The following is a 72,089-nucleotide window of genomic DNA, read 5'->3' as shown; positions in this document are numbered from 1 at the left end:
GTTGCCTCACCTTCGGCCCCCTATGTAGGACAAAATTTAGAATGTAGCCCCTCCCGTGAAAAAGTTGACACTCCTGATCTATACTATCAGTTCGAATATCCTAAAAATCCAAGGGAATACACCCCTCATGGTGAGGTGATGCGTTTTGGCAGAAGGGATAGAGAGAGGCAATATATGCTTAATGGCACAGATCTAAAGATTGTGCAGGGACAGAGGGACCTGGGGGTTCATATGTATAGATCATTGAAGGTGGCAGGACATATTGAGAGAACAGTTAGCAAAGAATATGGGATCTTAGGCTTGATAAATAGAGGTATTGAGTGCAAAAGCAGGGAAGTTAAGGGAAACTTTTATAAAACTCTTGGTTCAGCCACAGCTAGAGTATTACATCCAGTTCTGATCACCACACTTTAGGAAGGATGGGAAGGTCCTTGAGAGGGTGTAGAGGAGATTTACCAGAATGGTTCCAGGGATGAGGGAATTTCACTACAAGGTTAGGTTGGAGAAGCTGGGATTGTTCTCCTTGGACCACAGGTGGTTGAGTGCAGATCTGTTAGAGGTTTACGACAGGTTTAAATAAGACAAAGAAAAGCTGTTCCCATTCGCTGATGGTGGAAGGACGAGGGGAAACAGATTAAGGTTCTGGGCAAGAGATACAGGAGGGATGGGAGGAAGAACATTTTTACACAACGACTCGCTGCCCACAAGGGTGGTGGAAGCAGAGTCTATGAATGATGTCAAAAGGAAATTGGATGGGCACTTGAGGGAAATAAGCTCGCAGGGCAATGAGGAGAGAGCGGGGGACTGGGACTGACTGGATTGCAACAGAGAACTGGCATGGACCAATGAGGCCAAACGGCCTCTTTGTGTGCCATAATGTCTGTAAGACTCATTTGTGTAATCTCTCCTCGTATTTTAACCCTTGCAATCCACGTATCATTCAGGTAAATCTACGCTGCACTCCCTCCAAGGCCATTATATCCTTCCTAAGGTCTGGTGCCCAGAACTGAACACAATACTCCAGGTGTGGTCTAACCAGGGCTTTGTGTATCTCAGTGCTTTTCCGGTCACACTGATACCTGAAATCTTTTGCCACAGACAGAACAGACAAACCTTTCTCCTTCCACATTCAAAGGCCGATGATATTCAGGTCCTGATGACTCTGTCAAATCTTGATGTGATGTTTGGTTTAAGCTTGCTGTTTGAAAATTCACTCCTTGGAATACTCTGTAAAAGGAGTTTACAAATGCCATCACTGTCAATCCAGGATAGAAATTCACAACTTTCCTCCTGCTTCGGGTCCAGGATGGCCTCGCATGCACTCTGCTGCGCATTGCCCCCGAGAAATCTGACAGCCGTTAACCCTGGGCCTGTCACCGGGAGAAGCCCTGCAGCTGCCGCACCGCTGGGTGGAAACGCCGGACCGGGAGCTTCTTATTGGGGGTGTTGAAGCTACACCGGGTGTTTCTGAAGCTTCCCCGCCCACCTGCCAGGTTCATTCCTCCCCTGCACTCAGCGGTTTCTCACCCACTGAAGATCCGACACAACTGCCTCCATCCAGCTCGAGCACCTTCACTGTATATGATTCTGTGAGCAACTCGTGCAATAAAACAAAAGCAAAATACTGTGGATGCTGGAAAACTGAAATAAAAGGAGAAAATGCTCGAATATTCAGCAGGTCGGCAGCACCAGTGGAGAGAGAAACATATTTAATGTTTCAGGCGCATCAAACCGCCAGTGCCTGCAGCCTGGAACTCGGAGTGGGAGAGGGAGGAAGAATGAGGAGAGACAATATAGTCCAACACTCACAGCAACCTACAATCCACCGACATTACCGGGATAGGGAGACAGAGTTTAGAAACACTCAGCAACACGACTCCAGTAAAAGATCCCAGGAGGAAAAGGGGGAGCAGTGTGTGTACCTGCCCTGATATCCCCCTCCCCAGGCCTGTCAGTCAAACCCCCCACTCCTCCCAGTCCACAGCTCAGCCTATCAGCTTCCTGCACCTTGAGCCAGCCCTGCCCAGGTGTGGCCCAGTCCAAGGGGAGTCTTTGTGGAACCAGGGAGTGGGGGAGGGGGGACCTCCTGCCCTGTGCTGTGTCCCAAATGGTTCCTCCCTCCCCTCCCCTCCCCCAGGCCCCTTTATAACTGAGCTCAGTTTCCCGCAGCTGCCGCCCGCTCGGTGCAAACGCAGGACCGGGAGTTTGTTATTGGGGGTGTTGAGGCCTACACCGGGTGTTTCTGAAGCCTCCCATTGGCCGCCGCTTAGCGGCTGCAGAAGCGATTCACAAGCGTCTCTCCGCCGCCATCACTCGCTCCCTCGCTCCAAACACTGTGCCGCAATGCGCCTGCGTACTCGCACTCTGACCTGTGAACTCACAATGTCTGGGTGATTAACGGCAGCTGCGGACCAATAGGAAGAGGGGGCGGGACAGGAGGACAGATTCTGCGCAGTTCCTCCCTCATTTGCTTCTCTTTGAAAGCCCGAGGATGAATCCATCAGCATCCGGGACCTGTCAGCCCGCAGCTCCATTAGTTCCTTTTCATAAAACTGTCTCATTCCCTTTGAAATGTTTCAATTAAACCTGCCTCCACCACACTCTCAGACAGTGCATTCCACACATTAACCACTCGCTGGCTGGAAAAGTTTTTCCTCATGTTATTTTTGTTTCTCTTCCCAATTACTTTCAATCTGTTCCCTCTCGTCCTCGATCCTTTCACCAGTGGGAAGTTTCTCCCTGTCTACTCTGTCCAGACTTCTCATGATTTTGAATACCTGGATCAAATCACCTCTGAGCCATCTCTTCTCCAAGGATAACAGTCCTAACTTCTCCAATCTATCTTCATAACTGAAATTTCTCATCTCTGGAACCATTCCTGTGAATCTTTTCTGCACTCTCTCCAATGCGCTCACATCTTTCCTAAATTGCAGTGCCCAGAACTGGATGCAATACTCCAGCTGAGGCCGAACTAGTGTCTTATACAAGTTCAACATAACTTCCTTGTTCTTGTACTCTATGTCCCTGTTAATAAAGCCCAGGATACTGTATGCTTTATTAACCTGTCAACCCGTCCTGCCAGACTTATACACGTATGCACCCAAATTCCTTCTGCTGCAGCACCCAGTGTACCCTTTATTTTATATTGTCTCTCCATGTTCTTCCTATCAAAATGAATCACTGCTCATTTCTCTGCATTGAACTTCATCTGCCACCTGTCTGCCCATTCCACCAACTTGTCTCTGTCCTTTTGGAGTTCTACACTATTGTCCTCACAGCTCACAATGCTTCCAAGTTTCATATCAACAACTTTGAAATTGTGTCCTGTACACCAAAGTTTAGGTCATTAATATATATCAGGAAAAGCGAGGGTCCCAACACTGATCCCTGGGGAACTCCACTACAAACCTTCCTCTAGCCTGAAAAACATCCGTTAACCATGACTCTATTTCTGTCACCAACCAATTCTGTACCCATGTTGCTACTGTCCCTTTTATTCCATGAGCTACAAGTTTGCTCACAAGTCCATTGTGTGGCACTGTATCATTGTCTTTTGAAAGTCCATGTACACCACATCAACAGTATTACCCTCATCAACCCTCTCTGTTACCTCCTCAAAAACTCCAGCAGGTTGGTTAACCATGATTTTCCCTGAAGAAATCCTTGCTGGATTTCCTTAATTAACCCACATTTGTCCATGTGACTTTTAGTTTTGTCCCAAGTTATTCTTTCTGAAGTTTCCCCACCACCAAAGTTAAACTGACTGGGCTGTACTTGCTGGGCTTATCTTTACACCCTTTTTTGAACAAAAACGTTTGCAATTCTCCAGTCCTCTGGCACCACCCCCACCGCAGGGCGGCACAGTGGTGCAGTGGTTAGCACCGCAGCCTCACAGCTCCAGGGACCCGGGTTCGATTCCGGGTACTGCCTGTGTGGAGTTTGCAAGTTCTCCCTGTGTCTGCGTGGGTTTTCTCCGGGTGCTCCGGTTTCCTCCCACAAGCCAAAAAGACTTGCAGGTTGATAGGTAAATTGGCCATTATAAATTGTCACTCGTATAGGTAGGTGGTAGGGAAATATAGGGACAGGTGGGGATGTTTGGTAGGAATATGGGATTAGTGTAGGATTAGTATAAAATGGGTGGTTGATGGTCGGCACAGACTCGGTGGGCCGAAGGGCCTGTTTCAGTGCTGTATCTCTAATCTAAGTCTAAGGGAGACTGAAAAATTATGGCTTGTGCCTCTGCGATTTACGCCCTCACTTCCCTCAGTATCCTTGGATGCATCTCATCTTGTCCTGGTGCCTTATCCATTTTAAGTGCAGACAACCTCTTTAATACATCCTCTTTATCAATTTTAAACCTGACTAGTGTCTGAATTACTTCCTCTTTCAGCATTGCCTGGGTTGTATCTTCATCCTTGGTAAAGACAGATGCAAAGTATTCATTTACTACATCAGTTTTGCCCTCTGCCTCCATGTGTAAGTCCCCTTTAAATGGCCCCTAATTGGGTCCACACTTCCTTTCCCCATCCTTTTACTGTTTATATGTCTATCAAAAACTTTGGGATTCCCTTTATTACTAGTTGCCAGTCTCTTTTTATGCTCTCTCTTTGCTTCTCTTACTTGCTTATTCAATGACCCTCTGGACATTATATTCAGTCTGCTTCCAGGTATTTTCTACCTGGTATCTGTCATAAGCACACTTTTTCTTCTTTAACTTAATCTCTACCTCTTTTGCCATCCAGGGAGCTCTGGATTTATTTGCCCTATCTTTCCGTTTTGAGGGAAAATACCTTGACTGTACCCGAATTATCTCTTCTTTGAAGGTAGCCCATTGTTCATCTATCAGGTTTCCTGTCAAATTTTGAATCCAATTCATTCAGCCAGCTCCTTTCTCACCCCATTGAAGTTGGCTTTCCCCCAGTTAATTATTCTTACTCTGGATTGTTCTTTGTCCTTTTCCATAGTCAACCTAAATCTTCTGACACAATGATCACTCTCCCCTATTGACACTTGATCCACTTGGCCCACCTCATTCCCAAGAACCAGGTCGAAGAGTGCCTCCTTTCTGATTGGACGAGCAACATATTGCTGTGGAAAATTTTCCTGAACACTCAAGGAACTCTTGCCCCTCACTGCCCTTTACACGACTATTATCCCATTCTTTGTTTGGATAATTAAAGTCCCCCATTATAACTAACCTATAATTTTTGCACCTCTCTGTAATTTCCTTGAAAATTTGTTCCTCCACGTCCTTCCCACTTGCTGGTGGCTGATAGACAACACCGAGCAATGTAAATGCACCTTTTTTGTTCCTTAGCTCTAGCCAAATTGATTATGTCCTTGACCCCGATGGGACATCTTTTTCTCCAACACTGCAATGCTCTCCTTAATCAATACTGCCACTCCTCCCCCCTTTTCCCTTTCTTATCTTTCCTGAACACCTTGTATCCAGGAATATTTAACACCCAGTCCTGCCCTTCTTTGAGCCAAGTCTCTGTTCTAGCCACATCATCATATTTCCACATGGTAATCTGCACCTGTACCTCACCAATTTTATTAACCACACTCTGTGCATTCACGTACTTGCACATTAACCCTGATTTAGACTTGATTACTTTCTCCCTTACTCTGACCCCACCTAATAACTTACTATTCCCTACTCTAGTGCTATCTATCTTCCCAGTATTCTGTGCACCTTGGTGTTCCTCTCTGATATTTTCCCCTGGTTCCCATACCCCTGACAAGTTACCAGTTTTGCTTCCCTCCAATCTGGGCTCCCTCTCAGGTTTCCATCCCCTTACCAATCTAGTTTAAACCCTCCCCAACAGCACTGGTAATCTCCCTGTGAGGATATTAGTCCCAATCCTGCTAAGATGCAACCCGTCCATCTTGTATAGGTCCCAGTGCCTCATGAATCTGATGCTCTCCCTCCAACATCAGTTCTCCAATCACCTGTTCAATCGCTCAATTCTCCTATTTCTGTGCTCACTTGCACATGGGACTGGGTGGCACAGTGGTTAGCACTGCAGCCTCACAGCTCCAGGGACCCGGGTTCGATTCTGGGTACTGCCTGTGCGGAGTTTGCAAGTTCTCCCTGTGTCTGCGTGGGTTTCCTCCGGGTGCTCCGGTTTCCTCCCACATGCCAAAAGACTTGCAGGTTGGTAGGTTAATTGGCCATTATAAATTGCCCCTAGTATAGGTAGGTGGTAGGAAAATATATAGGGACCGGTGGGGATGTTATTGGAATATGGGATTCGTGTAGGATTAGTATAAATGGGTGGTTGATGGTCGGCACAGACTCGGTGGGCCGAAGGGCCTGTTTCAGTGCTGTATCTCTAAACTAAACTAAACTACTGCTTTTGAGATCCTGCTTTTTAATTTCCTTCCTAGCTCCCTAAAATTTGCTTTCAGGACTTTATCCCCCCCTTCCTACCTATGTTATTGATGCCGATGTGGACCACGACGTCTGGCTGTTCACCTTCCACCAGGAAGGCAACACACGATCCTGGAGTCTCGTCTATGGTCATAGAAACACCTGTCTGTTCCCCTAACTAATGAATCCCCTATCATTACTGCTCTTCCACTCTTCCTCCTCCCCTCCTGTGCAGCTGAGCCACCTGTGGTGCCACAAACTTGGCTCTGTCTGCACTCCTCTGAGGAACCATCACCCTCACCAGTATCCAAAATGGAAAACCGATTAGCAAGTGAGATCATATCAGGGGACTCCTGCACTACCTGCCTGGTTCTCTTAGACTGTCTGTCGGTTACCCATTCCTTATCCTCCTGCATGCTCCTAACCTGTGGTGTGACCACCTCCCTAAACCTGCTATCCATGTCGTTCACTGCATTGTGGATGCACCACAGTGACTCCAGCCACTGCTCAAGATCCAAAACCTAGAGCTCAAGCTTGTGCAGCCGGTGACACTTCCTGCAGATGCGTTTGTCTAGGACACATGGTGCGTCCACGACATCCCACATGTCACAAGCTGTGCATTGCACTCGGCCAAGCTGCCCTGCCGTACCTTAACTTAACCAACTATTTAGAAGTAGAATATCTGACCAGTTACTCACCAACCAGCTCCTTCCACTGCACAGAAACAAGAACCAAATACTGGAGGACAAAAAAAGTAGAAAAAAGGAGCACCTCCTCTCCTTCACTGAACTCACCACTCAGCAAACACATACCTCCAGACTCTGTTTACAATCTGCACTCCTTATCAATCTTTTAGTCATTCTTTGCTGTTTTTCTATATTCTATCCAACATTCTGACCTGCCACCCATCTTTGTGCAATTATATGCTTTTCCTTTAATTTTGATATGACCTTGAACATTTCCAGTAAACCATCGATAGTGAGTCCTCCCCACTCCGAATCCTGTTCATACTGAGAATCCCAGGGTGGAGAGCTGGGATATCCTGTCTCAAAACACAGTCACATAGACACAGCATCATTTACTGCACAGAACAAGGCCATTTGGCCCATCGATTCCATGTCAGCTCTCCAGGGAGCAATCCACTCAGTCCCACATCAGCCCATAGCCCTGCAAGTTTATTTCCTTCAAGTGACCATCCAGTTTCCTTTGAAAATCATTGATTATTTCCACTTCCACCACACACATTGGCAGCGAGTTCCAGGTCAGAACCACTTGCTGCAGAAGTTGTTCTTCCTCACATTCCTGCTTCAACTCTTCCTCAAAACCTTCAATCTGTGTTCCCTAGTTCTTGTACCATTAGTTCATGGGAGCAGTTTTTCTTTGTCTAATTTATCAAAGTCTGTCAGAATCTTGTACATTTCTATGAAATTTTCCCTCATTCTCCTTTGCTCCAAGGAGAATAACCCCAACTTCTCCAACCCACCCTTGTAACTAAACTCCCCCATCACTGGAACCATTCTGATAAATCTCCTCTGCAGCCTCCCCTGGACCCTCACATTCTTCCTGAAGTGTGGTGACCAGAACTGGATGCAGTGGGAGATATTGGCGTAGTGGCATCATCACTGAACTAGTAACCCAGAGACTCAGGGTATTTCTCTGGGGACATGAGTTCGAATCCACCACAACAGAAGGTGGAATTTGAATTCCATTAACAAATCTGAAACATGAAACCATTGCCGATTGTTGTAAAAACCCATCTGGTTCACTAATGTCCCTTTAGGGAAGGAAATCTACCGTCTTTACCTGGTCTGGCCTATATGTGACTCCAGACCCACAGCAACGTGATTGACTCTTAAATGCCCGCTGAAATGGCCGAGCAAGCCACTCAGTTGTATCTAACCACTACAAAGTCTGAACAGACCACCCGGCATTGACCTCGGCACCAGAAATGACAATGGCAAACCCAGCCCTGTCGGCACATCTGGGGGCTGGTGCCAAAGTTGGGAGAGTTGACCCACAGACTAGTCAAGCAACAGCCTGACATAGTCATAGTCACGGAATCATACCTTACAGACAATGTCCCAGACACTGCAATCACTATCCCTGGGTATGTCCTGTCCCACCGGCAGGACAGACCCACCAGAGGTGGCAGAACAGTGGTATACAGCAGGGAGGGAGTTGCCCTGGGAGTCCTCAACATTGACTCCGGACCCCATGAAGTCTCATGGCATCAGGTCAAACATGGGCAGGTAACCTCCTACTGATTACCACCTACTGCCCTCCCTCAGCTGATGACTCAGTACTCCACCATGTTGAACAGCACATGGAGGAAGCACTGAGGATGGCAAGAGCACAAAATGTACTCTGGGTGGGGGACTTCAATGTCCATCAACAAGAGTGGCTCGGTAGCACCACTACTGACCGAGCTGGCCGAGTCCTAAAGGACATAGCTGCTAGACTGGGTCTGCGGCAGGTGGTGGGGAAACCAACACGAGGGAAAAGCATACTTGACCTCGTCCTCACGATTCTGCCTGCCGCAGATGCATCTGTCCATGACAGTATTGGTAGCAGTGACCACCGCACAGTCCTTGTGGAGACGAAGTCCCGCCTTCACATTGAGGATACCGTCCACCGTGTTGTGTGGCACTATCACCGTGCTAAACGGGATAGATTTCGAACAGATCTAGCAATGCAAAACTGGCCATCCATGAGGCGCTGTGGGCCATCAGCAGCAGCAGAATTGTACTCAACCACAATCTGTAACTTCATGGCCCGGCATATCCCCCATTCTACCATTGCACGAGGCCAACCCTGGTTCAATGAAGAGTGCAGGAGGGCATGGCAGGAGTAGCACCAAATCAGGTGTCAACCTGGTAAAGCTACAACACAGGACTATCTGCATGCCAAACTGTGTAAGCAGCATGCGATAGACAGAGCTAAGCGATCCCATAACCAACGGATCAGATCTAAGCTCTGCAGTCCTGCCACATCCAGCTGTGAATGGTGGTGGACAATTAAACAACTAACTGGAGGAGGTGGCTCCACAAATATCCCCATCCTCAATGATGGGGGAGCCCAGCAAATCAGTGTGAAAGATAAGCATTTGCAATAATCTGCAGCCAGAAGTGCCAAGTTGATGATCCATCTTGGCCTCCTCCTGAAGTACCCAGCATCACGAATGCCAGACGTCAGCCAATTCGATTCACTCCGCGTGATATCAAGAAACGACTGAAGGCACTGGATACTGCAAAAGCTATGGACCCTGACAATATTCCGGCAATAGTACTGAAGACCTATGCTCCAGAACTTGCTGCGCCCCTTCCCAAGCTGTTCCAGTACAGCTACAACACTGGCATCTACCCTGCAATGTGGAAAATTGCCCAGGTATGTCCTGTACACACAAAGCAGGACAAGTCCAACCTGGCCAATTACCGCCCCATCAGCCTACTCTCAATCATCAGTAAAGTGATGGAAGGTGTCATCAACAGTGCCATCAAACGGCACTTGCTTAGCAATAGGCACAGTGGCGCAGTGGTTAGCACCGCAGCCTCACAGCTCCAGCTCCAACGGGTGGTTGATGGTCGGCACAGACTCGGATGGCCGAAGGGCCTGTTTCAGTGCTGTATCTCTAAACTGTTCCTCTCTAAACTAAACCTACTCAGTGACGCTCAGTTTGGGTTCCACCAGGGCCACTCAGCTCCTGACCTCATTACAGCCTTGGTTCAAACATGGACAAAAGAGCTGAACTCAAGAGGTGAGGTGAGTGTGACTGCCCTTGACATCAAGGCAGCATTTGACCGAGTATGGCATCAAGGAGCCCTAGCAAAACTGAGGTCAATGGGAATCAGGAGGAAAACCCTCTGCTGTTTGGAATCATACCTAGTGCAAAGGAAGATGGTTGTCGTTGTTGGAGGTCAATCATCTGAGCTCCAGGACATCACTGCAGGAGTTCCTCAGGGTAGTGTCCTAGGCCCAACCATCTTCAGCTGCTTCATCAATAACCTTCCTTTAATCGTAAGGTCAGAAGTGGGGATGTTCGCTGATGTTTGCACAATGTTCAGCGCCATTTGCGATTCCTCAGTTACTGAAACAGTCTGTGTCGAAATGCAGCAAGACCTGGACAATATCCAGGTTTGGGCTGATAAGTCGCAAGTAACATTTGCGCCACACAAGTACCAGGAAATGACCATCTCCAACAAGAGAGAATCTAACCATCTCCCCTTGACGTTCAATGGCATTACCATCACTGAATCCCCCACTATCAACATCCTAGGGGCTACCATTGACCAGAAACTGAACTGGAGTAGCCATATAAATACCGTGGCTACAAGAGCAGGTCAGAGGCTAGGAATCCTGAGGCGAGTAACTCACCTCCTGACTCCCCAAAGCCTGTCCACCATCTACAAGGCACAAGTTAGGAGTGTGATGGAATACTCTCCACTTACCTGGATGGGTGCAGCTCCAACAACACTTAAGAAACTCAACACCATCCAGGACAAAGCAGCCCGCTTGATTGGCACCCCATCTACAAACATTCACTCCCTTCACCACCGACGCACAGTGGCAGCAGTGTGTACCATCTACACGATGCACTGCAGCAATGCACCAAGGCTCCTTAGACTGCACCTTCCAAACCCACGACTTCTACCAACTAGAAGGACAAAGGCAGCAAATGCATGGGAACACCACCACCTGCAAGTTCCCCTCCAAGTCACACACCATCCTGACTTGGAACTATATCGCTGTTCCTTCACTGTCACTGGGTCAAAATCCTGGAACTCCCTTCCTAACAGCACTGTGAGTCTACCTACCCCACATGGACTGCAGCGGTTGAAGAAGGCAGCTCACCACGAGCTTCTCAAGGGCAATTAGGGATGGGCAATAAGTGCTGGCCTGGCCAGTGACGCCCACATCCCATGAATGAATAAAACAAACAAACAAAAATCCTCTAATTGTTGTCTAACCAAAACGTTATCAAGGTTCAGCATCCCTCCTGTCATCGGCCTTACTGTTTTCACCCGATCCTGTGTCCCGCCCTCCAAAACCTTCAATACCTGAACATGACACTGGACCTGCCCTCCTATCGAATTGAACTGCCCCATGACTGTGACCGTTCCCTCCACCAGCCAGTAGCCTGACTTCAACCCACAGGACCCCAATGTGGACAGTAGTGACCCGAACATAGCCCCCTCATTCACCTCACCTTCACTGACTGTTACCCCCACCACCACACCCAGGATGTTAGGCCCCTCCCTTACATCCCTCCCCACCTCCCTCAACCCGAACCCCACCCTCTGTCCTCTCTTACATCTCCCCTCCTCTGTACCTCCATGAACCTGAACTACACCCTTTGAACTCTGCCCCCCTCACTCCCGATTCATCCTTGCTGGTCCCGAGCCTTCCGCCGAACATTCCTTCGACTGTTGCCCTTCCTTATGCCTGAGAGTTCCAGAAAGAAAACTGCTAATGTCAGACACAAGGGCACAAAGCTGACTGGTGCACAAATCCACCTTTAAAGAAACATGAACCGGGTGCCACGAGATTCCCGTGTACCGCTGACTTCATCTGGAGGGTAGAACTTCATTCCAATTGATTCGAAGATAATGAGTATTCAGGACATGCAGATATTTTAAAAGTGGAACCCGCTACGGGATGAAGTGGGACAAAAACCACACCATCCCGAAATTTGAACCCGCCTTCGGGAAAGCAAAATTTCACCTCCCGCCGAATTAAGTCACTGCACCCGCCACATTTCCCACTCTGACAGCTCCAGTAAAATTACCCCGTGTGTTTGATATAAAGCTGATTTATTTGGCATAAATCCAGAATATTAAATTCCAGCCCAGTTACAGGGATGATCAACTGAAATAAACTCCACTGTCAGAATAAACATGGTTCAGTCCTGGATGTGATTAACAACAGCAATAACAACAGAATCCAATCCCTGCAGTCACTTGTGAACTCTCTGCTGTGTCAGCAAGTGGGATAACTGAGTGAATCCCTTCCCACACACAGAGCAGGTGAACGGCCTCTCCCCAGTGTGAACTCTCTGCTGTGTCAGCAAGTGGGATAATTGAGTGATTTTTAGATTTAGAGATACAGCACTGAAACAGGCCCTTCGGCCCACCGAGTCTGTGCCGACCATTAACAACCCATTTATACTAATCCTACACTAATCCCATATTCCTACCACATCCTCACCTGTCCCTATATTCCCCTACCACCTACCTATACTAGGGGCAATTTATAATGGCCAATTTACCTACCAACCTGCAAGTCTTTTGGCTGTGGGAGGAAACCGGAGCACCCGGAGAAAGCCCATGCAGACACAGGGAGAACTCGCAAACTCCACACAGGCAGTACCCAGAATTGAACCCGGGTCACTGGAGCTGTGAGGCTGCGGTGCTAACCACTGCGCCGCCCTTCCCACTGTGAATCCCTTCCCACACACAGAGCAGGTGAACGGCCTCTCCCCAGTGTGAACTCTCTGCTGTGTCAGCAGATAACTTTTGCTTTTAAAGCTCTTCTCACAACTGGAACATTTGAAAGGTCTCTCATCAAAGGGAACAAACTGGTGTGTCAGCAGGTGTGATAACTGAGTGAATCCCTTCCCACACACGGAGAAGCTGAACGGGCTCTCCCCAGTGTGACTGCGTTAATGAATATCCAGCTTTGATGGGGAACCGAATCCCTTCCCACAGTCCCCACATTTCCATGGTTTCTCCATGGTGAGGGTGTCCTTGTGTCTCTCCAGGTTGGATGATCAGTTGACGCCTCGTCCACACACAGAACATGTGTACAGTTTCTCCCCGCTGTGAATGGTGTGATGTTTTTTTCAGGCTGTGTAACTGGTTAAAACTCTTTCCACAGTCAGTCACTGGAACACTCTCACTCGGGTGTGTGTGTGTCTCGGTGCTTTTCCAGTCACACTGATGTTTGAAATCTTTTCCCACAGACAGAACAGACAAACATTTCTCCTTCCACATTCAAAGGCCAATGATATTCAGGTCCTGATGAATCGAGTGTTTCTGTCAGATCTTGATGTGATGTTTGGTTTGAATTTCCCGTCAGTAAATCCTCCCCTTCTAATACCCTGTAAAAGGAGTTTACAAAAGTCAGCACTGTCAGTCCAGGATAGAAATTCAGAACAGACAGTTCTAGTTTCTATGGAACATTCTTTCCTCGCTTGTTTCCCCCAAACATGTGGTCCCTTCAAACTAAAAGAAGCCAAAATAAGCAACAAATTGTAACAGAAGCAAAGGGAACCTTCCCAACTAAAACAAAACATTGCTCCCAGTGTCCACGAGACACTCTGTATCCTGAGGTGTCCACCGGTTACAGAAGGCCACCCCGGCATGGACAAGACCACGGAAGACAGGGCAGCAGCCAGAGTCACACCCCCACTCCCAACATGGTCCCTGTACATCCTGGACCTGCACATTGTTTCTCAGCCTGAGCGAGAGGGAGAGAGAGATGGAGAAGGTGAGAACTGAGTGTTTAAATATATAAGTGAGTGTTTAAATATACAAGACAGATACAAACCTGGGTGGGTTTGGGGTGGATGAGGTTAGGGAGAGGAGGGCATTGGGGGGACTGGGAAGAGGAAGTCAGTGAAAGGGCTAGTGGGTGTGGGTGGTGTTTTAACCAGGCCCAAGAGCAGGTCCAGGAAACTGTATAAAACACTGGTCAGGACACAGCTGGAGGACTGTGTGCAGTTCTGGTCACCGCACTGTAGGAAAGATGTGGTTTTATTGGAGAGGGTACAGAGGAGATTTACAAGGATGTTGTCTGGATTGGAGAATTTTAATTCTGAGGAAATATTGGATAGGTGAGGGTTATTTTCTTTGGAACAGAGGAGGCTGAGGGGAGACCGAATTGCAGTGTAGAAAATGATGATGGGTCTAAATAGAGTGGTTAGGAAAGCCCTATTCCCCTTGGCTGAGGGGTCCATAACCAGGGGCATAGATTTAGGGTAAGAGGTAGGAAATTTAAAAAGGATTTGAGGGGAAATGTTTTCAGACAGAGGGTGGTGGGGATCTGTAACTCACTGCCTGGGAGGGTGGTAGAGGCAGAAACCCTCACAACAATTAAAAAGTACTTGGACATGCACCTGAAGTGCCCTAACCGACAATGGTATTGTTACGACTGACCGCTCAAGTCAAAGCTCCCCAATCAAAATATACAATTTTGATAGTGGGAGAAATGCACTGTTGATTCAGTCCTGTCCCTCACAGATCGCCCAACATATCATTTTAAACATTCCAAATTAAAGAAAGATCCAGCCAAATGGTACCATCTATTAACCCCTGAATAAGGCTAACCAAACCAGAAATTACTTCTCTCAAAGGTTCGTGAATCTGTGGAATTCACGACCCCAGAGTGCGGTGGATGCCGTGACATTGGGTAAATTTAAGGAGGAGATAGACAGATTTTTAATTAGAAATGGATTGAAGGGATATGGGGAATGGGCAGGAAAGTGGAGTTGAGGCCAAGATGAGACCAACCATGATCGTATTTAATAGCGGAGCAGGCTCTAGGGGCTGAATTGCCTATTCCTGCTCCTAGTTCTTATGTTCTTTAGATCATCAAATTAACTGTTTAATTAGAAAAACGAAATTCTTAAACACTACTAAGATATAAACAACATTTAAAATAGAAAAATTAGTGTCTTGCATATTTACGCTCCTGCTGAAGTGAAATCTTCCAATGTGGAATATTCCAAGGTTGCTTGAAGTCCTCACAGCCGTCTGATGGGGAACAAAAAGGTTCTTCAACAGTAGAACAGTCTAATTAAGCAGCTGAATTGATGCTTTTTTTTTCCAGCAATGAATTTCAACAGTTACAGTTCAGTAGTTAAAGGAATTGGTTATTTTCTTTTAAGAAATTAATCTGGCTTGACATCAGAATTCCTGGAGTATAATAACTAGGGTTTAAATAAACCAAGAGAGAGCTCTCTTTTCCTTCAGTATATGCTGGATGATAATCTGTGTCTGTCTCTGTTAACGGTGTCTCAAAAGCCAGTTTTTCAACTAGTTTCAAATGTCAATTGGTAACAATGTATCTCTTGATCCTCAGTCTGAGTGGCTGCATCCCGGGGCAACGAGAATACATTCTTTGACTCAGTCTCTGGAATTTGTTGCCTTAAAGCAGTACTACTCCTTTTCCAGCCTTAAAGGCACACTGCATTCTTCCCAGAAAAAAAACTACAGTATCATAACACTATTGACCAAGAGCTGGATGGCGGAATTAGGCTGGATGGCTACTGGTCAGCCAGTGCGGACATGATGGGCTAAAAGGCCTCCTTCCGTGCTGTAAATATCCAGGACTCTAAGTTGAGGAGCCGCCCCTACAGGTAACTGTACAGGGGCTGTAACCTCTCACACTGAATATATACGTCGCCCATGGACTCTTCTGGGCCGCAAACATCACATGCAGCCTGAGAGTGGGTGAAGCTGCTTAAAACCCTATTGTCCAGGATGCCCCATCTCCTGAGCACTTGGACCCAGTTGGGAACAGAGTCTCGGAGGTCCTGTCCACTCTCTGTGCCCTCACCAAGATGGCTGTGCTTGCACCCTGACCCCGCCCGGTCCAAGATGGCGGCCAGTGACCCCTCTCCCCCGGGCCTGTCACCACGAGGTAAACACAGGGCCTCTTGGCCTACCCCAGGTGTATATGAAGCCTCCGAGCCCACCCACGGCTCCAATTCCTCCCTTGTATCCACAATCTCCTCTCGCCTCCCGATCCACCTGGTCCATCTCAGTCCATCTCCATTACCTATGCTGGACATGCTCAGTGCACTGTTCGATCCCAAGCCAATGCACTGGGCCCCTGTGGTCATTGATCAGGGACTGACCCTCATCACGGGAGTCCTGGGTAATGAATCCTCCACTGAAAACTCCAAATATTGAATGGATGATTTTGTGTCATCCCATTGAGATCAGGGCCAGAGAGACAATGGAGAAAATTATTCAATAAATTATACAGAAACCCGAGTGCCCGGGACATCAACTATAGTGTGAAGTACACTGGGAATTCTGTTCTTCACCCACATTTGGACTCAGGAATTAGAGGGATGTTTTCAGAACTTGTAGTTGACACCAAACTGGATGATAGAACTAATAATGAGGAGGAGTGCATTGAAATCCAGGAAGACATAAACAGGCTGGCAGACTGGACAGATAAATGGGAAATGAAATTCAACATAGTGAAATATGAACTGGTTCATTGTGGGAGGAGGAATAAGGAGGTCAGTTATTGGTTAGAATGTAAGAACTTAAATGGAGCAGAGGAGCAAAGAGATCTGGGAACAGAGTCACATAAATCACTAAAAGGAGCAACACAAGTCGATAAGAGAGCAAAGAAAGAGCTGATGTTTCTTTTCTAGAGGAATACAATGTAACAGCAGGGAGGGAATGTTAAATTTATAGAGAACCTCACTTAGAAGGACTGTGAGCAGTTCTGGTCTCCATATTAAAAAAGGATATTGAAGACTGAAGAAAGTGCAGAATAGATTTACAAAGATGTCACCAGAGAGGATGTTACTATCCAGCAAGATTGAGCAGGCTGGGGCTCCTTTCTCTGGAAAAGAGAAGACTAGGAGGAGATCTGATAGAGGTCTTTAAAATTATCAGTCAGTCAGAACAAGGGGGCAGCAATATAATACAGACATTAACAGGTCAAATAGAGAACTTAGGAGGAATTTCTCTGCTCAGAGAGTGGTGAGAATGTGGAACTCACTGCCACGTGGAGTGGTTGAAGCTGAGAGCAATGATGTGTTTAAGGAGATGAGGGAGTTAATGAGGGAGAAGGGAATTGAGGGATATGGGGGCAGGGTGGGACGAGGTAATCAGATTGGGAGGAGGCTCATGTGGATTATAAACAGCAGCACAGACTAGTGGGGCTGAACGGCCTGTTTCTGGGCTGTAATTCTGTGTACATTCAGCCTGGGTGGATTAATGCTCAGGTTCACTGGGCCCAGGGGTGGATTAATGAAAATTCTGGCTCTATGTTTTAGACGATGCTGCCGAGTACTGCAGGTGATGGAGAAGAGTTTCTCTCTCTCTACCCTATCAGTTTCAATTAATATCTTGAAAACTTTGATCAAATAACCCCTTAATCTTCTGAATTCCAGGGACTACAACCCTCACAGTGAGGTGATTCATTCTGGCAGAAGGAATAGGGAGAGGCAACATCCACTTAATGGTACAGTTCTAAAGAGTTTGCAGGGATAAAAGGACCTGAGGGTTCATGTGCAGAGATCACTGAAAGTGGAAGGATGTATTGAGGGAACAGTTGGCAAAGCAAATGGGATCTTGGGCCTCATAAATAGAGGTATTGAACACAAAAGGAAGGAAGTGATGCTGAACATTTATAAAGCTCTGGTTAGGCCACAACTAGAGTATTGCATCCAGTTCTGGTCACCACACTTTCGGAAGGATGTGAAGGTCCTTGAGAGGGTGCAGAGATTTATCAGAATGGTTCCCGAGATGAGAGAATTTAACTACAAGGTTAGGTTGGAGGAGCTGGTGTTGTTCTCCTTGGAGCAAAGGAGATTGAGGGGAGATCTGATAGAGGTGTTGAAAATGATGACAGGTTTAGATAAGGCAGACCAAGAAAAGCTGTTCCCATTAGCTGATGATACAAGGATTAGTGGACACAGATTCAGGTTTTGAGATACAGGAGGGATGTGAGGAAGCAGTTTTTTTACACAGTGAGTGGTAATGACCTGGAACTCACTGCCTACGAGGGTGGTGGAAGTGGAGACAGTCAATGATTACAAAAGGAAATTGGATGGACACTTGAGGGAAATAAACCTGCAGGACTACGGGGATAGAGTGGGGGAATGGGACTGACTGGATTGTTCTACAGAGAGTGGGATGGAATCAAAAAGATCAATGTCCTCCTTCTGTGCTGTAATGACTCTATGATTCACTTGAGTAATCTCTCCTCGTAATTTAACCCTTGGATTCCAGGTATCATTCAGGTAAATCTACACTGCACTCCCTCCAAGGCCATTATATCCTTCCGAAGGTGTGGTGCCCAGAACTGAACACAATACTCCAGGTGTGGTCTAACCAGGGCTTTGTGTATCTCAGTGCTTTTCCACTCTCACTGATCCCTGAAATCTTTTCCCACAGACAGAACAGACAAACCTTTCTCCTTCCACATTCAAAGGCCGATGATATTCAGGTCCTGATGTATCGAGTGACTCTGTCAGATCCTGATGTGATGTTTGGCTCGAGATTCCCCATCTGCATATCCCCTGCTTCTAAGCCCCTGTAAAAGGAGTTTACAAAAACCATCACTGTCAGTCCAGGATAGAAATTCACAACATTCTCTCCTCCTGCTTCCTGGCCCAGGATGACTGTACATGCACCCTGCTGTACATTGTCCTGAGGGAGGCCACACACCAGCCTGGATTCACGTCTGCGGCTGCAGAAACGCCTGTGTATTCCCCTATCAAATCTCCTATCACGATTGCTCATTCAGTCAGCTTTGTGACCCTCTGTGAAGCTGATCCAACTGTGCTGCCATGGCCTTGACTCTGGCTGCACTCCTTAGATGAACCATCACTTTCATCAGTATTTAGAACTGAATACTGGTTGGAGAGTGAGATGCACTCAGGGTTCTCCTGCATTCCCTGCCTGTTTCTTCTTGATTGTCAGTTGGCCACCCATTGCCTCTCTCCCTGCATACTCTTAAGCTGCAGGGTGACCATATCTATAAACGTGCTGTCCACAAAGCTCTCATCTCATGGATGCACCGCAGTGACACCAGCTGCAGTTCATGCTCTGAAAACCGGAGCTCGAGCTGCTGCAACTTTTTTGATCTTCATCCATGTGATGTGGGTGTTGCTGGCTCGGCCAGTATTTATTGCCCATCCCAAACTGCCCTTGACAACTGAGAGGCTCGCTCGGCCATTTCAGAGGGCATTTCAGAGTCAGCCACATTGCTGTGGATCTGGAGTCACATGTAGGCCAGACCAGGTAAGGACAGCAGATTTCCCATCTCATGAACCAGGTGGCTTTTTAATTGCAGATTTATTAATTGAATTTAAATGTCACCATCTGCCGTGGTGGGATTCGAACCCATGTTCCAGTGACATTACCCCGATGTCACCACCTCCCCCAATGATACTTCCAACACAAAAGGTTATCTGGAGTTGGCACATTACACAGGATGTACACTCCAGAGGTCGGAGCAGCCCCACCATTGGCAGGAATTTGGGACTTGTAACTGCAAAGGCCTTTGTCATTAAAAAGGACTGTGTAATGTATCAGTGTGGTGTGAGATAGTCAAGTGTTGAATAAGAAAAAAAAAATCTTTGTATAATAGCCGACACCACAAATTACAATCAACGTGCTATTCAGTTATCTGGGGATTTATTTTAGTTTAATTATGACAAAAGACTTAAACTGTGAAATAGTGTGTAATTTATTAAAGTGGTCTGGGGATTCATAGCCCATATTTTTCACATTGACAATCTTTGAGGTCATCACAATTGGAAAGTGGGATTAAACTGGATTCAGCTGGCACTGACACAATGGGCTGAATAGCCTCCTTCTGTGCTGTAAATGTTCTATGTTTTCTTTCGCACAGGATGTTCACTGCAGAGGTTGGAGCAGCCCTGTAATTCCTCTAACTATTAGATAATAAACTTGCTACTACTAATAAACCTCAATACTTAAAAATAAAAGACGGCTCACCGGCTACTCACTTCCCTTCTATTGGTGTCAGTTAAATCTCGGGAAGCTGCCCCTTATTCTGATGAAAACTGGAATGTTTAATTTCCAGCTCCTTGGACAAACTTCCTAATTTTGGAGAAAGGGAAACAAAGTTCCAAAACTTACCAGCCAATCAACTCACAGGCTTCCTGACTCGGTGGAAACGGGAGAAGAAACTGGGAAGCGGCGGCTCGGATAGAGGAGGCACTGCACCATCACTTTAATGCGACCCCCCGGGGCTCTCGCCGCACGTCCGACGGATCTGTTTCGGAGCCCGAGCCGCTGAAACTCGGTGTTGCTGAGGCTGCGATCAGCTTCCGGGAACCCCACCGCGCATGGTCCGCGCAGACAACGGGCTCCGTGAGGCGGAGCCTTCTGACGCCTGCGCGTTGCGGTTCTTGGGATCGAGATCGGCCGTATTTATCCGCGCGGTGCATTCTGGGCAGTATAGTCTGCCATTTACAAGTCGGAAAATGGACGGGCAGTTTATGTTTCACACTCAGAAAACTAAAATGGAATAAAACAGCTAAATTTGACACGAAACACGTATTAAATCCAAACCGTTTCAATGGTCGCATTCAGGTCCCTGCTCAATCACTGCTTCTCTTCCCCGCTCTCTCCGGCGCCCGTTGACTCACCATTCCCGACGACTCGCAGTTGCCGCTCTCTTCTAGCGCTTGTATTGGGACGTTCAATGGCGGGGCTTCAACACAACCTTTTAGACGCTAAAGAAAGCTCCCTATTCACTGCACGGGAGTCCAGTGCGCAGGCGCTGTGCGAGAGACAGCGTTCGGTGCATGCGCAATGCCGAACAATTTTGGAGCATGCGCACTACGACTCATGGCGGCGGACAGGCCTTTGTGAGTTGTATCACACACTGCTCCTCCTTTTCCTCCTGGGATCTTTTACTGGAGTCGTGTTTCTAAACTCTGTCTCCCTATCCCGGTAATGTCGGTTGCTGTGAGTGTTGGGACGATATTGCCTCTCCTCATTCTTCCTCCTTCTCCAGGCTGCAGGCTCCGGTGGCTCGATGTGTCTGAAATGTTTACTCTGTCTCTTCACAGATGCTGCCTGACCTGCTGAGCATTTCTTGTTTTTATTTCGGATTAATTAAGAGCCGGTTTGTATCAGGGTGGGTGTTGGATGTGGAAGTCGGTCCCTCACCTGTGTAGTTTTTTGTTGTTGTATCAGTTTGATCTGGAGTGGAGATTTATTTTTATTTATTTTATTTAGAGATACAGCACTGAAACAGGCCCTTCGGCCCACCGAGTCTGTGCCGACCAACAACCACCCATTTATACTAACCCTACAGTAATCCCTTATTCCCTATCACCTACCTACACCAGGGGCAATTTACAATGGCCAATTTACCTATCACCTGCAAATCTTTGGCTGTGGGAGGAAACCGGAGCACCTGGGGAAAACCCACGCAGACACAGGGAGAACTTGCAAACTCCACACAGGCAGTACCCAGAATCGAACCTGGGTCCCTGGAGCTGTGAGGCTGCGGTGCTAACCACTGCGCCTCTGTGCCGCCCTGATGGAGGAGCAGCTGCTGGATTTAATCCTGAGTACTTTTGAGTCCAGTCAAGCCCAGCAATTTCCAATGTGAGACTGTCAAGGGAGGTAGATTCCAGGAGATGAGATTGATAAACGGACACCAGGCACTCAGTGTAAAAAAAAAGTACTGTATTAGTAACAAGTATTTCTGGAGAGGCTTTTGAACCATTTTACATATACTGATTTTTTTCCCTTCATTCCTGGGATATGGGCGCCACTAGCCAGACCAGCATATATTGCCAATCCCCAGTTGCCCATTGAGAAGGTGATGGTGGGCCTTCTTCTCGAACCGCTGCAGTCTGTGTGGTGAAGGTGCTCCCACAATGGTGTTAGGGAAGGAATTACAGGATTTTCACCCAGTGATGTTGAAGGAATGGTGATAAATGTCCAAGTTAACATTAACTTGTATTTATATAGCACTTTTAATGTCGTAAAATGTTCCAAGGTGTTTCACAGGAATGTTATAAAGTAACATTTGACACTGAGTCACATAAGGAGATATTAGGGCAGATGACCAAAAGCTTGATCAGGGTTTGAAGAAGTGTCTGAATCATGGAAGGTGAGGTGGAGAGGATTAGGGAGGGATTTCCAAAGATTATGTCCTTGGCAGCTGAAGTCACGGCCACCAGTGGTGGAGCAATGAAAATCAGGGATGTTCAAGATGCCAGAATTAGATGAGCCCTGATCTCTCGGTGGGTTGTAGGGCTGGAGGAGATGGTGAGGGCATGGAGGGATTTGAAAACAAGGATGAGGATTTTAAAATTGAGGTGCTGCTTAATTGGGAGCTTGTGTAGGTCAGTGAGCACAGTGGTGATGGGTGAACAGGACTGGGTTCGAGTAAGGACACAGGCAGCAGAGTTTTGGATGATCTCAAGTTTACAGAGGGTAGAATGTGGGAGGTCGGCCAGGAGTGTGTTAGAATAGTCAAGTTGAGAGGTAACAAATACATGGATGTAAGTTTCAGAGGCAGATGAGCTGAGGCAGTGGTGAAGTCTGGCCATGTTACTGAGGTGGAAATAGGAGGTCTGAGTAATGGCGCTCATCTCGGGGTTAAATATGATACCAAGGTCCGGTTTAGCCTCAGACAGTTGCCAGTGAGAAGGATAAAGTTGGTGCCTAGGGAGTGAAGTTTGTAGCACGAACTGAAGACAATGGCTTCAGACTTCCCAATCTTTAATTGGAGGAAATTTCTGTTCATCCAGTCCTGGATGTCAAACAAGTCAGGATGATGTGTGACTTGGAGGTGATGGTGTTCACATACACCTGCTACCCTGGTCCTTCCAGATGATGGAAGTTGAGGGTTTAGGAGGTTCTGTCAAAGTTCTGATCCAGTTGTACATACATAAAATCACCTTCCTCTCCTCCCTTCCTCCCTCTTTTTTTTTCTCTCCCTCCTTCCTCCCATACAAGGCAGAGTCTTGTGTAGGTCCAGACTGGGTGGCAGGTTCCTTTCCCTGAAGGACATTAATGAACCAGTTGGGGTTGTACATCAATCCAGCAGCTTTCATGGTCACTTTTTCCTAGTGATGGCCCCATAAATTACCAGATTCATTCAGCTCCGTTTCACAACCTGCCTTTGTGTTTTTGTGGGTTCTCTCATATACTGTTTTTTTCTGTTTTAAATCAATTTCACAGGCTTTTAGATGAGGAGGAATTGCAGCCGCGATATGCAAAGCAAACATTTGATCGTGATCGGAAGGAGTCGCCCAATTTATCGTAACTCGAATATCACCGGATTTTGAACATGGAAGGAAAAAGCAGCGATCACAGTGGGGAGAAACTGTACACGTGTTCTGTGTGTGGAAAAGGTTTCAGCCGATCATCGGGCCTGTCGAAACACAAGTGCAGTCACACTGGGAAGAAACCATGTAAATATGGGAATTGTGGAAAGGGATTGAATTATCCATTTGAGCTGGAAACCCATCCATGCAGTCACACCCTGGAGAGGCCATTCATCTGCTCCAAGTGTGGGAAGGGATTCACTCAGTCATCCTACCTGCTGAAACACCAGCGAGTTCACACTGGGGAGAAACCGTTTAAATGCCTAGATTGTGGGAATTGCTATAAAGGTTCTACTGAACTGATGTCCCATCAACGTGTTCACACTGACGAGAGACCGTTCAGGTGTTCTTATTGCAGGGCTGGGTTCAAACGGTCATCTGAACTCACTGTACACCACCGCACTCACACTGGGGAGAGGCCATTCTCGTGCTCTGTGTGTGGGAAAGGATTCACTCAGTCATCGCACCTGATGAAACACGAGCGAATTCACACTGGGGAGAGGCCATTCACCTGTTCAGAACATGTTAGGCGATTCACTACTTCATCCAACCTGCTGAAACACCAGCGATCTCACACTGGGGAGAGGCCGTTCATCTGCTCAGAGTGTGGGAAGGGATTCACTCAGTCATCCAGTCTTTTGACACACCAGCGAGTTCATAATGGGGAGAGTCCATTCATCTGCACAGAGTGTGGGAAGAGATTCACTCGGTCATTCAACCTGCTGAAACACCAGCGAGTTCACACTGGGGAGAAGCCGTTCACCTGCTTCGTGTGTGGGAAAGGATTCACTAGTCCATTCAACCGGCTGACACACCAGCGCACTCACAGTGGAGAGAGGCCGTTTACCTGCTCAGAGTGTGGGAAGGGATTCACTCGGTCATCCAACCTGCTGACACACCAGCGAATTCACACTGGGGAGAGGCCGTTCACCTGCTCAGAGTGTGGGAAGGGATTCACTACTCCATCCCATCTTGTGACACACCAGCGAGCTCACACTGGGGAGAGGCCATTCACCTGCTCAGAGTGTGCCAAGAGATTCACTACTTCGTCCAACCTGCTGAAACACCAGCGAGTTCACACTGGGGGGAGGCAGTTCACCTGCTCAGAGTGTGATAAGAGATTCACTACTTCATCCAGCCTGCTGAAACACCAGCGGGTTCACAATGGGGAGAGACCATTCACCTGCTCTGAGTGTGGGAAGGGATTCACTACTTCATCCAACCTTCTGACACACCAGCGAGTTCACCAGTAACTCAGGGCTGAGAAATGTCCATGAAACAGCAGATTTCCAACATTGGGATTTTGGAAATCCACCATTGGGTTCTCCCTTTCCGAACTTGACCAGCTTTGAAAAAAGTTGCAACGGTCAGTTCTGATTTTTGTTTGTTGTAATTTGTGTTTATTTTTTATAGTTGGTGGAAATGAACTTGAAGCAGGATAGTAAGTGGGTGGATCTGCATACTCCTCCACAACTTCTGTGTTAGTGTTCTGTAAATGGCCAAAAAGGAGGTGTGTGAAGACACAGACCAATTCCCAATGTTTGTTTTTGCCTTCATGGGATATCTTAGCAGAGACCACCTGAGAACTGACACAGCTCATTTGACATGGTTTAAAATTAATGGTGCAGGATCAGTAGCTGGCAAGTCGCTGGTCTGCAGCAAAAACATTGGTCTGTCAGTAGGAATTTGAAACTTGCTTCCATTTACACAGCAGTGCGTGTCTGAAATAATTTCTGAAAACTCTGCACAAACTGGTTACTGAATGTGAATATCCTGCAGTGAGCATGAACTGTATAAACTTAATATGTCCTGTGCTTTGGAGCAACTGAAGTGATCTGGAATTTCCACTTATCGGTTTGCTCAGGTGTATGGCTGAATTCCATTCATTGTTCATCTCCATTTTCACTGTCTACTGCCCCAGTCACACTGTAAACCTGGAGTCTGTGTGAAGCTGTCTTTTGCACCATAGTGATGCAAGGCAAGGAGTATAACTCTGACCATCTTTCTTCAATGTGTGGTTTGACATTGCTTAAGATTATCTGGAAAAGACTGTTGTGCACCTGGTTTTGCTTTCTGCTACGTTCAGGTGATTATCTCAGCACAAAGTAAGAAAAATGACCCCACATATCGTCAAGTTTCTGGATTGTCAACGTCTGTTAAATGTTTAGTTTTTATTAATTTATATACCTACTGATTTTTGCACATCACTCACCAAGGTGCCAGAATGTGCAGTCTAGTCTGCTTCTAAATGTTGCTTTCCATTGATGTTGACTCATCTTCACAGAACACCTTTCACATGAAAAATCTATAAATAGGCAGAAGCAGGACATTGAGAACATGAAGCTCTGTAAAACCAATTATCAGCTGTCAGGTAAGTCTCATGAAATCGTATTCTGAGTACAGTGCAATTTTATTCATTACATATGCAAAATTGTACAAAATTACCATTACTCAACTAGTTTGCTTCATTAATAGTAATATAATTACATGATTCATTGTCAGAAAAAAAATTCAGACTTTTTTGTCTTCAGCCACTAATTTTCAGACCTTTTGATCTTTGGCCACTCTCACCCCCTGTATTTGTTACTTGTTTTAGTGAAATACTCTCCCTATTAGTGTTGAACGGCTGGATAACTCTGATTACAATTATATGTTTTTTTTTATTCATTCAGAGGATGTGGGCATCGCTGGCCAGGCCAGCATTTATTGCCCATCCCGAATTGCCCTTGAGAAGGTGGTGGTGAGCTGCCTTCTTGAACCACTGCAGTCCATTTGGGGTAGGCACACCCACAGTGCTGTTAGGAAGGGAGTTCCAGAATTTTGACCCACAACAGTGAAGGAATGGCGATATAGTTCCAAGTCAGGATGGTGTATGACTTGGAGGGGAACTTGCAGGTGGTGGTGTTCTCATGCATTTGCTGCCTTTGTCCTTCTAGATGGTAGGGGTTGTGGGTTTGGAAGGTGCTGTCTAAGGAACCTTGGTGTGTTGCTGCAGTGCATCTTGTAGATGGTACATTTTATGCATGTCCATAATGTGTCTACTCAGATTTAACTAAATTGTGATTTGTAACCAATAAATGATGTTTCGGGCATGAATTGTAGACTTGTATCTTGGTGATTTGTCAAGAAAAATTTAATTCACTCACTCAGCAGCTTGAGAGGAACCAGACTGAGGTTTAATGAACATAAGAAATAGGAGCTGGAGGAGGCCATTTGGCCCTTCGAGCTGCTGTGCCATTCACCCAGATCAAACACTGGAATAAAAATCCTCCTCCTGGGGCAATTGGATGACTCCAGGTCTGATAACAGTGTCTGATTCCTGGTCTGATGCTACTGTAGGTAATGCACAAGTGGTGAATCTATTTGTTCCTGTTAGTATCATGTTGCGTGCCCCTGTCTACCATGTGAAAAACTGGGGTTATATTCTGTGATGGGGTGATTGTATATTTTTAAGATATCAAAATGTTATATTATAGTTTCATCTTAAAATACCACAGAAACAATTAGAAGAGGGCATGTTCTCTTTGAGAACTTTCTTGAGCAGACAGTTTTATCACCAGGTGCCCTCATACTACACAGTGGTAGATAATTGTAATCTCCTCTACACTGAGGAGGCTAAATACAGACTGCGTGACCGCTTTGTGGAACAACTACCTTCAGTCCGCAAGCATGGCCCTGTGCTTCCTGTTTCTTCTCATTTTAATTCTCTACCTTGCTCTCAGTCTGACCTATGTATGAACATATGAACACATGATCTAAGAGCTGGAGTAGGCTATTCAGACCCTCGAGCCTGCTCCGCCATTCTGCAAGATCATGATCTGTTTGTGGAGTCAACTCCACTTTCCTGCCTACCCCCGATATCCTTTGACTCCCTTGTTTGTCAAGACTCTGTTTACCTCTGCCTTAAAAGCATTCAATGACCCTACCTCCACTGCTGTCTGGGGAAGAGAGTTCCACACACTCACGACTCTCAGAAAAAAAAAATCTCCTCAACTCTGTCTTAAATGGGAGAGCCTTTAATTTTAAACTGTTCCCCAGTTTTAGCCTTCCCTAGAAGGGGAAACCTCCTTTCAACATCCACCCTGTCACGTCCCCTCAGGATCTTGTATGTTTCAATGAGATCAACTCTCATCCTTCTAAATTCCAATGAATACACTCCCAACCTGTCCAACCTTTCCTCAAAAGATAACCCTTTCATCCCAGGAATCGGTCGAATAAACCTTCTCTGCACTGCTTCCAATGTAATTCTATCCTTTAAGTAAGGAGACCAAAACCGTACAGAATACTCTCGATTTGGTCTCACCAATGCCCTGTACAACTGTAGCAAAACATTTTTTATATTCCATTCCCTTTGTAATAAATTACAGCATTGCATTTGCCTTCTTAATCACTTACTGTACTTGTATACTAACTTTTGGTGTTTCATGTACTGGGACACCCAAATCCCTCTGCAGTTCGAGTTCTGCAATCTCTCTCCAATTAAATAACATACTGTTTTTCGAGCCAAAATGAACAAGTTCACACTTTCCCACATTGCATCTGCCAAATCTTTGTCCTCTCACTTAATCCATCTGTATCCCTTTGCAGACTCCTCATGTCCTCTGCAACAGTAGTAGACTCGCCAACTTGAAGGGCATTTAAGTGGTCATTGGATAGACATATGGATGAAAATGGAATAGTGTAGGTCAGATGGTTTCACAGTTCGGCGCAACATCGAGGGCTGAAGGGCCTGTACTGCGCTGTAATGTTCTATGTTCTAAAACTTATTCTCCTCTTTTGCATCATATGCAAATTTAGCGACCATACATTCTGTCCCTTCATCCAAGTTATTGGTATAGATTGTAAATAGTTGAGACCCCAGCACTGATCCCTGTAACACTCCACTAGTTACAGCTTGCCAACCTGAAAACGACCCATTTATGCCTGCTCTCTCTTTCCTTTCTATCTTTGGCCTGCTTTTTTTTACTTTATTCTTTCCTGGGAGGGATGTGTGCATCACTGGTAAGACGAGCATTTATGGCTCGTCCCCAAATTGCCCTTGACAACTGAGTGGCTTGTGAGGCCATTTTAAAAAAAACCTAATACATTCCGAAACTTTGCCATTTCTGCTGAAAAGTCAGCAGCCTGAAATGTTAACTCTGTTTCTCTCACCACAGATACTGCCAGACCTGCTGAGTATTTCCAGTATTTTTGTGTGTGTCTGAGATTAAATGACATGGTTTCCAGTAATGGGGCCCTGATTGAGGGGGACTGGGGGAGTTGTGTCTCTTTGAGGAAAAGGTTATTCAAACTAGCATCAGTGTTTTCCAACCTGACCTGAGGTGATCTGTTGAAGATACTAATATAACACTGCTGTCTCTATATATTCATTACATTGACTTTTAGCCTGATGTGTTAAAAAGGTAAGTCTGATTCTTGACACTTTCTTTATGGATGAGCCCTAATCTATCACCAAATCTCTTTACCTCATAGATGATCCATGACACGACTCCATAGCTGCATCATTTACAGACTCTCCCGAAACCGTCGCCATTGCTTCCTATTTACAGACACTCCCTGACCTTTCTCAATTTTTCCTGCTTTAGAGATACTCCCCGACCAGTCTCCATTTCTCCCCATTTACAGATCTTCCCTGACCTGACTACATTTCTTCTTCATTTACAGACACTCTCTAAGCAGTTCCCATTTTGAAGGTGAAAAAATGCCTTAATTTTGGTCTGGACAAGACTTAAACAATGAAGGCAACATTATCACTGACCTGAAACCTTAAATCTGCTTTCTCCACAGATGCTGCCAAACCTGCTGAGTATTTCCAGCACTTTCCAGCATCTGCAGTATTTTGCTTTTATTAAAAAGTCCAATCTTGTATTAGCATATATCAAAATGAGGCACTTACTGCACCTCTGGTTAAAGCATTGCTCTGTATGGGGATTGAACCCACGACATTGGCATTATTAGCGCCATACTCTAACCAAATGAACCAGCAAATCTTAACATGCAAGCTAGGTGTTAATGTTTTAGGTCTTTGACCTTTCACCAGAACGCTTTCTCCACAAATGCTGAGCATTTCCAGCAGATACTGTTTTAATTTCAGATTTCCAGCATGTACAGAATTTTGCTTTTATTTCTATGTTTAAATGGCTTTGACAAAGTCGATTTATCTGGGATCCCTGGAATACCAACTCAACAATGCAACCACTCAGCCTGCAGTTTGAATGAATTGTGCTTGGAAATTCGTCTAATTTCCGTCTTCCAAAGCAAAGACCTCGATTCACAGGAAAATTCTGCAGAAAAGCACCTTTTAATCAGCAAGCAACAGCTTAATAGCCTGGAATCTGGTAGTGTGGTTGAGTGGTCTAAGACAGTGGATTAAAATTCCGGTACCTGTCGAGGTGTGGATTCAATCCCACTGCTTGTCCAGCATGTTTTGGGCACAGTGATCCTAGAATGCTGGGCAGCTTCTAGTTGGATCAAGAGGTCCACATCTTCCACACAGCTTCTGCGCTTTTACTATCTTAGCTACTGTGCCAGTATTTGAAGCCACAGCTTGTGCTCGCAAACTCTGTCAGCCTGCAAAGATAGTTTTGTATTTACACACGTCTTTCCATAAAGCCTCAATGTCAAGCTTTTTGGCTGATTATTTCCAGCAATTACTGTTTTTAATTTCAGATTTCCAGCATGCACAGAATTTTGCTTTTATTTCTATGTTTAAATGTCTTCGACAAAGTCGTTTTATTCGGTATTCCTGGATTACCAATTTAACAATGCAACCACTCAGCCTGCAGTTTGAATGAATTGTGCTTGGAAATTCGTCTCACTTCCATCTTCCAAAGCAAAGGCCTTGATTTACAAGATAATTCTGAAGGAAAGCACCTTTTAATCAGCAATCAATTGTTTTATCGTCAAAGGGATGGTTGTGTGGCTGAGTGAACTAAGGTGCTGGATTAAGGTTCCAGTCTCTGAGGCATGGGTTCAAATCCCACCGCTACCACAATTTGAGTCCAGGGTTATTATGTGCACAGGACAGCTTCTTGCTGGGTAAAGAAGTCCACATCTTTCACACGGCATGTTTAGTTTCTCCACTTTGGCTACTATTCCAACTCTGTTGGCCTGCAAGGATAGCTTTGTATTAACACTTGTCTTTTAATAAAGCTTCAATGTCAAGACCTAAGAGGGTATTTTGAAAAGCTTCAATGGGTGTCAATGCAGCTCTGCAATTCTTTCAGATAATGGGACAGAGTTTAAACAAAAGTTGTACATTGGCAAATAAGTTAATTGCAGGGAATAGAGGTAAAAAGAAATGAAACTGATATTCCTTTATCTGCATCTGTAATATTTTCCTTTTATTCCTTTATCTGAATGCATGAAGTATCTGTAATATGATAGATGAGCTAGTGGCACGAATAGAGGTAAATGATCTATATCTAATTGCTATTACCGAGACATGGTTGCAAGGAGATCAAGGTTGGGAAATTAATATTCCAGGGTACACAATATTACAGACAGACAGGCAGAATGGCAAAGGAGGAGGAGTAGCCCTGATATTAATGTCCTTATGCCATCCTTTACTAAGAAGGGATCTGGCCTCAGAAGATCATGAAGTAGAATCAGTTTGGGTGTAAATTAGGAATAGCAGGTGTCAGAAAACACTGGTGGGAGAAGTTTGCAGACCCCCTCACAGTAGTTATATTATTGGACAGAACATTAAATGGGAAATTATTGAAGCATGTAAAAAAGGTAATGTATTAATTGTGGGGGGACGTTAATCTGCATATAGACTGGGACAATCAAATTGGCAGCAGTGGTGTGGATTATGATTTTTTTTAATGCTTTCGTGACAGTTTCTTGGAGCAACATGTTGTAGAAACTACTGGGGATAAAGCTGTCTTAAATCTCGTATTGTGTAACAAAGTAGGGTTGATAAGCAATGTCATGGTAAAAGTTCCATTGGGAAACAGTGATCATAATACCATTGAATTTCATGTTAAGTTTGAAAGTGACATTTCAATCACAAATAAGAATCTTAAACTCAAACAAAGCCAATTCCGAAGGTATGGGGGAGAAGTGGCTAAGGTTAATTGGGTAAATAGACTGGAAGGTATGGCGGTAAATGAACAGTGGTAAACATTTAAAGAAACAATTCAAAGGATTCAACAAAAAGTACATTCCGTTCAAAAACAAAAACTCGTTCAGAAAGACTCATCCGTGGCTCACTCAGGAAGTTAAGGAGAGTATTAGACTAAAAGAAGAGGCTTACAATATTGCAAAAAATAGTATCAAGTCTGAGGATTAGGAGTGTTTTAGAAACCAGCAAAGGGCCACCAAAAAGTTGATAAAGGAAAAGATAAAATGAGAAACTAGCCAGCAATATAAAAACAGATTGTAAAAGCTTTTATAAGTACATAAAAAGGAAGACAGTAGCTAAAGTAAACATTGGTCCTTTAGAGGCATAGCGTCATACAGCACAGAAACAGGCCCTTTGACCCATCGTGTCTATGCTGGCCATCAAGCACCTACCTATTCTAATCCCATTTTCCAGCACTTGGCAAAGACAGGAGAAATCATCATGGGGAATTAGGAAATGGCAGAGGCATTGAACAAATATTTTGTGTCGGTCTTCACAGTAGAAGATACAAGTTCCATACCAGAAATAGGCAGTAACCTAGGGGCTAAAAAGAGTGAGGAAATTAAGGATATTGATAGCAATCGAGAAAACCAACTGGAGAAACTTGAGGGACTAAAATATGACAAGTTCCCTGGTGTTACAATCCACTGCTCAAGGCAAAGCCCCCAATCAAAATATGATTCTGATTGCGGTGGAAAAAATGCACTGTCAATTCAGCACTGTCCCTCCACAGATCGCCTAACATATCACTTTAAACTTTCCAAATTAAAGAAATCCACAGCCGAATTAAATCATCTATTAACCCCTGAATGAGGCGAACCAAATCAGGTATTTTTAAATCAACAAATTAGCTGTTTATTAGAGAAAACTAAATTCTTAAACACTACCAAGATATAAACAACATTTTAAAAAAAAAGTAACAAAGTCCTTTCAGATTTATGCTCCCGCTGAAGTGGAATCTTCCAATGGGGAACAGTCCAAGGTTGTTTGAAGTCCTCGCAGCCCTCTGATGGGGAAAAAACGTTCTTCAACAGTAGGACAGTCAGTTATCTGGTTCAGTAGTTGAAGTGATGTTCTTTTCCAGCGATTAACACAGCAATTACAGTTCAGTAGTTAAAGTAATTGGTTACTTTCTTTAAAGAAATTAGTCCGGCTTGACTTTTCAGAATTCTGGGAGCATAATAAATAGGGTTTAAACAGACAGAGGGACAGTTCACCTATTTCCTTCAGCATATGCTGGCAGACAGTCTGTGTCTGTCAAAAGCCAGTTTTTTTTTTAGCTAGTTTCAAACAGTTAATTGCAATATTCTACATCCTGTCCTTGGTCTCCAAATGGCTGTATCTGGGGCAACCAAGATGCACTTTCCTTGGTAACTTCTGAGGCTGGCTTGTTCTCCCTCTCTGTATGGCTGCATCCAATGGCAACCAGAATGCACCTTCTCGAACCCCTGAGGATTGTTTTTTATTAAAGCAGTACTGATCCTTTGCTGTCTTAAAGACACATCGCATACTTCTCAAATAAAAAAAACAGTAGGATCATAACAGCTCCACCCCTGGTGGAATGTAACGCCATTCCAGAAATGCGTTTCATTATAATGTAAAAAAAATAAAATTGAAAAAAAAAATGCTGACATTTTTCCCCGCATTTACAGACTTTTCAAGAATATTAGGACTACAGCAACAAATTCCACTGAACATTTTTGGTTTTACATTTTTCCAAGATTGTCCCAATTAACCCATTTCAAATTTCCAAGCATAGTCTTCCAGCTGTTTCGTGCTTTCCTTCCAAGTCCCCTATTGTCCATCACCTCAGCCAGGTGAACTGCACAGCTCGGAGCACTGACGACCGCTGGGTTTACTATTCTGAGAAGTTTCTTGAGTACCCCTTAACCTATGTGGCATCACGTGACACTAGAAAACCCTGTCGAGTGTAACAGAAGCTGATTTTTTCTTACCCTGGGGTGTCAAAGGAATTTGACAGTATCCCTCCAACACATCTGTCCCTTTAAGACATATGGTGTTGCCCACTCTGTCCATACAGTCCTTTAAATGAGAATTTGGGTAGGAGTCTGCCTTCTTTACTACCGTGACCTTTCTTTAGTCTAGGCAGGTTTGTGCTGTCCTGACAGGTTTAGGCATCAAGACCACCTACGAATTTCAGCAGTCCTGACTAGGTTCAATGAAGCTGCCCTTCAGCATGCATTGTACCTCTGCTTCCACTTGCGCTGGTCTGTCTGAATGTAAGCGACAAGGATGTTGTTTTAAAGGAATGGCTCACCCAACACCCACATCATGGGCTGAATTCTACCGACACCTCGATGCCACGGGTCATGGCGCAGGATCTGGTAAAATGCTGCGGGGAGAGGCCTGCCTTGACCCACGATATTGAGATGCGCCTGCCACATTTTACCAGTGGCGGCGGGACCTCGGTGCGTTTCGAAACCTTCAGGTTATCTACACGAGTTCTCACTACTGAAGAAATGGAGTTTTTAAACTCTATGAGAATCAATTCTCGAAGGTTCTCATATGTGGTTTCTATCTTTAATGCCCGTATCCAACGGTCAAAATTAATTTGCTTCACCTTCTCAAATTCTAAATATGTCTGCCCAGTCAATCGCCATAAGTTCCTAAACTTCTGATGGTAAGCTTCAGAGACTAACGCATATGCAGCAAGAATAGCCTTTTTTGCCATCTGATAATCTGCAGAAGCCTCTTCAAAAAGCATAGCATAAGCTTCATGAGCTCTGCCTACCAGCCTGCCCTGCATGAGCAATGTCCAGCTTTCTTTTGGCCATTTCATCTGTTTGGCTATTTTTTTCAAAAGATATGAAAAGTGCCTCTACGTCCCTTTCCTCAAACTTAGGATGAGCCTGTATAAATTTAAACAACCTCTCGCTGGGTCCTGATCTAAATTCAGATTCCTCCTGACCCTTTTGTCATAGTTCCATCTCTTTTAGCCTAAATTCTCTCTCCTCTTTGACTTTCTCATTGAAGTTCAAGTTTTCTTATTGTGATTGCATTTTATTTTTCCTGTTGAAGCTCCAGATCTTTTTTTTCATTTCTAACTGAATCCTAACTGCATTACTCTCTGATCTACTACCCTCTTGTCTCTCATATTCCCGTTCTTGTTCCTCATATTGCGCTTCATCTGTATCATCATCATCATCATCATCTTCTACTAATTCTATATGTTAAACTATTATGTTAATTATCGCTGCTTTTTTGGCACCTGATTTTAATCCCAACCCCAATTTCACTGCCAATTCTTTTCATTTGTTCTTAGTTAAAGTTATCAAGTCACTCAGGGAAACATTCTGCTTTCCCAAAAACTCTGCTACAATCACTAATGCCATAACAATGGTATAGACTGTACTTTATTATACAAGAGACCTGGTTCTTTTAATTTCCTTGTAATTGGTGTCAGATTTAGTTCCCAACAATCGAGTTTCCAATTTCTATGATCCCAGACTCGAGAGCAATTAATATGATGCCAAACGCAGGATGACAATTTAAATATGCGTAATTACTATGATTCCAAATGCGAGCCCTCCAAATTGGTCTGATTCTGATCCCAGCTGCGAGCCACCAAATTAAATATGATTCAACCTCAAGTGAGCCCCCAATTGCGGCACAGTGGCGCAGTGGTTAGCACCGCAGCCTCACAGCTCCAGCGACCCGGGTTCAATTCTGGGTACTGCCTGTGTGGAGTTTGCAATTTCTCCCTGTGTCTGCGTGGGTTTCCTCCGGGTGCTCCGGTTTCCTCCCACATGCCAAAGACTTGCAGGTTGATAGGTAAATTGGCCATTATAAATTGACGCTAGTATAGGTAGGTGGTAGGGAAATATAGGGACAGGTGGGGATGTGGTAGGAATATGGAATTAGTGTAGGATTAGTATAAATGGGTGGTTGATGGTCGGCACAGACTTGGTGGGCCGAAGGGCCTATTTCAGTGCTGTATCTCTAAACTAAAATATGATTCAAATCCAAACCCAATTAATGTGATTCAAATACCAGACAAGCCTCCAATTAATGTGTTATGACTGACCGCTCCAGTCAAAGCCCCCAATCAAAATATATGATTCTGATTGTGGTGGGGGAAACGCACTGTTAATTCAATCCCATCCCTCCACAGATCGCCTAACATATCATTTAAAACTTTCCAAATTAAGGAAAGGCACAGCCAAATTGTACCATTTATTAACCCCCGAATGAGATTAACCAAACAAGGTGTCTTTAAATCAACAAATTAACTGTTTAATTAGAAAAACTAAATTCTTAAACACTACTAAGACATAAACATTTAAATTAGAAAAAAAAGAGTCCTTGCAAATTAACAGTCCACTTTTGTTTGACGTCCTCACAGAGCTCCAATGGGGGAAAAGGGTTCTTCAACAGTAGAACAGCCTGTAGTCTCATTCCAGCAGTAAGTGATGCTTTCCTTCTCCAGTGATGAATTTCACCAATTAGAGTCCTAGAGAGATATAGCACTGAAAGAGGCCCTTCGGCCCGACTCTGTGCTGATCATCAACCACCCATTTATACTAATCCTACATTAATCCCATATTCCCTACCACATCCCCACAATAATTAACGACTTGAAAACACTTTTTAAATTAATCAAAACACAAACACAAGAAATGCTGGATTCACTCAGCAGGTCTGGCAGCATCTGTGGAATTTTGCTTTTATTTTAAATGAATCAATTTGGCTTTATAATTTGAGGGATAAAATATTGTCACAATTTTCAGAGATAATAAATAAACTGACTAAATTCTCTTCCTTCAGTTGAAATGGGCTGAGAGCGCTTCTTTTAGGTGCTAACACACAGCTGTCTGTCTGTGTCTCCTGTTAGAATAGTCTGTTTGCACGACAAGCCAGCTCAAAATTAAATTGTAACAAATGTATCTCTTGCTGCTCAGTCCGAGTGGCTGTATCCAAAGTAATGAGAATGCACCCTTTGAATTGCAGTCTCTGAACGGCTGTGTCCAAGGTAATGGAAATGCATTATTTGACTCAGTCTTTGGAGCTTGCTGCCTTAAATCAGTACGGCTCTTTTCGAGCCTTAAAGGTACACTGTATTCTTCCCAGAAAAAAAAAACTACAGGATCATAACAACATATACATGAACCATGGATTCCTCTCGGCAGTAAACATCACCTGCAGCCTGGGAGTGGGGGAAGCTACTTAAAACCCGGTTGACCGAGATATTCCATCTCTTGCGCACGCAAATGCAGCAGGAAATGGAAACCCTGAAGCCCGCCCACTCCCTGTGCCCTCACCAAGATGGTCACGCAGGTCCCCTGACCCCACCCTTTCCAAGATGGCGATCAGTGCCCCCGCTCCCCCAGGCCTGTCACTGCAGGGTAAATGCGGGGCCTGTGGCCTCTTATTTGGGGCTTCAGGCCGACCCCAAGTGTTTATGAAGCTTCCCAGCCCACCCACAGCTCCAATTCCTCCCCTGTGCCTACAATCTCCTCCTGCCTACCGAGCCGCCTGTTTCGCCTCAGTCCATCAGTGTCTTTGTTTTTGGTTCCGGGACAAAGCAGCCCGTTTGATTGTCACCCCATCCATAAACATTTACTCCCTCCACCACCAACGCACACTGTCAGCACCTACAAGATGCACTGCAGCAACACATCAAGGCCACTCAGGCAGCACCTTCCAAACCCACAACCTCTACCACCTAGAAGGACAAGGGCAGCAGATGCATGGGAACACCACCACCTGCAAGTTCCCCTCCAAGTCACACACCATCCTGACTTGGCACTATATCGCTGTTCCTTCACTGCCACTGGGTCAAAACCCAGAACTCCCTTCTTAACAGCAGTGTGGGTGTACCTACCCCACATGGGCTGCAATGGTTCAAGAAGGCAGCTCACCACCACCTTCTCAAGGGCAATTAGGGATCGGCAATAAATGCTGGTCTAGCCAGCGATGCCCACAACCCACAAACAAATAAAACAAAACATAACTTTAATCAGTACCGTCTGGAGAGTGAGATGCACTCAGGAGTCTCCTGCACAACCTGTCTGTTTCTTCTTGACTGTCTTTTGGCCAGCTGCAGCTGTTCCTGTGTGCGAGGTGACATCAATAAACATGCCATCCACAAACCTCACGGATGTGCTGCAGTGACGCCAGCTGCCGTTCATGCTCTGGTACACTTCAGAGGTCACAGCAGCCATACCATTCCGCTATCTATGAGGCAATTAAATCTTACTGATACTAATAAACCTCACTATTTAAGAAAAGAGAAGACTCACCGGCTACTCACTTCCCCTCTGTTGGTGTCACTTAAATCTCAGGAAGCTGCCCCTTATTCTGATGAAAACTGGAATGTTTAATTTCCAGCTCCTTGGACTAACTTCCTAACTTTGGAGAAAGGGAAACAAAGCTACAATACTGACCGGTGAATCAACTCACAGGCTTCCTGACTCGGTGGAAACCGAGAAGCAGCGGCTAAGCGAGGGGAGCCCCTGCACCATCGCTTTAATGGTGCCCCTAGGGCCCTCGCCTCACGTCCACCGGACCTGGCGTCTCTGATTCGGGGCCTGAGAGCCACTGAGACTGCACTCTCCCCTGCTCAGCTTCCTGGAGCTGCACTGCTCATACTCCGCCCAAACAGGCGGATTTCGGGGCGGGACCTTTCCGCACCTCCGTGTTGCGGCCCTTCTGATATGGATAGGGCCTATTCACCCGCCAAGCATTCTGGGTAAGGTACCCGCCATTTATTTGTAATTGAATGGAGCCGAAATTCATATCTCACACTCACAGAAAAAAATACAATGGTATAAGATAATGAACATTATCCACTCCCACTACCCACCAGGGTCGCGCAACATGAATATATTAAGTATAACAATTGCCTCAAACACACAGTATTCGAGTCCTTCATTTCTTTAACATAAGCGGAGAATGATGTTCTGTTACCGAACATTCCATTTTTGGGCCTTTTCTCCTTTGTTCATGGCAGAATTGTATTTGATGACGTCAGTCAATGAAGTTTTTCTGATGTGTGCTCAGTGCTGTTGGTAGCTGTGGCTCAGTGGGTAGCACTGTCGTCTCTGAGCCAGATGGTTATGATTAGTTTTCTCCAGGACATGAGTACAAAAATCATGTGATGATGCTCCAGTGTAATAGTGAGGGAGTGCTGCACTGCCTGAGGTGCTGGCTTTCAGATGAAATATTAAACTGACACTGGAGTGGTAATGACCTGGAACTCGCTGCCAATGTGTGTGGTGGAAGTGGAAACAATCAGTGATTTTGAAAGGAAATTGAATGGCCACTTAAAGAAAATAAACTTGCTCAAGTGGGGGAGTGGGACTGACTGGATTGCTCCCCAGATAGCTGAGATGGACTCGATGGGCTGAATAGCCTCCTTCTGTCTCATAAATGACTCTGTATCTCTGTTTTGAGAGAGGATACCCCAGCCCTTCACCCTGGGATTCTCAGTATGATCTATCGTGAACCACTATCCATGGATAACTAAAACATTTAAAGATAGGATCAAAATGAAAGAAAAAGCATATAATTGTGCAAAGATGGGTGGCAAGTCAGAAGAATGGACAGAATATTTAAAAAAAAAAGCAAAGAATGACTAAAAGATTGATAAGAGGTGCAGATTGCAAGCAGAGTGTGGAGATGTGAATTTGGTGAGTGGGGATTTAAGTGTCAATATCTTTCTAAAATTCTTGTCTGCAGTTAGCATTTAATTCGGATTTACCCTCTAGATAAAGTCGGGTTAAGAAAAAAAAAGTAAGTTTCTTCCAGTCTTAGACAGGAATTGACAGGCTCTACTGCAGATTAGATGATTAGTTAAGTAGCTAAGCTGGTAGCTGCAATTTCAGCTTCAATAAGTTTAAATTCAGAGGTATAGCCTGCAAACAGAGTGCAGATTGCAAGTGGAGTGTGGAGATACGGGTTTGGTGAGTGACGAGGCTGAGAAGGGGGGAGGAGGTGCTCCTTTTTTCTACATTTTTCGCCCCCCAGTATTTGGTTTTTACTTCAGTGCAGTTGAGGGAGCTGGTTGGTGAGAAACTGGTAAGCTATTCTACTTGTAATAAATAGTGTGTAAAGTTAAGATATGGCAGGGCAGCTCGGCCAAGTGGAATATGCAGCCTGTGGCATGTGGGAGCTCATGGAGGCACCATGTGTCCTGGACAAACACATCTGCAGGAAGTGTCACCGGCTGCACAAGCTTGAGCTCCAGGTTTCAGAACTCTAGCAGCAGCTGGAGTCACTGTGGTGCATCCGCCAGGCACAGAACTACGTGGATAGCATGTTTAGGGAGGTGGTCACACCACGGGTTAGGAGCATGCAGGCAGAGAGGGAATGGGTGAGATAGTCTAAGAGAACAGGCAGGCAGTCCCATGAGATGATCTCGCTCACGAATCGGTTTCTGTTTTGGATACTGGTGAGGGTGATGGTTCCTCAGAGGAGTGCAGTCAGAGCCACGTTTGTGGCACCACAGGTGGCTTAACTGCACAGGAGGGAGGAAGAAGACTAGAAGAGCAGTAGTGATAGGGGATTCGTTAGTTAGAGGAACAGAGAGGCGTTTTTGCAGCCATGGACTGGACTCCAGGATGGTGTGTTGCCTCCCTGGTGCCGTGGTCAAGGATGTCACGGAACAGCTACAGGACATTCTTCTGGAGGAGGGTGAATAGCCACAGGTCGTGGTCCACGTTGGCACCAATGACATAGGTAAGAGGGGAGATGAGGTCCTGAAAGTAGATGTTAGGGAGCTAGGAAGGAGATTAAAAAGCAGGAACTCAAAAGCAGTAATCTCAGGATTACTCCCAGTCCCACGTTCAAGTGAACACAGGAATAGGAGAATTGAGTGATTGAACACGTGGCTGGAGAACTGGTGTAGGAGGGAGGGCATCAGATTTCTGAGACATTGGGACATATGCAAGATGTACGGGTTGCATCTTAGCAGGACTGGGACTAATATCCTCGCAGGGAGATTTTCTAGTGCTGTTCGGAGGATTTAAATGAGATTGGCAGGTGGATGGAAAACTGGGAGGGAGTTCAGATTGGAGGGCAGAAAAACTGGTAACTTGCCATTAGAGTGGGAACCAGGAGCAAATATCAGAATGGAATACCAAGGTGCACAGAATACTGGAGAAGATAGATAGCACTAGGGTAAGGAATAGAGATTAAGATAAAGAAGAAAAAGTGTGCTTCTGACAGATGCCAGGTAGAAAATACTATTGAGAACCAGGCTGAATATTGAATGTTCAGAGGGGAAGTGAAAAAGCAAAAAGGAGAAGAAAAGAGAGAGCATGAAAAGCAACTGGTGGCTAGCATTAAAGAAAATCCCAAAGTTTTTGATAGACATATAAATAGTAAATAGCAATGCACCAAGGCTCCTTCAACAGCACCTTCCAAACCCGCGACCTCTACCACCTAGAAGGACATGGGCAGCAAATGCATGGGAACACCACCACCTGCAAGTTCCCCTCCAAGTCACACACCATCCTGACTTGGAACTATATCACTGATCCTTCACTGTCGCTGGGTCAAAATCCTGGAACTCCCTTCCTAACAGCACTGTGGGTATACCTACCCCAAATGGACTGCAGCGGTTCAAGAAGACAGCTCACCACCATCTTCTCAAGGGCAATTAGGGATGGGCAATAAATGCTGGCCTGGCCAGCGATGCCCAAATCCCAAGAATGAATTTTTTAAAAAGGTGGTAAAAGGAGGAGTGGGGCCGATTAGGGACCAGAAAGAAGATTTACACTTAGAGGCAGAGGGCATAGCTAAGGTATTAAATGAATGGTTTGCATCTACCTTTACCAAGGAAGAAGATGCAACCGAGGCAATAATGAAAGAGGAGGTAATTCAGACACTTGAAGGGTTTAAAATTGATAAGGAGGATGTATTGTACTGTCTGTACTTAAAATGGATAAAGCACCAGGATCGGATGGATGCATCCAAGGATACTAAGGGAAGTGAGGATGGAAACCGGAGAGGCACCAGCTATAATTTTTCAGTCTTCCTTAGACTCGGGGGTGGAGTCAGAGGACTGGAGAATTGCAAATGTTACACCCTTGTTAAAAAAAAAAGGTGTAAAGATAAGCCCAGCAACTACAAGCTAGTTAGTTTAATTTTGGTGGTGGGGAAACTTCCAGAAAAAAACAACTTGGTACAAAATTAATAGTCACATGGACAAATGTGGGTTAATTAAGGAAAACCAGCATGGATTTCTTAAGGGTTTGTCTCTATTTGTTTTCCCTATCTTTCCTCTTCTTGAAGCTACTGGCTTTAAATCATGTTTAACTAACTTGCTCGAGTTTTTGAGGAGGTACATAAGGTCATCAGAACTAGGAGCAGGAGTAGGCAATTCAGCCCCTCGAGCCTGCTCCGCCATTCAATATGATCATGGCTGATCTCATCTCAGCCTCAACTCCACTTTTCTGCCCGTTCTCCATAACCCTTCAACCATTACTAATTAAAAATCTGTCCATCTCCTCCTTAAATTTACTCAATGTCCCGGTATCCACCGCACTCTGGGGTAGTGAATTACACAGATTCATGACCCTTTGAGAGAAGTAATTTCTCCTAATCTCTGTTTTAAATCTGCTACCCCTTATCCTAAAACTATGATCTCTCGTTCTAGATTGCCCCACCAGAGGAAACATCCTTTCTACGTCTACTTTGCCAATCCCCATAATCATCTTATATACCTCAATTAGATCCCCTCTCATTCTTCTAAACTCCAGGGAATAAAGACCTAAACTGCTCAATCTCTCTTCACAAGACAAACCCCTTATCCCTGGAATCAATCTAGTGAGCCTCCTCTTAACTGCCTCCAATGCAACTACATCCCTCCTCAAGTAAGGGGACCAAAATTGTACATAATACTCCAAGTGCTGTACCCGCATGGGTCCTAGTTCTGCCTGTCTATTTGTGGGATATGTTGAACATTCCTTGTTCCAGTCCTCCTCAGGCCCCCCCCCCCCCCCCCAACTCTTTTTCTGGTATATTGATGACTGTATCGGTGCCGTTTCCTGCTCCCGCCCCGAACTGGAAACCTTTATCAACTTTGCTTCTAATTTCCACCCTTCTCTCACCTTTACATGGTCCATCTCTGACACTTCCCTTCCCTTCCTCGACTTCTCTGTCTCCATCTCTGGGGATAGGCTGTCTACTAATATCCATTATAAGCCCACCAACTCTCACAGTTACCTCTACTACACTTCTTCACAATCTGCCCCCTCTTTGGACTCCATTCCATTCTCCCAGTTTCTCCGTCTCCGACGCATCTGCTCTGATGATGCTACCTTCCATGACAGCGCTTCTGATATGCCTTCCTTTTTCCTCAACCGAGGATTCCCCCCCCCCCCCCCACTGTGGTTGACAGGGCTCTCAACCGTATCCAGCTCATTTCCCACACCTCTACCCTCACCCTTTCCCCTCCCTCCCAGAACCACGACAGGGTTCCCCTTGTCCTCACTTTCCACCCCATCAGCCTCCATATCCAAAGGATCATCTTCCGTCATTTCCGCCACCTCCAGCATGATGCCACTGCCAAACGCATCTTCCCCTCCCTTCCCCTGTCAGCATTCCGAAGGGATTGTTCCCTCCATGTCACACTGGTCCACTCCTCCATTACCCCCACCATCTTGTCCCCTTCCCATGGCACCTTCCTCTGCAATCGCAGGGGGTGTTAAACCTGCCCATTTACCTCCTCTCTCCTCACTATCCCAGGCCCTAAACACTCCTTTCAGGTGAAGCATCGATTTACTTGTACTTCTTTCAATGTAGTATACTGTATTCGCTGCTCACAATGTGGTCTTCTCTACATTGGGGAGACCAAAGTCAGACTGGGTGACAGCTTTGCGGAACACCTCCACTCAGTCCCAAAGCATGACCCCGAGCTTCTGTTTGCTTGCCAATTCAACACCACCCCCCACTGCTGTCATGCTCATATCTCTATCCTGGGATTGCTGCAGAGTTCCAGTGAACATTAACGCAAGCTCGAGGAACAGCATCTCATTTACCTATTAGGCACACTACAGCCTTCGGGACTGAACATTGAGTTCAATAATTTCAGAACATGATGGGCCCCCCATTTTACTTTTATTTATCGTTATCTTTTTCTTATTACTTTTTCTTTATTTTTTTTTGTGTTTACTTTACTTTATTTCAGCTTAGTTCGTTCAGTTTGCTTACCCACTGTTTTTTTTCATGTTTGTACTTGTGGCTGTTCAATATTCAGTCCGTTAACACCCTATCTGTACTAATGCTTTGTCTTTCAGCACACCATTAACATATTGTTTGCCTTTGCTCCACGATCTTCTGGTCAGCTATTCTGTGACCTTGTCCTATCTACACCTTCTCCTTTGTTATCTCTTGCCCCAAACCTGCTTTACTTGCTTATAAACTTTTACATTTCGAATATTTGCCAGTTCTGAAGAAGGGTCACTGACCTGAAACGTTAACTTTGCTTCTCTCTCCACAGATGCTGCCAGACCTGCTGAGTATTTCCAGCGTTTCTTGTTTTTTTGCAGTCTCACTAATGCCTTGTTTGCTGCAGCAACACTTTGCTACTTTTATATTCTATTCCTTTAGCAATAAATGCCAAAATTCCATTTGCCTTCAGAGAGGTTGATGAGGGCAATGCTGTTGTTGTGGTGTACATGGACTTTCAAAAGGTGTTTGATACAGTGCCACATAAAAGACTTGTGAGCAAAGTTATAGAGTCATAGAGACCACAGCACCGAAACAGGCCCTTCGGCCCAACGAGTCTGCGCCGACCATCAATCACCCATTTATACTAATCCTATATTAATCCAATTTTTTCCCTCTCACATCCCCACCTTCCCTCAATTCTCCTATCATCTACCTACACTAGGGACAATTTTACAATGGCTAATTTACCTATCAACCCACAAGTCTTTGGCATGTGGGAGGAAACCGGAGCACCTGGAGGAAACCCACGCAGTCACAGGGAGAACTTTCAAACTCCGCACAGCTCATGCAATAAAAGGGACGGTAGCAACATGGATATGGAATTAAAAACAAGAAATACTGGAACCACTCAGCAGGTCTGGCAGCATCTGTGAAAAGAGAAGCAGAGTTAACGTTTCGGGTCAGTGACCCTTCTTCGGAACTGACAAATATTAGAAAAGTCACAGGTTATAAGCAAGTGAGGTGGGGGTGACTTTTCTAATATTTGTCAGTTCCGAAGAAGGGTCACTGACCCGAAACGTTAACTCTGCTTCTCTTTCCACAGATGCTGCCAGACCTGCTGAGTGGTTCCAGCATTTCTTGCTTTTATTTCAGACTTCCAGCATCCGCAGTATTTTGTAAGTTGGTGACAGATGAAGTTCAATGCAGAGAAATGTGAAGTGATTCATTTTGGTAGGAAGAACATGGAGAGACAATATAAAATAAAGGGTACAATTCTAAAGGGGGTGCAGCAGCAGAGGAACCTGGGTGTATATGTGCATAAGTAATTGAAGATGGCAGTTAATAAAGCATACAGTATTCTGAGCTTCATTCATAGGGACACAGAGCAAAAGAGCAAGGAGGTTCGGTTGAATTTGTAGAAGACACTAGTTTGGCCTCAGCTGGAGTACGGCGTCCAGTTCTGGGTGCCACACTTCAGGAAAGACTTGAGAACATTGGAGAGAGTACAGAAACAAAATCAAGAATGGTTCCAGGTATGACGAACTTCAGTTATGAAGATAGGACTGCTTTTGTTGCAGAAAAGAAGACAGAGAAATGATTTGATAGAAGGAAACAAAATCATGAAGGGTCTGGACACAATAGATAGAGAGAAACTGTTCCCACTCATGAATGGATTGTGAACGAGAGTGCACAGATTTAGAGTATTTGGTAAGAGAAGCGAGAGGAAAAACTTTTTCACACAGCGAGTGTTTAAGGTCTGGAATGCACTGGCTGAGAACGTGGTGGAGGCAGGTTCAATTCAAAATGGAAGCAAAAGCAAAATACTGCAGATGCTGGAAGTCTGAAATAAAAGCAAGAAATGCTGGAACCACTCAGCAGGTCTGGCAGCATCTGTGGAAAGAGAAGCAGAGTTAACGTTTCGGGTCAGTGACCCTTCATCGGAACTGGATTGAATTGGATTGTTATATGAGAAGGAAAAATGCCCAGGGTTATGGTCGGGAGTGGGGAAGGTGGGGTAATGGAACTTGGGAATTGCTCTTTTGGCGAGCCGGTGCAGACACGATGGGCCGAATGGCCTCCTTCAGCACTGGAACAATTCTTTGATTTTGTGAACCCGCCTCCCTCTCACCTGCGGGAACCGCGCTCGCTGCCTCAGCCCCACAGCTGGCCGCGCATGCTCACCTCACACAGACCAGTACGACTGATGACGTAGAGCGGGGGCGGGACTGGAGGACCGGACGGCCTGTGGGTCCTCCAACCAATTGAAGCGAATGAGGGGCGGGGCTTGCGCCAAGGAGCGTGCGTTGTCGCCCCTGTCCCGTCCCCCTCTTGCCAATGCCGTCTTTCACCCGGAAATTGCGAGTGTCGGGTGGGAGGTCAAGTGCGGAGTGCGCAGTCGCGGAGCAAATTCGGGAGCATGCGCAGTGTTATTCATGGCGGTGGAGTGAAATTTGTGACTCGCATTTGAGGTGAGCGGTGAGCAGCGGCCGGCGGGCGGGCTTCAGAAACACCCGGGCCGCAATTTTACGCCCCCTCCCCCTCAAAGAGCGGGAAGGAGGGCGGAAAATGGAGCGTGGGGGCCCTTCCCGACTCGCTTCACTTTCGGCAGGGCTGCGGAAACCGGCCCGCCCGCCCCAGGCCAGTCAAGGGGGGAGGGGCGGGACATTCACTGGCACCGTTCGTGTCACCGCCTGGTCAGCTGAGTCCACCTGAGCTCTGACCAACTCTAGCAAGGCCTGTTGCTGCTCCTGGCCGAGCCCCCGCTCCATCAGGTTCTTCATGCTCGGCCGGAGCCATTCCTCACCGCACAGGCTCCCCCATTTGCCGGCCATGTCCAACCCAGGCAGAGGGACCGGAGGAGAACAACTCTACCAGCAACCATAGTTCCAGACAGAGGGCAGCCCCCGCTGTCCCGACCATCCCCAGCAACCAGTGCACCCCCTGTCCCCTCAATCGGCCCAACCGATCATCCCCGGTCAGGCAGCAAAAACTTCCCTTCTTTCTTCGAGCTCCCGTTGATTGGCCAGCAGCTCCATTAGGTGGGACTTCCTGTCTCAAGCGGTTGGAAGTCCCGCCTCAGAACAATTAAAGACTGGGGAACTGCCAAATGCAAGTGGGGTCACCAGGCCGGGCGGAAGCAGAATCGCCACTGACTTTTTAGTCAGTGGATGGCTCCCGTGTGCTGAGGGAAAAATCCTGGCCCCGGTGTAACCCTCAATACCCCCCAATAAGAAGCTCCAGGGCCCGCGTTTGCTCCAAGTGGGGCGGCAGCTGCGGGGCTTCTCCCAGTGACAGGCCCAGGGTTAATGGCAGCCAGATTTCCAGCTCTTTTGGAAGACCTTTTTTTATATTCTTTCATGGGATGTGGGCATCGCAGGCCAGGCCAGCATTTATTGCCCATCCCTAATTGCCCTCGAACTGAGTGGCTTGCTAGGCCATTTCGAGGGCATGTAAGAGCCAACCACATTGCTGTGGGTCTGGAGTCACATGTAGGCCAGACCAGGTAAGGACAGCAGATTTCCTTCCCTAAAGGACATTAGTGAACCAGATGGGTTTTTACAACAATCGACAATGGTTTCATGGCCATCATTAGAATAGCTTTTAAATTCCAGATTTGTTAATTGAAATTGAAATTCCACCTTTTGCCTTGGTGGGATTCGAACCCATGTCCCCAGAGTGATACCTGGATTTCTGGGTTACTAGTCCAGTGACAATACCAGTACCTCCTCCACCGCCTCCCCATAAGGATTAATAAACTGTAACATCAAAGGGAAAAACTTTAAAGGAAACTGAGCTCAGTTATAAAGGGGCCTGAGGGAGGGAGGGAGGAACCATTTGGGACACAGCAAAGGGCAGGAGGTCCCCCCTCCCCCACTCCCTGGTTCTACAAAGACTCCCCTTTGGACTGGGCCACACCTGGGCAGGGCTGGCTCAAGGTGCAGGAAGCTGCTAGGCTGAGCTGTGGACTGGGAGGACTGGGGGATTTGACTGACAGGCCTGGGGAGGGGCATATCAGGGCAGGTACACACACTGCTCCCCCTTTTCCCCCTGGGATTTTTACTGGAAGTCATGTTGCTGAGTGTTTCTAAACTCTGTCTCTCTATCCTGGTAATGTCGGTGGATTGTAGGTTGCTGTGAGTGTTGGACGATATTGCTTTTCCTCATTCTTCCTCTTCCCACTCCAAATTCCAGGCTGCAGGTTCCGGCAGCTCGATGTGCCTGAAATGTTAACTCTGTTTCTTTCTTCACAGATGCTGCCTGACCTGCTGAGTGTTTCCAGCATTTCCTCCTTTTATTTCTGATTTCCAGCATCCACAGTATTTTGCTTTTGTTTTACGGAACTGCTCACAGAACTGAGTCGAGAAACACAGACGGACCAATTAAGAGCCTCTTTCTATCAGGGTGGGTGTTGGATATGGAAGTCGGTTCCTGACCTCCTGGTTGGTCTTTTTTGTTGCATCAGTTTGATCTGGAGTGGAGATGGAGGAGCAGCGGCTGGATTTAATCCTGAGTACTTTTGAGCCCAGTCAGGCTTAACCAATTCCCATGGAGACTGTCAAGGGAGGTAGATTCCAGAGGAGTAATATAAAAGCAAAATACTGCGGATGCTGGAAATCTGAAATAAAAAAAAGAAATGCTGCAACCACTCAGCAGGTCTGGCAGCATGTGTGAAAAGAGAAGCAGAGTTAACGTTTCGGGTCAGTGACCCTTCTTCGAAACTGACAAATATTAGAAAAGTCACAGGTTGTAAGCAAGTGAGGTGGGGGTGGGGCAAGAGATAACAAAGGAGAAGGTGTAGATTGGACAAGGCCACATAGCTGACCAAAAGGTCATGGAGCAAAGGCAAACAATATGTTAATGGTGTGTTGAAAGACAAAGCATTAGAACAGATTAGGTGTTAACGGACTGAATATTGAACAGCAGCAAGTGCAAACCTGAAAAAAAAACAGTGGGTAAGCAAACTGAACAAACTAAGATGAAATGAAATAAATGCAAAAAAAAAGATTGTAAAAAATGTGAAAAAGAAAAAATAACTAAAAATGAAAGTAAAATGGGGGGCTGTCTTGCTCTGAAATTATTGAACTCAATGTTCAGTCCGGCAGGCTGTAGTGTGCCTAATCGGTAGATGAGATGCTGTTCCTCAAGCTTGCGTTGATGTTCACTGGAACACTGCAGCAATCCCAGGACAGAGATGTGAGGATGAGAGCAGGGGGGAGTGTTGAAATGGCAAGCAACCGGAGGTTCAGGGTCCTGCTTGTGGACTGAGCGGAGATGTTCCGCAAAGCGGTCACCCAGTCTGCGCTTGGTCTCCCCAATGTAGAGGAGACCACACTGTGAGCAGCGAATACAGTATACTACATTGAAAGAAGTACAAGTAAATCGCTGCTTCACCTGAAAGGAGTGTTTGGGGCCTGGGATAGTGAGGAGAGAGGAGGTAAATGGGCAGGTATTACACCTCCTGCGATTTCAGGGGAAGGTGCCATGGGGCGGGGACGAGGTGGTGGGGATAATGGAGGAGTGGACCAGGGTGCCGCGGAGGGAACAATCCCTTCGGAATGCTGACAGGGAAGGGGAGGGGAAGATGCATTTGGTAGTGGCATCATGCTGGAGGTGGCGGAAATGGCGGAGGATGATTCCTTGGATATGGAGGCTGATGGGGTGGGAAGTGAGGACAAGGGGAACCCTGTCGCGGTTCTGGGAGGGAGGGGAAGGGGTGAGGGTAGAGGTGCGGTAAATGGGCCGGACACGGTTGAGGGCCCTGTCAACCACAGTAGGGGGAAATCCTCGGTTGAGATAGATTCCAGAGGAGGTGAGTTTGCTAAACCGACACCAACCACTCAATGTAAAAGAGTATTGTTTCAGTAACAAGTATTTCTGTAGAGGTTTTTAATCCATTTTACACATACAGATTTTTTTTGTACTTCAATGCTGGGATATGGGCATCACTGTCCAGACCAGCAAATATTACCAATCCCCAGTTGCCCAATGAGAAGGTGATGATGGGCCTTCTTCTTGAATCGCTGCAGTCCGTGTGGTGAAGATGCTCCCACAATGGTGTTAGGGAAGGAGTTACATGATTTTCACCCAGTGATGATGAAGGAACGGTGATATATGTCCAAGTTAACATCAACTTGTATTTATATAGCATCTTTAATGTAATAAAATGTTCCAAGGTGTTTTACATGAGTGTTTATAAAGCAACATTTGACACTGAGCCACATAAGGAGATATTAGGGCAGATGATCAAAAGCTTGATCAGAGAGGTGGGTTTTAATCAGTGTCTGAATCAGGGAAGGTGAGGTAGAGAGGCGGAGAGGATTAGGGAGGGATTTCCAAATCTTATGACCTTGGCAGCTGAAGGCACGGACACCAGTGGTGGCGCAATGAAAATCAGGGATGCTCAAGATGCCAGAATTAGATGAGCCCTGATCTCTTGGAGGGTTGTAGGTCTGGAGGAGATTATAGAGATAGTGAGGGATGAGGGCATGGAGGGATTTGAAAGCAAGGATGAGGATTTTAAAATTGAGGTGCTGTTTAACTGGGAGCCTGTGTAGGCCAGTGAGCACAGTTGTGATGGGTGAACATGACTTGGTTCGAGTGAGGACACAGGCAGCAGAGTTTTGGATGATCTCAAGTTTACAGAGGGTAGAATGTGGGAGGCCGGCCAGGAGTGTGTTAGAATAGTCAAGTTGAGAGGTAACAAATACATGAATATAAGTTTCAGAGGCCGATGAGCTGAGGCAGTGGTGATGTCTGGTGATGTTCCTGAGATGGAAATAGGCGGTCTGACTAATGGTGCTGATCTGCAGTCGGAAGCTCATCTCGGGGTCAAATATGACACCAAGGTTATGAATGGTCTGGTTTAACCTCAGATGGTTCTAGGGAGAGGGATAGTGTTGGTGACCAGGAAGTGGAGTTTGTCGCAGGAACTGAAGACAATGGCTTCAGACTTCCCAATATATAATTGGAGGAAATTTCTGTTCATCCAGTACTGGATGTCAGACAAGTCAGGATGGTGTGTGACTTGGAGGTGATGGTGTTCACATACACCTGCTACCCTGGTCCTTCTTGATGATGGATGTTCTGGTCGACTTGTAGATATATAAAATACCTCTCCTCTCCCCACCCCTCTCCCTGCCCCCCCCCTCTCTCTCTCTCTCCCTCCCTCTCCCTCTTTCCTCCCATAGAGGGCAGAGTCTTGTGTTGGTCCAGACTGGGTGTCAGGTTCCCTTCCCTGAAGGACATTACTGAACCAGTTGGGGTTGTACATCAATCCAGCAGCTTTCATGGTCACTTTTTCCTTGTGTCAGCCCCATAAATTACCAGATTCATTCAGCTCCATTTCACAACCTACCCTTTGTGTCTTTGTGCATTTTCTCATTCTACTTTTTCTGTTTTAAATCATTTTCACAGGGTTTTAGAAGGAGAGGATCTGCAGTCGGGAAACTCAATCTAAACATCACATCAGGATCTAACCAAGTCACCCAATTTATCATAACCTGAGTATCATAGGATTTTGAACAGGGAAGGAAAAATCATTGTTGACAGTGGGGAGAAACTGTACTATTTCATTACTTCATCCCACCTGCTGATCCATCAGCGAGTTAGCACTGGGGTGAGACCTTTTAAATGTCCAGACCATGCGAATTGCCACAGATGTTCTGGGGAACTGGTGTGCCATCAAAGTGTTCCCATTAGGTGCTCTCACTGCAGGACTGGGTTCAGGCGATTGGTGCATCTCACTGTACACCAATGCACTCACACTGGGGAGAGGCCATTCATTTGCTCAGAGTGTGAGAAGAGATTCACCCAGTCATCTTACCTGCTGACACACCAGCGTGTTCACAACTAACTACAATGGCTGTTAATCACATCCAGGACTGAACTATGTTCATTGGGGTCTGTTTCTGCTTATGTTAATAAACTGCAGCCCGGTTATAGGGACTAATATTCTGTGTTTTTGTGGGTTTCTCACTATTTTTTTCTGTTTTAAATAATTTTCACAGGGTTTTAGAAGGGCAGGAATTGCAGCTGTGAAATGCAAAGCAAACGTCAGATCAGGATCTGAAGGAGCTGCCCAATTTATTGTAACCCGAATATCACCGGATTTTGAACCTGAAAGGAAAGAGCAGCGATCACAGTGGGGAGAAACTGTACACATGTTCTGTGTGTGGATGAGGTTTCATCCGATCATCTGGCCTGTCAAAACAAAAGTGCAGTCACACTGGGAAGAAACCGTATAAATATGGGACTATGGAAAGGAATTGAGTTATCCAGGTGAGCTGGAAACTCAACCACGCAGTTACACCCTGGAGAGGCCATTCAACTGCTCCGAGTGTGGGAAGGGATTCACTGCTTCATCTGATCTGCCGGTACATCAGTGACATTACACTGGGGAGAGACCTTTTAAACGTCCAGACTCTGAGAATTGCTATAAAGGTTCTGCAGAACTGATGTCCCATCAATGTGTTCACACTGACCAAGTACCGTTCAGGTGTTCTCACTGCGGGACTGGGTTCAAGCAATCATCTGAACTCATTGTACACCAGACAGTTCACACTGGGGAGAGGCCATTCACCTGCGCTGAATGTAGTAAAGGATTCACTCAGTTATCCACCCTGGTGACACACCAGCGGGTTCACACTGGGGAGAGGCCATTCACCTGCTCAGAGTGTGGGAAGGGATTCACTCGGTCCTCCAGCCTTCTGACACACCAGCGAGTTCACACTGGGGAGAGGCCGTTCACCTGCTCAGAGTGTGGGAAGGGATTCACTCAGTCATCCAACCTGCTGGCGCACCAGCGAGTCCACACTGGGGAGAGGCCGTTCACCTGCTCAGAGTGTGGGAAGGGATTCACTCAGTCATCCAAACTGCTGACACACCAGCGAGTTCACACTGGGGAGAGGCCGTTCACCTGCTCCGAGTGTGGGAAGGGATTCAAAACTTCATCCAAGCTGCTGACACATCAGCGAGTTCACACTGGGGAGAGGCCGTTCACCTGCTCAGAGTGTGGAAAGGGATTCACTACTTCATCCGACCTACTGACTCACCAGCGAGTTCACACTGGGGAGAGGCCATTCACCTGCTCAGAGTGTGGGAAGAGATTCAGTACTTCATCCCATCGCCTGACACACCAGCGAGTTCACACTGAGGAGAGACGTTTTACCTGCTCAGAGTGCGGGAAGGGATTCAGTACTTCATCCACCCTGCTGACACACCAGCAAGTTCACACTGGGGAGAGGCCGTTCACCTGCTCAGAGTGCGGGAAGGGATTCAGTTCTTCATCCACCCTGCTGACACACCAGCGAATTCACACTGAAGAGAGACCGTGCACCTGTTCAGATTGTGGGCAGGCATTCAGTACTTCATTCAACCTGTTGAGACACCAGCGAGTTCACACTGGGGAGAGGCCGTTCATCTGCTCAGTGTGTGGAAAGGGTTTCAGTACTTCATTCAACCTGCTGACACACCAGCGAGTTCACACTGGGGAGAGGCCTTTCACCTGCTCTGAGTGTGGGAAGGGATTCACTCAGTCCTCCAAGCTGCTGACACACCAGCGAGTTCACACTGGAGAGAGGCCGTTCACCTGCTCAGTGTGTGGGAAGGGATTCACTACTTCATCCGACTTGCTGACACACCAGCGAGTTCACACTGGGGAGAGGCCATTCACCTGCTCAGTGTGTGGGAAGGCATTCACTCGGTTATCCAACCTGCTGATGCACCAGCGAGTTCACACTGGGGAGAGACCATGCACCTGCTCAGATTGTGGGAAGGGATTCAGTACCTCATTCAACCTGCTCAGACACCAGCGGGTTCACACTGGGGAGAGGCCATTCACCTGCTCAGAGTGTGGGAAGGGATTCAGTACTTCATCCCACCTGCTGACACACCAGCGAGTTCACACTGGGGAGAGGCCGTACACCTGCTCAGAGTGTGGGAAGGGATTCACTCAGTCAGCCCACCTGCTGAAACACCAGCGAGTTCACATATAATTTAAGGATGAGAAGTTTCTGCCAACTCGCAGGTTTCTGACACTGGATTTTGGAAATCCACCATTGGCTTCTCCCTTTCCAACCTTAACCACTGACAATTATGATTTTTTTGAATGCCAGACAACCACAAATCTGTTTTTAAGTCGTCTTTGTTTTCTGTTTTTTTCCACCTCGGTGGAAATGAACTTCAACCAGGGAAGCAAGTGGGTGTAACTGAATACTCCTTCACAACTTCAATGTCTCAGTCTTCTGTAAATGGCTAAAAGGAGGTGTGTGTATACACAGACCTGGCATGGGGAAGGTGTTAGAATCGATCATTAAGGAGGCTATAACTGGGCACTTAGAAAAACTCAAGGTAATCGGGAATTGTCAGCGTGGTTTTGTGAAAGGGAAATCATATTTAACCAATTTACTGGAGTTCTTTGAAGGAGTAACATGCACTGTGGATAAAGGGGAGCCCGTTAACGTACTGTACTTAGATTTCCGGAAGGCATTTGACAAGCTGCCACTGAAAAGGTTTTTTCACCGAGTCGAAGCTCATGCTGCAGGGGCTAACATGTTGGAGGCAGTTCAGAGGAGGTTTACTAGATTAATACCTGGAATGAGTGGGTTGTCTTATGTGGAAAGGTTGGGCAGACTGGGCTTGTTTTCACTGGAGGTTAGAAGAATGAGGGGAGACTTGATTGAACTTTATAAGATTCTGAATGGTCTCGACAATTTGGATGTGGAAAGGATGTTTCCTCTTGTGGGTTAGTCCAGAACTAGGGGGCACGGTTTTAAAATTAGGGGTTACCCTTTTAGGACAGTGTTGAGGAGAAATTTTTTCTCTCAAAGGGTTGTGCAACTTTGGAACTCTGCCACAGAAGGTGGTGGAGGTGATGTCATTGAATATTTTTAAGGCGGGGGTGTAGATAGATTTTTGTTAGGCAAGGGAATCGAAGGTTATCAGGGATGGATGGGAGTGTGGAATTCAAAACACAATCAGATCAGCCATGATCTTATCGAATGGTGGAGCAGACTAGAGGGGCCGAATGGCTGACTTCTTCTAATTCATATGTTTGCATGTGTGACCAATTCTCAGTGTTTGTTTTTGCCTTCCTGGGATATATTAGCAGAGACCACCTGGCAGCTGACACAGCTCATTTGACATCACATAAAATTACTGGTGCAGGATCAGTAGCTGGCAAGTCGCTGGTCTGCAGCAAAAACATTGGTCTGTCAATAGGAATTTGAAACTTGCTTCCATTTACACAGCAGTGTGTGTCTGAAATAATTTCTGAAAACTCTGCACAAACTGGTTACTGAATGTGAATATCCTGCAGTGAGCATGAACTGTATAAACTTAATATGTCCTGTGCTTTGGAGCAACTGAAGTGATCTGGAATTTCCACTTATCAGTTTGCTCAGGTGTATGGCTGAATTCCATTCATTGTTTATCTCCACTTTCACTGTCTACTGCCCCACACTGTAAACCAGGGTTGTTCAGCATACAGTCCGTGGGCCAGGATCCAGCCTGCCAAAGGTTTCCATCTGGCCTTCGGGTGTCAACTGTACCCGGGACCGGTCCTCATCCTCATAAGGAGTCCATGACTGGAGATGAGAAATTTTCCTTTGTCGTCTTCTTGCAGACTGGCATTTAAAAAAAAAATCATGCTGAGTTTCACAGTTGATAGTTCCTGACATCAGGAACAGCAGTTTCGGACAGTTTCAGGATTGTTTAAGAGCCTGCTGCAAAAACCCGAATCTGTCTGAAATTCAGAAACTGCTGTTCCTGATGTTAGGATCTGTCAGCTGTGAAACTGAGTTGAAATTTTAAAAAACTGATGAAACATCTGCTGAATGTTCCTGCTGTCTGCAACTGTCATAGACAGAGAGAGACAGGCAGTGAGGGAGTGAGAGGAAGGGCGTGGGGCAGAGAGAGAGGGGGCAGAGAGAGGGGAGGGCAGAAGGGAACAGTGTTGGCAGAGAAAGGGGCAATTCGAGAGAGGTGAGCAGAGAGAAAGGGGGGATACAAGAGAGGGGCAAAGAGAGAGGGGGCAGGGAGCGAGAGGGTGGGGCAGAGAGAGAGGGAAGGCAGAGAGAGAGGGAAGGCAGAGAGAGGAATGTAGAGAGAGTGGGAGTAGCAGAGAGAGAGGATGACAAGTAGAGGGGGGCAGATAGAAGGGCCAGAGAAGGGGTGCAGAGAGAGAGGGGGGAGGGCAGAGTGAGAGAAGGAGGCAGAAAGAGAGAGAGGAGGGCAAACAGAGAAAGGGGTCAGATAGAGAGTGCACAGAAAAAAGGGGCAGACAGAGAGAGAGAGAGGGAGCACAGAGAGAGGGAACGAGAGTGATCAAGATCACTCCTGACAGAATGACATCTATCCAGAATACGCTGCATCACTACCACAAGTGTGTAGGCAAATAAAAACAAACAAATGCTGGAAATATTCAGCAGGTCTGGCAGCATCTGTAGAGAGAGAAGCAGTGTTAACATTTCAGGTCAGTGACTTTTCATCAGAACTGGCAAAGGTTAGAAATGTGTCGAGCAAACCCCTCACCTGCCAAGACTGAGGCACAGATTGTTTTGCCATATGAACATTAAAACTTAAAAATTGCAAGCCCCTGACTGGAAACACATTTGCATAGTAACAGACAGTGTTGGAACAATGGGGACCCAGTCGTTGCTTCTCCAATATGCAGAAGTGGTTTGAGCAGTCTTAGTCACATGACTAACTGGTTGTTGCAGAGGTTTGAACTGAGAGTTTTAAATTGGAGAAAACTGTTTGAGTCAGAAGGCTCCTGGCTCCTGGTTTGAGAACATCACACTCCTGTCTACTCTCATCTCACTCATGCCAGCATGGGAAACCATTGAAGACATATGAACACGAGGAGAGAAAAGTCTCCTACAGTGAATAAGGTTTAAGAAGAATACTGGGCCCCAATGAAAAGTAAGAGCTATCTACAATCAAGGACTCTACCACGAACTGAAAACACAGCCCAGTAAACAAGAAACTTCTGAAATTGCCTCAAACCTCTCCATTTTATTTTTCTTCTCTTTTCTGTCCCTATTTGCATGTGCGTATCACATGTGCATGCTAGCGTAGGTATGTTGTATATCTGTAGGCATTAACCATATTCGAGTTAAAGTTTAAGGTTTAATAAATTTCACTTCTTTAAACATAAGAAGGCCTGTTTGTGCTCATTTCTTTGTCTTCGAAATGGAAAGCTGTGAACAAGGATTCACAAAGGGGGAGCTCAAAACACAGTGTGTTTAAAAATTAAACCCTGTTACAGTAAAACCAGATGAAGACAGCAAAAGAGCCCTAGACATCTTTCTCACCTGATCGTTACAGAAATTTGGTTGCTAGTGTTTGGAATTTTGCCCACAGACAAACAAGTGAAATTGGAAGCGGGAAGCCAAATTGTTCCCAATCAAAAAAAGCCAAATTTCAATACAGGTTTTCTTGTGGTTGTGTATGATTGAATATTAACTGAAGCTAGTAGTTTTCCAAGCCAGGGTGAAGTAACTTGAGATAAGTTAAAAGCACTGTCTATGGAGGAGTTGAGGAAAATGGCTGAGCAGTGTGGGATCACTGTACGTGGCAAGGCTAGGAAGTCTGAACTCCTTAAGCTAGTGGCCAACCATTTTTCCCTTGAATCAAGATGTGGAAACAGGCTTAGAAGCAGAATCCGACAGGGTAATGTCAGCAAAGATACAATTGAAACAGAGGAAATTTGAATTTGAGGAAAGAGAAAGGGAGAAAGAGAGCCTTCCAAAAGTAATTAGTTTAGTTTAGTTTAGAGATACAGCACTGAAACAGGCCCTTCGGCCCACCAAGTCTGTGCCGACCATCAACCACCCATTTATACTAATCCTACACTAATCCCATATTCCTACCACATCCCCACCTGTCCCTATATTTCCCTACCACCTACCTATACTAGGGCCAATTTATAACGGCCAATTAACCTATCAACCTGCAAGTCTTTGGCATGTGGGAGGAAACCAGAGCACCCGGAGAAAACCCATGCAGACACAGGGAGAACTGGCAAACTGCACACAGGCAGTACCCAGAATTGAACCCGGGTCGCTGGAGCTGTGAGGCTGCGGTGCTAACCACTGTGCCGCCCTGTTAAGAAAATGAAAGGCAGGAGAGAGAGAAAGACAGACGGGAGAAGGAACAAGAGAGAGGGGAGAGCGAAAGCATATTCCGGAAAGAATCTGAAGAGAGAGAGAGAGCTGAGGCGGTTTGAGTTAACTAGGGAGCGACAGAGTAACACCAGTGAAACCAGGGCCAGTATGGAGGCGCAGAATTCAGGGCTGTGTACAAAATTGCTAAAACTCGCTCAAGTAATTCCAAAATTCAATGAGGACGATGTGAAAGCATTTTTTGGGTCTTTTGAGAAACTGGCAAGGCAGCTAAAATGGCCAACTGAGACCTGGTCCCTTTATTTGCAAAGCAAACTAACCAGAAAAGCCCATGAGGTTTATTCCTCGTTGCCAGGTGAGAGTTCATCAAATTATGAACTGACCAAAAATGCTATCCTCAGGGCATATGAATTAACACCCGAAGCCTATCGCCAAAAGTTTAGAACCCTCAAAAAACAAGCCTATCAAACTTATGTGGAATTTGAAAGAAGTAAGCAGCTGGCTTTTGACTTGTGGCTGAGGGCTTTAAAAATGCAGCTCAGTATGAGACTCTCAGAGAAGTAATCCTGTTAGAGGAATTTAAAAACTCTCTCCCATTCTCAATAAAGACCCATGTAGAGGAGCAGTGAGTTCAGAGAGCCGGCAAGCAGCCGTTCTGGCTGATGAGTTTGCTTTAATTTATAAGTCGGTTTCCCAGAGGAGAACCTTTCCTAATCACCCCCACAAATCCGAAAAGGACAAAGGGTGGGAAGATGATATCCGCCCAACCAGTCCTGGAAGATAAAGGAAAGCAGGAGACACAGGGCGTCCTCCTCCAGCCAAAAAGGAAGGTGCTGTGAGCAAAAGTGAGACTCGGAGACCTGTGTGCTTCCATTGTAATAAATCAGGGCATTTAAAAGCTGACTGCTGGTTACTAAAGGGGAAACCGATAGGGTTAATCAGTGCACACCCATTTAGTGAAGATGAGGCCCCATTGGAAAACACAGAACAAGCTGTGGTTTTAACTGCAGTAACAGTGCACCCAGGAAGCTTACTATGGCCAGTGCAGGAACAATTAATAGGATTCTTGAAGGTTAACAGGGTTTGTATTTGAAGGGAAAGTAACTCCATATCCCTCGAGTGGGGCAAGCAAGCCCATAGTAATTGTCAGGGACACAGGGGCCACTAGATCCCTTTTATTGGGAAAAGGCCTGATCTGTCCCCAGAGAGTGTAGTGAACACCGAAATGGCAGTGAATGGTATTGGAGGGCAATGTACCTGTGCACCTGGAGTGCGGCCTAATTTCGGGACTGGTGACCATAGGGATTGTCCCTAGTTTGTTTGTGGACGGGGTTGACCTGCTCCTAGGTAATGATCTGGCGGGGGTGAAGGTGGCTGCCCCTCCAATAGTGAAAGAAAGACTGTAGGAGGTCAGAGAGACAAGGCAGTGGCAGGAGATAGTCCCATGAATGTGTAATGGATCAGGCCCTGATCAAACCAGCTCCCCCAAAGGAGACTGCATTGGCCCTGTAGGCAAATGGCCATGTGGTCGGCCTGTCCGAGACTTTCTTTGGCAAGTTAGGAGACCCAGGGAATGAATGAAATGGATTTTCTCTAGGTGAGGCTCAGCGTGCTGACACAGTATTGCAACAGATAGCACAGGCTGCCCAAGTTGGAAGTGAAGCAGAGTGAGTCCCTGATTGCTCCTATTTAAAGAGTGAGATACTGATGAGGAAATGGAGTCCTCCTCACAGACCTGAGGGCAAGGAGTGGACAGTAGTTCACCAGTTGGTGGTGCCATAGAGGTACCAGGGAGAAATATTAAGGGCCCACAAGAATACAGTAGCTGTACATGTCAATATATGAAGGACCAAAGCCCACATAAGACAGCAGTTTGAATGGCAGATGAAAACCCCTACAGTCTTGTCAACCAGCCCCAAACAATGTGAAACTTTAAACCCTACATCCTCCAATGCAAATGCAGACTCTAGAAGCACCCCACCAGAGTTGCTAACAGCATTTACAGGAACCTGAGCAGTCAAACACTGACTACTTGTGCAGGTAGAAAAATGTCAGGTATCTCACTAAATCAGTGTCCAACATAGTGACCAGAAAGTAAGTCAATAAATTATTCTTCTCATTTAAAGTTTCTTCACAAAAATGCACCTTTGTTGTTTTGATTAATAGTAAGATAAATTTTAATGCCTTTATCTTTCCGAAATTGGCTCATCTCACCACCATGGAAGACGAAAGTTGTAATGTGGTCCCCCACGTGAAAAGGTTGGACAACCGTGCTGTAAACCTTGAGTCAGTGTGAAGTCATCTTTTGCACCACAGTGATGCAAGGCAAGGAGTATAACTCTGGCCATCTTTCTTCAATGTGTGGTTTGGAATTGCATAAAATTATCTGGAAATGACTGTTCTGCACCACAAATGCTGTGTATTGGCTACAGTGCAACTATCCTGTGACCTCTCTGCAGTCACTATAAATGGTCACTGGGCTTCTGAGGCTGATGGCATAATACCGTGTACATGTATGAACATGAATATACAGAGTGCTGCCTTTCTCCAAGCCAACACGATAGTTATGATTTTCAGCTCACCTTGCTGTTAAATGCAGCTGTCACTGGACCAATTGATGCAGTAGAACAGGAGCCAGAAGTGTTCATCACTGTTGGGATATACAGCTGTCCATTGGACCTGCTGCATTGTCACAGGGCCATTACCAAACCTTTGAGCCTGATTTGGGGATGATGCAACAGAACCTCAAACTTGTTAATGTAGAGGTTGTCGTCAGCTGTCCCTTGATTCGAGGATGACGTCTACTCAAGATCGTGAGTTTCTGCCATGGGTCTTCAGGTCACTGAACAGGCCAATTCTCGACCTGCAGGTCTTTGGGCACATGGGGCAGGATGTCCCACCAGATAGTGGGACCCGGATTTCAGGATTTGCTTCCCAGAGGTACAACACTAGTCTCATTACTTTTCCACTGTCACGAGCAAGATCTGGTACAATTTTTACATTGCATAATATTTGGACCCTTTGAAGAGGAAAACCGAAACTTTAGTTTGTTTTCATTAAGATTATAATGAGATCTGCACTGCAAACAAGATTATTTTGGTTTATAATCTTTATAATGTGACTAATTATTTTAGATTATAAAATCCACCATGAGTCATGACATTTAAAAACAAGCATACTATCTTTAGAGGCACCACATTTGTTAAAGTTAATAAGGTGTCAGGCAAACCCCCACCTGCCAGCCAAGAATCAGGAAAATTAATTTCACCACATGAACATTGATTTTAAACTGCTGATGATGAAGAAAGAACTTGCTTTAAAAAAACAATTGGAAACTTTGGCTGGACTAAGGCATTAGCACATCCACCAACAAACTTTAAAGAAGAAAGGGGCTATCCCTGCTCCAATATAATTTACAATGGCCTTTTGATTACCAGACATTGAAGGTGGAAAGGCTAGCATTCCAGGTTAACTGCTAAGATGTCCGAATGCACAAACAGACGTGGTCGGACCGATTTGATCACATGGCTGGCTGACTGTTGGAGTTGTTTGAATTTTGAACTTCCCACAGAGTGTTTGAAAGTCAGAAGGTTTTTAGCTCCTGGACTGAGAACACCTCTCTCCTGTCTGCTCTCATCTAGCACTCACCAGCTTCGGAAACCATTGGAGACATATGAACACCAAGGGAGAAAAGTCTCCTACAGTGAACAAGGTTTCAGAAGAATACTGGGCCCCAACGAAAAGTGAGAGCTGTCGACAATCAAGGACTGTACAGCGAGTTTGACCAACAGAAACAGTAACAAGAAACCCCCTTTAGACGCTGCCTCAAACATCTCCATTTTATTTTTCTTCTGCTCTTTTCTGACTCTATTTGCATGTGTGTATCACGTGTGCATGCTCGCGTGGGCGCGTTGTATATCCATAGTTGTTAACTGTATTAGAACGTAAGTTTAAGGTTTAATAAATTTCACTTTTCTTCTTTAAACAGAAGAAGGCCTGTTTGTGCTCATTTCTTTGTCTTATGATTGGAAAGCTGTGAACAAGGGATCAAAAAGGGGAGCTCTAAACACAGTGTGTGTGTTTAAAATTAAATCCTGTTACTCTATAAGACCAGATGAAGACAGTAAAAGACCCCTAGACACCTTTCTCACCTGGTCATAACAAAGGTTATTTGCCTCTTTTGTGCTTGGAGGTAAATAATAGTCCAAAACAAAACTGGATCAGGAGTATCACATGCTCCTAACAGAATGTATGTGATATTCCTGTCCATTTAAGTTAATGGCCAGTAAATTGGACAGGCTGTATAACTGGTAAACAATCCTCCCTACCTGGTTTTACTTTCTGCATCATTCAGGTGATGATGTCATAGCACAAAATAAGAAAAATGACCCCACTTATGTTCAAGTTTCTGGACTGTCAATGTCTTATAAATGTTTACTTTTTATTAATTTGTGCATATTGCTTACCAAGGTACCAGAATGTGTCACCTGGTATGCTTATGTATATTGCTTTCTAATCAAGTTGACATATCTTTACAGAACATCTTTTGTATGAACAAGCTATAAATAGGCAGAAGCAGGACATTGAAAACATGACGCTCTGTAAAACCAATTATCAGCTGTCAGGTAAGTCTCATGAAATTGTATTCTGAATACAGTGCAATTTTATTCAGTGCAGATGCTAAATTGTACGGAATTGCCATTACTCAACTAGTTTGCTTCATTAACAGTGCTATAATTACATGATTCCTTGTCAAAACAAATCAGACTTGTTTTTAGTCTCCGGCCACTAAATTTCAGACCTTTTGATCTTTGGCCACTCTCACCCCTGCATTTGTTACTTGTTTTTGTGAAATGCTCTCCCGATTAGTGCTGAACTGCTGGATAACTCTGATTACATTTAAATGTGTTTGTACATGTCTGTAAAGTGTCTGTGTGTCCAGATTTCACTGAGTTGTGATTTTTAATCAATAAATGTAGTCTGGTATCTTGGTGATTTGTCAAAGATTTAACTCCCTCAGGAGCTTGAGAGGAGCCAGACTGAGGTTTAAGGAACATAAGAAATAGGACCTGAAGGAGGCCATTTGGCCCTTCGAGCCTGTTCTGCCATTCACCCAGATCATGGCTGATCTTCTACCTCAGCTCCACCTTCCCGTACTATCCCCATATCCTTTAATTCCCTTAGTACCCAAAAATCTATCAATCTCTGTCTTAAATACACTCAATGACTGAGCATCCACTGCTCCCTGGGGAAGACAATTCCAAAGATTCATAACCCTTCCAGTTAAGGAATTTCTCCTCATTTCAGTCTTAAATGGCTGATCCCTTATCCTGAGACTGTGATCTGGTGTTCTAGATTCCCCAGACAGGGGAAACATTTTCTCAGCATCTACCCTGCCAAGTCCCAGGGAATATCTAAACCCCAGGAAATATAGGCCTAGACTACTCAATCCCTCCTCATAGGAGGAGATGGATCATAGTGGGGGTGCTGCAGCATAGTGGTTATGTTACTGAACTAGTAATCCAGAGGCCTGGACTAATGATGCAGAGACATGAAATCAAATCCCACCATGGCAGTTTAGGGATTAAAATTCAGTCAATTAAATGAATCCTTTTTTTTTTAAAAGCTGGTATCCGTAATGGTGTCCATGAAACTACTGGATTGTCATAAAAACTCATCTGGTTCATCAATTTCCTTTTGGGAAAGAAACCTGCCTTCCTTACCTGATCTGGCCTATATGTGACTCCAGGCCGACAGAAATGCGGTTGATGTAATTGCCCTGTGAAACAGCCAGGCAAGCCATTCAGTTATATTCATGGAGGTGGCTCACCACCACCTTCTCAAGGGCAATTAGGGATGGACAATAAATACTGGCCTTTCCAGCAATGCCCACACTTTGTGAATAAATAGAACAATCGCCTCATCCCAGGAACCAGACTAGTGAACGTTCGTTGCATTCACTCAGGGGCAAGTATGTCCTTCCTTAGATAAGGAGAACAAAACTGCACACAGTACTTCAGGTGGGGCCTCACCAATGTCCTGTATAATTGTAGTAAGACTTCTTTATTCTTATACTCCAATCTCTTTGTAACAAAATCTCACAAACCATTTGCCTTCCAGTTGCTTGCTGTACCTGCATGTTAACTTTTTGTGATTCATATACCAGGACACCAGGTCCCTCTGAATGTAAACATTTCTCAATCTCTCACCTTTCCTAAAAAAATGATTTTTTAAAAATTTTCCTATCCATACGAACATACAAATTAGGAGCAGGAGTCGGGCACTCGGCCCCTCGACCTTGCTCAGCCATTCAATAATTCCATAGCTGAACTGATTACTCCACATTTACACCTACCCCCGATAACCTTCCACCCCATTGCTTATCGAGAATCTATCTACCTCTGCCTTAAATATATTCAAAGTGGATGACTTCACACTTCACCACATTGCATTCGATCTGCCATATTCTTGCCCACTCACCCAATCTGTCTATATCCCTCTGCAGCCTGTTTGCGTCCTCCTCACGGCTTACCTTCCCACCTAAGTCGGTATCGTCAGCAAAACTGGATACATTACATTCAGTCCCCTGTTACAGACAAGTAGGAAATGGGGTGGCTAGCTTCCAATTTTCACCTCCCAACTGACAACTGATAGTGCTTTTTATTAAAGTAGTGTTTCAGCCCCTGAGTGTTTTAAGGATCAAATAACCAGGTGCTCTTATAGCTTTAAAAAAAGAAAGATAACTAGTTTTTCCACAATAACTGAATTGTTTGCAACATTCACCCACTCACACCGATTTTTTTTTTATTCATTCATGGGTGTGAGCTTCGTTGACTGGGACAACATTTATTGCCCATCCCTATAAAGCTATAAAGAAAAGTAAGATAGAACATGAGAAAAAACTAGCACAGAATATAAAGACAGATAGCAAAAGTTTCTATAAATATAGAAAACGAAAAAGAGTGGCTAAAGTAAACGTTGGTCCTTTAGAGGATGAGAAGGGGAATTTAGTTATGGGATATGATGAAATGGCCGAGGCATTGAACAGGTATTTTGTATCGGTCTTCACAGAGGAGGACATTAATAACATGCCAGTAATTGACAAAGAGACGAACGTAGGTGAGGACCTGGAAACAATCATTATTACGGAAGAGGTAGTGTTGGGCAAGCTAATGGAGCTAAGGATTGATAAGTCTCCTGGCCCTGATGGAATGCATCCCAGGGTACTAAAAGAGATGGCGGGAGAAATAGTAGGTGCACTGGCGGTAATTTTCCAAAATTCGCAGAACTCTGGGGCAGTCCCTGCAGATTGGAAAACAGCAGATGTGACGCCACTGTTTAAAAAGGGAGGTAGACAAAAGATGGGGAATTATAGACTTAACCTCTGTAGTGGGGAAAATGCTTGAGTCTATTATCAAGGAAGAAATAGCAGGGCATCTCGATAGAAATTGTCCCATTGGGCAGACGCAGCATGGGTTCATGAAGGGCAGGTCATGCTTGACAAATCTTTTGGAATTCGATGATGACATTAGGAGCAAGGTGGACAATGGGGACCCAGTGGATGTGGTGTACCTAGATTTCCAAAAGGCCTTCGACAAGGTGCCGCGCAAGAGGCTGCTGCATAGGATAAGGGTGCATGGCGTTAGGGGTAAAGTATTAGCATCGATAGAGGATTGGTTGAGTAACAGGAAGCAGAGAGTGGGGATAAATGAGTGCTATTCTGGTTGGCAATCAGTCACTAGTGGTGTGCCTCAGGGATCGGTGTTGGGACCGCAATTATTTACAATTTATATAGATGATTTGGAGTTGGGGACCACATGTAGGGTGTCAAAGTTTGCAGATGACACTAAGATGAGTGGCAGAGCAAAGTGTGCAGATGACTGTGAAACTTTGCAGAGGAACATAGATACATTGAGTGAGTGGGCAAAGGTCTGGCAGATGGAATACAATGTTAATAAATGTGAAGTCATTCATTTCGGTAGGAGTAACAGTAAAAAGGATTATTACTTGAATGGTAAAAAGTTGCAGCATGACCTGGGTGTCCTTGTGCATGAATCGCAGAAGGTTGGTCTGCAGGTACAGCAAGTAATTAGGAAGGCAAATGGAATTTTGTCCTTCATTGCTAAAGGGATTGAGTTTAAAAGCAGAGAGGTTATGTTGCAGCTGTATAAGGTAGTGGTGAGGCCGCACCTGGAGTACTGTGTGCAGTTTTGGTCTCCTTACTTGAGAAAGGATATACTGGCACTGGAGAGGGTGCAGAGGAGGTTCACTAGGTTGATTCCAGAGTTGAGGGGGTTGGCTTATGAGGAGAGACTGAGTAGATTGGGATTATATTCATTAGAATTCAGAAGAATGAGGGGGGATCTTACAGAAACATATAAAATTATGAAGGGAATAGATAAGATACAAGTAGAGAGGATGTTTCCACTGGCAGGTGAAGCTAGGACAAGAGGGCATAGCCTCAAGATTAGAGGGAGCAGATTTAGGACTGAATTAAGAAGGAACTTCTTCACCCAGAAGGTTGTCGATCTATGGAATTCCTTGCCCAGTGAAGTAGTTGACGCTTCTTCAGTAAACATTTTTAAAGCTAAGGTAGATATCTTTTTGAACAAAAAAGGAATTAAGGGATATGGTGTGAGCGTGGGTAAGTGGATCTGAGTCCACGAAAAGATCAGCCATGATCTTATTGAATGGCGGAGCAGGCTCGAGGGGCCGGACGGCCTACTCCTGCTCCTAGTTCTTATGATCTTATGATCTATTGCCTTTAGTGGCATGCTAGATCATTGAAGAGTCAGCCACATGCAGGCCAGACTGGTAGATTTCCTTGGGGAAAAGGCATTAGTGAACCAGATGGGTTTTTACAACAATCAAAAATGGTTTCACAGTCATCATTGGAAAGCTTCAGATTTGTATTAATTGAATTCAAACTTCATTGTCTGCTATGGCGAGATGTGAACTTGCAGGCTGTGTTTCGGGATGACAAGTACAGGGACATTACCACTACACCACCACCTGCCCTCCTGTAGTGTGATCAAAAGAAAAATATGACATGCAGTTAAAGTCCCAACTGATGTAAGAGTTTTGTAGTTTGCAAAAACATGCGGAATTGTCTTGGAAGGAAAGTCTTTTCAAAGGTGCAGGCCTGGATGGGGAATTTAAAATCACCTTGCAATTTCTCTCTGCCTCAGTGTTCAAAGGTGATTTGAAACTAGTTTTGCAGACAGGGCACCTTTGCTCACAGCTTCTCTGGCTGGAAGTATGGCCTTCAGTCTCTCTCTCTTTAAGCAAAAAGTCTTATCAGCTTGGTTTCAGTCATGTGACCAAAGAATACTCTCCCCTGCAGGGTTTATACGATGTCTTTGAACGTACACCATTGTTAAAAATGGGGTTTGAAGATGGCTCATCATGATACCGTGGTGTCAGGTCACACCTATTATTTTGGTTTTAAATCCACAGTCTCTCTCTCTGCCAGGGTCTTTGATAGCACAATTGTTGAAGATAGGAGCTGCTTTGCTTTGAATTGCCTGTTTTCCATTTAATGTCTTCCCAGGGCTGAACCAGATGTGATGATGGGTTTTGGTCTCCAACAGCCCAGATGTATTTTGTATTACAGGAGGGGAGTCACCTGACCCCCACCCAATCTTGTCTGCAGCAATGTTGTCCATGTTTTGGAGTTTAACTCACCAGTTTATTTTTTATAGTTCATAACTGCTCCAGTTCACTTCATTTTTCATCCTTGCTCCTTCTGTGAGTGTAACAGATGACTGTGGCTGGGTTCAGTTCTATACTCACTGGTTCCCCTCTCTCTTCTCCCCTGAAGGTGCTGGCTCTGGCTGGGTTCAGTTCTGCACTCACTGGTTCTCCTCTCTTAAGTGCTCTCCAGAAGGTGTTGACTCTGACTGGGTTCAGTTCTACACTCACTGGTTCCTCTCTCTCTCCTCCCCTGAAGGTGCTGACTCTGACTGGGTTCAGTTCTACACTCACTGATTCCTCTCTCTCTCCTCCCTTGAAGGTGCTGACTCTGTCTGTGTGTACGTGCTCTCTCCCGTTCTCTGACACGCTGACCCTCCCTGTCCATTGCAACATCTCTCAGTTCTGGTGATGGGCTCTCACTGACCACTCTCCATTTCTCCTTCTTATGCAGATGCTCCCTGATTGTCACCATTTCTTCAATCATACAGCCGAGAAGGAGGCCATTCGGTCCATCATGTCTGTGCTGATTCTTTGACAGAACTTTCCAATTAATCCCGCTCCCCTAACACTTTCCCCATAGCCTTGGAAAATTTCCCCTCTGAAGTTTTAATGCAATTTCCTTTTGAAAGTTATTATTGAATCTGCTTCCTCCACCCTTTCAGACAGTGAATTCCAGATCAGAACAACTCGCTGCCTAAAAACATTTCTCCTCACCTCCTCCCACTGGCTTTTTTAGTCAATTATTTTAATCTCTGTTCTCTGGTTACTGACCCTCCTGCCAGTGGAAACAGTGTCTCCATTTCTACTCAATGAAAATCCCTCATTATTTTGATCACATCTATTAAATCTCTCCTTAACCTTCTCTGCTCTCAGGAGAACAATCCCAGCTTCTCCGCAGAACTGAAGCCCCTCATCCCTGGTATCATTCTAGTAAATCTCCTCTGCACCCTCTCCAAGGCCTTGATTCTTTTCCAAAGTCTGGTGCCCAGAACTGGACACAATACTCTAGCTGAGTATGCCGTGGAGATTCAGTCATTGCATATGTTCAAGACAGAGATTCATAGAGTTCTAGATGTTAAAGACATCAAGGGAGATGGGGGTAGTGTGGGGAAATTACATTAAGGTAGAAGATCAGCCATGATCTAGTTGAATGATGGAGCAGGCTTAAGGGGACAAATGGTCTACTCCTGCTCCTAATTCCTATTTTTGTATGTTCCGATGAGCTCTAACTAGTGATTTGTAAAGGTTTAGCAGAACCTCCTTGCCTCTGTACTCTAAACTTCTATTTATAATGCCAACTATCTACTCTGCTTTTCAAACAGCTGTATTAATTTGCCCTGTCGCCTTCAAAGATTTCTGAACATTCATCCCCAGGTCTCTATTAGCCTACCCTGCGATTTTTAAATTCTTTCATAGAATGTGGATGTCGCTGGCAAGTCCAGCATTTGTTGCCCAACCCTAATTGCCCTTGACAACTACGTGGCTTGCTAGTCATTTCAGAGGGCAGTGAAGGGTCAACCATATTGCTGTGGGTCAGGAGTCACAAGTAGGTCAGACCAGGTAAGGATGGCAGATTTCCTTCCCGAAAGGACATTAGTGACCAGATGGAATTTTATGACAATTTGATAGTTTCTTGGCACCATTACTGAGACCAATGAAAATCTGGAATTGAAAGTTACTTTATATTCCACAGCTGCCATGGTGCGATTTGAACTGGTGTGCACAGGGCATTAGCACGGGCCTCTGGATTACTAGCCCAGTGACATAACCACTGTGTCATCATCGCCAGATTGAGTTCACATTGCCTCTCCTCAAAATGCATTCCTTTCACATTGCATTATTTACACTTTTATTTGCATTAAATCTCATCTGCCATGTATCTGCCCATTGCACCAGCCTGTCAATATCCTGCAGAGATCTGTTACGATCCTACTCACTGTTTATCAATCCGTGGTCATTTACAGACACTCTCTGACCAAGCTCTATTTCTCCTCCACTTCCAATCTTTCCCTCATCAGTCTCTGTACTGTCTCCATTTACAGACACACCTTGACCTGTCCGCCAACCAATCAGAGTAAACAAGGGGCGGGGCCTGTGGCACTGAGTGGGTGGAGCTGAGCCCAGATCTCCCGTTCTGATGAAAGGTCACAAAGCCGGAACGTTAACCCTTCTTCTGTCTCCACAGATGCTGCCGGACATGTTGAGTATTTTCAGCACTTTCTGTTTTTATTTCAGATTTCCCCCATTGGCTGACACTTTGCACCATATTGAAAGATGATTTCTCTAAAACTCCAGGAGCAAACTGGCTCTTTCTGTTGTGACTAAAGTCAAATGAAATAGCCGAAACCCTGTGGGTGTGGAGTAAACATTTCAACATGTATTAGTGAAATGGTTTCATACAGGACAGTCAGCAGGGATTATTTGAGGGAATAACACAGTGCAGTGAGAAAGGAAATGCAGTGGATGTTGTGTAGATGGTTTGTCAAATGGTGTTTCATAATGTGCCGGGCGGGAGGATTGCTGATAACTTTAAGCTCATGGTATTAAAGGGAGTGGGGCAGCGTGGATATGAAGTCAGGTAAAGGCAGTAAACAGAGAGTCATGGTTAATGAATCTACTTCAGACTGGAGATTGGAATCAGTGCTGTCCCCCAGGGTCAATGTTGGGACAATTGTTCTTCTCAATATAGAGAAATAATCTGGGCTTGGGTATATGGGACACAAGATAAAAATCTCCAGATGTCTTTAAAATAGGGAACTTGGGGAAATGTGAAGAGGAAGAAAAGTGACTCAATGTGAATACACAGGCTAGTAAATGCGGCAAGTAGATGTCAGATGAAATTTATCACATAGAAATGTGACATGATAAATATTGAGAGGAAGGAAATGGCAGGAAATGTACATTAAATGGTAACAGTTTAAAAGTAGAGGGGCAGAACAGTAAAGAGGTGGAAGATTCTAGCTAACACCATGTCTTATCAATTACCACGTTTGAGAGCCCAGTCTCAGCGACTTTATTCCCTTATTGAGAAATATAAGTTGCTCAGATTCTCTGTCCTTTACTGTATTTTATATTGATCCATCAATCAGAGTAAACATGCAAGTCCAACGTGTCCACAGTCACTTACACAAGGTCAGCCCACTAGATGGAACCTCGGGCACCCTGAGCTTGATCTCCAGTGTCTCCAGTCCAGACTGCCCCCTTACATCAGTATCCCCTCACTTTTATACCCTGTAGTGATCCAGCTCTGGTACCTGACTCTTCTTTATCTTCTCTGCTGGGTTTTGGCAAGAAATGAGGAAAAGACTGGGACTTCTCTCATCTGTGATTTACGAGGACACATTCCCTGGTTTCCAGCATTTACTTTTCTTCAGTATTTCTTTATTATTCCTAAACTACCCTGCCTACTGTTCATTATTATTTCTTATAGTTTCTGGGTTATAGGTATAAACATAACACATTATTCTCTTATCTACTCTATTATTCACTCTGGTTTTAGTTTAGATTGTGATTAATGACAAACAAACCCTGTCCTTTCCCCTGATCTGATTAGAGTTTCCAATGAGCTGATTCTGTGGAATGAAATGTCTTCTCAGTGTTGCCATGGCGACCTGTTTGAATTTCTAACTCAGACTAAACTTCTCCATCCCATGACACACATTATACCAGATAATTGATTTCAGTGTATTTTAGCCATGTTATGTTAGTACCTTTAAATCCTACAAGGGGTTCAGAGACACAGTGTTGGATTTTACAAGCCTCCCGACATCGGGGGTCGTGGTGGGGGGGGGGGGGGGGGGGGAGCGGGTGTGCTGTAAAATCCCTCCTGGAATCGTCTGACACGAGCCTTGTTGCTGGAAAGGTCCAACCCCATTTTATCATTGGTGGCGAGGCATCGGGGCTGTCTCCCTGCCGCACGGTGTTGGCGAATTTATTTAAATATGTTAATAACAATAAAATTAATGAATAAAGACTAACCTTGTAGCGATGGTCATTCCATGCTGACATTCCGGCTGGTTGCTGGAAGTCCCATGCCTTTGGATCTCTGTTCAGAGATCCGAGGTGTGACACAGGTGGGGAGAGGGGAGGAGTGACCTTTTCAGGGTGTGGAGAGGAGATGCAAAAACTAATGCAATTGGTTGCGGAGATGGTGGGAAGAGGCTTCGGGTCAAAGGGAATCAAGTTCAAGGGGTAAGGTCGTGAGTGAAAACTTACTTCTTTGGGGATGATAAGAGATAAGATAAGCTGTTTATTCATTGGGTGAGTGGGAGAGGGGATTGGAAGTCTGAGTATAATTTTATTTTAATCTTTTGCCAAACCTGTTCCTTTAAAAATTCAAGTGACCTGTCAGGGTTTGAAGCCCTTTAAGCATGGTTCCGGCGCATGTGCGGTGGTGTCGGATGCCTCTGCCAGGGATGAAGCGCCCGCCCCCGCTACGTCATCAGGGATGGGCAGTCCACCCCCTCCATGTTAATGAGCCACCGCGCAAAACATTGCAGTGACCCCGTGGCACACGTCTCGTGTGTGCACCGCACCTTTTGAAGCTCATCACTGTGTATGGTGGCAAGCTATTAAAAT

At 45.4% G+C, this 72,089-nt stretch overlaps 2 protein-coding genes and 1 long non-coding RNA gene across 7 annotated transcripts; 2 read left to right on the top strand and 1 right to left on the bottom strand.

Annotated features, from left to right (window-relative positions):
- Positions 1-12,163: 12,163 nt before the first annotated feature.
- On the bottom strand, positions 12,164-20,445 carry LOC137349304 (uncharacterized). Of its 2 annotated transcripts, none has more exons than XR_010969312.1 (4): positions 20,224-20,445; positions 18,526-18,649; positions 15,047-15,120; positions 12,164-13,466 (listed from the first exon to the last, which is right to left on the bottom strand). It is a non-coding gene; the product is annotated as an uncharacterized lncRNA (long non-coding RNA). The 2 variants fall into 2 exon arrangements; XR_010969311.1 differs by having other exon boundaries at positions 15,055-15,120.
- Positions 20,446-20,928: 483 nt separating this feature from the next.
- On the top strand, positions 20,929-30,532 carry LOC137349250 (zinc finger protein 16-like). 4 transcript variants are annotated; one of them, XR_010969303.1, is made up of 3 exons: positions 20,937-21,057; positions 23,293-25,809; positions 29,591-30,532. XR_010969303.1 is itself a non-coding variant. In XM_068014752.1 (2 exons), exon 2 carries the CDS (start codon positions 23,402-23,404, stop codon positions 24,689-24,691), a length of 1,290 nt encoding a protein of 429 aa, XP_067870853.1. In that variant the 5' UTR covers positions 20,929-20,957; positions 23,293-23,401; the 3' UTR covers positions 24,692-27,198. The 4 variants fall into 4 exon arrangements, 3 of the variants coding, with proteins under 3 accessions (XP_067870853.1, XP_067870852.1, XP_067870851.1); XM_068014752.1 differs by lacking the exon at positions 29,591-30,532 and having other exon boundaries at positions 20,929-20,957; positions 23,293-27,198; XM_068014751.1 differs by lacking the exon at positions 29,591-30,532 and having other exon boundaries at positions 20,937-21,042; positions 23,293-27,198.
- A 21,540-nt stretch (positions 30,533-52,072) lies between these two features.
- LOC137349244 (zinc finger protein 420-like) lies at positions 52,073-55,645 on the top strand. The gene has a single exon (XM_068014740.1). It carries the CDS (start codon positions 52,152-52,154, stop codon positions 53,688-53,690), a length of 1,539 nt encoding a protein of 512 aa, XP_067870841.1. The 5' UTR covers positions 52,073-52,151; the 3' UTR covers positions 53,691-55,645.
- Positions 55,646-72,089: the final 16,444 nt, after the last annotated feature.

Source organism: Heterodontus francisci, chromosome 34, assembly GCF_036365525.1.
Source record: "Heterodontus francisci isolate sHetFra1 chromosome 34, sHetFra1.hap1, whole genome shotgun sequence".
NCBI classification, from domain to species: Eukaryota; Metazoa; Chordata; class Chondrichthyes; order Heterodontiformes; family Heterodontidae; genus Heterodontus; species Heterodontus francisci.
The sequence above is the reverse complement of the archived record's forward strand: the minus strand, read 5'-3'. Positions and strand labels throughout refer to the sequence as shown.

What these genes read in the sequence shown, in the direction of transcription:
- LOC137349250 (XM_068014752.1), top strand. Translation starts at nt 23,402, where the DNA reads ATGGAAGGAAAAAGCAGCGATCACAGTGGGGAGAAACTGTACACGTGT.
- LOC137349244 (XM_068014740.1), top strand. Translation starts at nt 52,152, where the DNA reads ATGTCCCATCAATGTGTTCACACTGACCAAGTACCGTTCAGGTGTTCT.